This window comes from Hermetia illucens, chromosome 1 (genome assembly GCF_905115235.1).
Source record: "Hermetia illucens chromosome 1, iHerIll2.2.curated.20191125, whole genome shotgun sequence".
NCBI classification, from domain to species: domain Eukaryota; kingdom Metazoa; phylum Arthropoda; class Insecta; order Diptera; family Stratiomyidae; genus Hermetia; species Hermetia illucens.
In genome coordinates, this window is record NC_051849.1 from 41,600,491 (window position 1) to 41,670,283 (window position 69,793).

The following is a 69,793-nucleotide window of genomic DNA, read 5'->3' on the forward strand; positions in this document are numbered from 1 at the left end:
TACCAACAAGTCAGCAGGATGAAGCCTTATACACCTCAATGCTCATCCTGCCGGGATAAAGAGGGAAATCTGATTTCCGACAGAATGGGCATATAGGAGCGATGGGTTATGTATTATGATGAAATGCTCAACAACCCAAATATTGGCGAGTTGAAGATCCCACCAGCTAAAGACGACGGACAAATGCTGCCATCACCAAACATAAACAAGTCGGAATACCGGAAGCTCGCGCTTCGGGTATAAAGGTTTTGTGTTCATCTTATGTGAGAAACATTTTTCTGTCCGTATATAGCTACAAATCCAACATAATCCTTCATATTTTTCCAAACTACGAGACATACGTACATATTACAGCCATAGATATTACGCTCACCCTAAACAAACAAACTGCATATTTCCGAATACTGTACACATATATGCACATATAAATAACTAAAAAACTAAAACAAAATAATTCTCTGCGACCCAATTCATAAGAACTCATTTCGTTATGGTATTGACGAATTGATATGTGATGATGACGTCATGCAGGTTGTAGAGTGCACGAAATTCACAAAAAATTGTAAAGTTTCACCCCCTATAACTTTGTTAATAATAATTGGATTTTCTTCAAACTTTACTAAACTGTGCATTATGTTCTTCATTACACGCATGCCAAATTTTGTACTCCTGGGATGAACATAAGGGGGGGTGCCGGGTAAATTTCTAAAATGTGGAAATATACTATTATTAACTTTATTTGTGCAGATATCGGAACCGGATATATTTTGAGGCACCATTGTGATTTTTTTCAGATTTTTCGGTTGAATAGGTTCTGAGAACGAGACCTGTTACACTTTTTGTGGATCATATTTAGAACCCTTACTCCCCTACGTTTCATCTAATATCAAATATTGAACCAGATTCGAAAAGTACTAATTGAGACCTTTCATTTGATACCCTACATGGCTAAATTCTGTGAAAAAAAAATTTGCACCCCCCATTCACATGTATGGGGAGCCCCCCCTTAAACTTAACACAAGATGGCGCCACTTACTACATGTAAAGGGATCACCAGATTACATACTCTCACTAATTTTCGTGACAATTGGTCCAGTCGTTTCCGAATAAATCGGGTGTGACAGACAGACAGACAGACAGACAGACAGACAGACGGACAGACGGACAGACAGACACCGTCTCGATTCTAATAAGGTTTTGTTTCACACAAAACCTTAAAAAAAGAGTCCGCGCAATTCATCGGTTCAAAAACCATAAGTCGCCCGGAGGCGATGGAATTACAGACGAATTGGTTAAATATGGAGGCGACCAATTACATCAAGCGGTTCATCAATTTGTACTCAAGCTGTGGGACAGCGAATCAATGCCTGACGACTAGCAAAGAGGCATTATCTGTCTCATACATAAAAAGGGGAATATCACGCAGTGCAGCAATTATAGAGGTATCACATCATTGGCCCCCTACCAAAGAGGCTTCACTCCAGGCAAATCAGCAACAGATCAGATTTTCTCTGTGCGGCAAGCGATGGAAAAACCGAATATGGACAACAGTTGCACCATCTTTTCATCGACTTTAAAGCCGCCTATGATAGTATAGCCAGGGTAAAACTATACACGGCGATGAGAGAATTTGGTATCCCAACGAAATTTATAAGACTGACTTGGCTGCCCCTGACCAATGTGCGAGGCCAGATAAAAGCAGCAGGATCACTCTCAAGACCATTCGACATCAACAACGGTCTACAACAAGGAGATGTTCTATCATGCGTTCTCTTTAACTTGGCCCTGGAGAAAATGATCCGTGATGCTGAGGTAAATGCGAAGGGTACGATCCTGTTTAAGTCCACACAACTACTGGCCTACGCTGACAATATTGACATCGTGGGAAGAACGAGAAGAACGAGACGTACAAACTACCTTCGTCCAGATCGAGCAAGCGACGCGCAATCTTGGACTGCACATCAATGAAGGCAAGACAAAGTATGTGGTGGCAACGTCAGCACCAAAAACCAATCAACCAACAAGATCAAAACGCACTGGTCAAGCGGAAAGAATAAAAATAGGAGGCTACAACTTTGAGACCGTTGATAATTTCTCCTACTTTGGGTCGAAGATCACAACCGATAACAGCTACGATGAGGAAATCCGCGCACGTTTGTTGTCAGCCAACAGAGCCTATTTCAACTTACAAAAACTGTTCCGCTCGAAACGTCTCACCATAGGGTCAAAGCTCTTACTGTACAAGACTATGATCTTGCTAGTCCTCATGTATTCCTCAGAGACTCGGGTTCTTAGCAAAAAGAATTGCGAACTCTTGGGCGCGTTCGAGAGAAGAATCCTCCGAAGAATTTTTGGCCCTCTACATGAGGATGGACGATTCCGTAGCCTACATAACGACGAAATCTATGAGCGATACCACGGCCGTTAGGTTGTGGATAAATTCCGGCTCAATAGGTTACGATGTGCGGTTCACTTAATCCGTATGGATGAGGATGATCCAGCCCGGAAAGTCTATAAGGGCAATATCTATGGTAGAAAAAGAAGACGAGGCAGACCCTGCCTGAGATGGAGCGATGGCGTAGGTCAGGACCCCAGGGTGCTAATTGGTGGACCTCGGCGCAAAGCTTCGAGATTCGACTTTTGCGCATCATGTCCTTGGCTGTCGAGGCTTGAACTTCGCAAATTAAGTGGTATTTCCAATTTAGCTTATTCGCTTTAAATGATACATCATATTTATTACTACAAAATTATCCCTCCTCCGATATTTTTGTCGATTACGCTTTTCACAGAAATGGTAGAAAATGTTTGTGAAAGACGAGAACTTGCAAGAATATCTTCTCTAGATAAAAAAAATTGTTTTATTTATTCAGGAGTGTGGGGACGCGTTTCTTCGCCTTTGCTTTCCTGGCTGGTAGCTTTAAAATTTCAATCAAACATAACCTTATCCTTGTGTGGGATGATTTTCTGAATTAACTTTCAAAATACGCCATTTTTTCTAATCATTGGAGAGAGAGGAGTGATTCCATTTCAAGACATCTTTTGACTTCGAATAGTAAATACCTTAAATTGTCACAAAACCAAGAACGGAAGGGGGAGACGGAAACTGCCATGTTTTTGGCTTGGTTGGGACTAGTTCATTTGCCCCAATAGTGGATAGTATTGTCTGAAATTATCCATGAAATGATTCTGAAATTTCTAAGTGCGGTATTTCTAGCGATAAAATTATTTTAAATAAACAAGATTACAAGACTTGCAGGACTCACGAACGAAGTAAGTGGCTTCCGAAATATCGGTATTTGCAATTATAATAAATAGTAGTGGCGAAAAGCGAAAATAAGTCATAATTATTTCAAATTATGAAATTTGTTTCTATGGACATGTTGCCTACTTTTACCTTGTATTTATTATTAAAAATTAAAACAATTCAATTGATGAGCGCGACACTTTTAGTCGTTTCCAATTGCCTGGAAGACTAAACTACAGTTAATTGAAAACTCAGAATATAGTAAGCTTCTTCAATATTCCCTCATTCCCTCATTCAGAAATATTAAAAAAAAAAAAATGCTGGCTCGATAATCAGTCACCTGTTTTCTTAAGTCTAAAATGTCCTCTACTTTCCACACAAAACAACATCGAGAATCACGCACCGAAAATTACCGGTACGTAAAGAGTTACATAGAAAATTAACATGAAAATTGCAAATACCTACTCACCTTCGAAATATTTACAACATATCTTTCGACTAATGGCAAACCTTCAAAGGATACCGAAGTCAAATTTTTGTTGTTCTTAATACAATTGGAAATCGCTTCCACCAACCCGCTGAAGATAAACTTCGTGAAGACAACAGGTTTATTTTTATACATACGCGCCTTCCTCTCCGTATCCACTCCTTCCAGTACTGAAACGAGATCAGAAAGTAACCCCGCAAATGTCAAGACACTCCCACAATCAAAGCTTCTTCCTTTGAAACCATATTTACCCATATTACATGTTCTTCTCAATCGTATAGCCATGCTATGTAGTGCCACATCATTATAAAGGGCATCAATTATCAGTAGCCAATCTTCGATTTTGAGCTTGTCGCCAAAAAATTCCAAGATTGTCGTATTATTGTTTTTCGCCTTAACATCAGACAGTGCTGCATAATTTTTCGATCTACACAATTCTAAGTAACGAAAATGAAAACTCTTCGTTTTGTTCGTTATTTTCTTCTGGGATTGAGTTTCCACCATCGCTCAAGCCTTCCTGTCGGACGACTCAAACACCTCACCAACAATGTTTCTCAACAAAATTTTGAGCGGGCTATATAAGATATAAAATAGCGAATGCACTGTTTAGTTCTAAATAAATCATATATTTTAAATATAGTATTTTTTTCAACAAATGACCCTTCCAAATCCGGAAAAAATAAAAATGGCGTTTATGTATAATTTGATGTAACTGCCTACTAGATTTTTTAGAGGGAATTGATTAATATTCGGTGCATCTTGAGACCGAGCAATTGCGAAAAAGGACAAATGCATAGCGCAGGCAAATCAACGGAAATATGTCAGTTTTGAATAATAATCATGAACGTATGTGATTACGAATTGTCACACAATCAAACAAAGTTGTCGTAAATTAGGCGAAATTTCAGCAAAAAGGTTTTTTTCGCTCCCCTGGACCACACCAGCAACGAGACATACAGAATTGCAATAATTTGTAAAGGAAACCGACAACGCAATGCATAAAGAATAAACAAATAATTTCCTTTAAAAGAATGTTGTTTTATTTGTACAGACCAAAACTCGAAAAAAAGGAGAAATAAATAACAAAAGTTTTTCACAATATGCTCGAAAATACAATATACATTAATTTACAAAATTCTACTATTTTACACTAGCGCGATCGCCACTGGTGCCAATATCGTAGAAAATGCTCCCGTTTTGGCCACAAATGCTCTATACCGTATTGACACCAAAATCTGGAAGTTGGAGAAATGTAGTGAAAATAGGAACATTATAAGTAGGTTGGCTTTTGAGTGTTAAATGTAGACTTACAGTCCGAAAAGAGCTCCTCCCAAATGTGCAGCATGATCGAAAAACTTCCATTTGAATAAGCAACCAGCAAGGTCTATTGCCATAATCGCTTTTATTGCCTGAAATTCAATTCAAGTTAATAATTCATGAGAGTGCCAACAGATTCAATTAAATTTTCGAAATCTAAAAAAAATATCAAAATATTGTAGAGATTGTGCTCTAAAGGAGAACATCGAATTTCATTCCATTTTCCGAGAAATACCTAGCATTTGATAAAGAAAGGAAATATCAAAAGAAGGCCGGTCCTAGAAGTTTTTAGTTAAACGCAATTCGACAGCCACAAATTTTGTTACTGATCATTTATTTCTTCTAAACTTAGTGAACCACTGTTTAGGAAAAGGTATGGAACTTTGGCACAATGCCAGCTGAGCTGCACCAATTTCCTACATTACCTTTTCCCTGCAGAAGCCTAGTTATTCAAAACCTGAGACAAATACGATATATCAGGTTCAAGAACACATTGAAAGTATGCCCTGCTTGTCGTAACAGGTGACTAAAGGAATGAAGGTCCTGGGGGTTTGACGTGTTGTAGACATAATTCCACGTTCCCCTTCGGATATAGATTGATTTAGAGACCACAATTAGAGCCCTGCCATGTCTGGCACAGCGGCACTGGTTTATACTGAGTGCAGGCTCAGCATTCATGCCAGTGGATGTGAGGCCTATCTAACACCTCTACCGCAACTAAATGGTACGGCACGCAACTAAACGCTTAAGCCCACAGGGAACTCTGCCTGCAATATGGGCATAACCACAACCATCATGAAATTTGTATTTTACTAACAGCTCGATGCAGACACCCACAGATTTTTTTATTGGCACATAGCAACATTTACATACAACAAACAGAAACCAGAGTGTCTTTGTTGCAACGGGTCACAAATTTTTGTTGCATTACCAAAGACATAGATGAACAAGCGACGACGAGAAATCACCTGGTTAACATTTCGAAGATTCCTTTTGCAGCATTCAATGAAAATGGATCAAATTAATTTGAAGAGCATTGTTTCGGAGGTCAAAACTTAGTATAGGTGCTAGGGCGAAACATGGATTGATACCCACGAGGGAACATAAAACCTAGGAAACTCCTACTGAACCAACACCAACAGCTCTACTACCAAACCCTATCTCCACCTCCACTGGGAGTTCTTTCTTCATGAAAAACTGCAGACGGAAAAGGATGAAGGCGAGTCTCCCGCGCCTAAAAACGGAACAAGATGTACCAACTGGTCCTCCAGGTTGGGGGTTGGGTAGGGCTGACAACGCTGCACCGAAAACCGATGTTACGAAGCCACAACAGGAGCCTCGGACAGGATGAATTTCAAAATGACGAACCCAGCAACGAAAACGGATTAACGATTTGCGCATTTTCTCATGGAACATGCGCTCCCTGTACAGACAGAATGCTCCTGAGCAACTAACAGCGTTACAAGAGATGCGTTGGACAGGGACCGGTTTCCTGGAGAAGAGCCGCTGCACCATTTATTATAGTGGCCATCCAGTAAACCATATACTCGGAGTAGGTTTCTTAGTCAGTCAAAAAATGAAACCTGCTGTTATCGGCTTTGAAAATATAAACGAAAAACTATGCATTCTGCGCTTGCGAGGCAAGTTTAGAAATATACATCCCACAAACGTTCACGCCTACAGAGGAGATTGCAGAGTCGGAGAACGATACCTTCTACGAGGCAGTTGAGCGGACCCTCAAGGCCTGTCCCAAGTATGATATCAAAATTATACTTGGGGATTCCAACAGTCAAAGTAGGGAAGGAGCCCGTATTCAGGCGAAATGTTGACTCTCATAGCTTACATAGGGATACCAAGAATAACGGACTGCGGATTATTCAATTAGCAGTATCACACGAAATGGTTGTTGGAAGTACCTGGTTTGCGCGGAAAGCGGTTCGCAAACATATGTGGGCCTCTCCAAACGGGACCACTTTCAACGAAATTGACCACGTGCTGATTGAACGCTGCCTTAATGAATGTCAGAATATATGGGGGGGGGGGGGGGCCAATATAGACTCGGATCACTATCTCGTTGGCATAGTGCGCAGAGCTCGAATTACGACACCACCTACAATCAGCTCTGACAATCAGGTGAATACGGAAGCCATTCACCCACAGGCCTCCGCATCACCTATAAGAGCGAAATGGACACCGCAATAACCGCAATCAACAAATGTCCTGGAGATAAACCATCAATAAATGATCTTCACAATCACCTGAAGAACGTTATCATAAATACGGCCACAAACATACTTGACCCGAGCCGCAAAAAGAGTCGACGATGAATGTAAGCTAGCAACGGAACGGAAGAATGCCGCATACCGAATAATGTTGCATTCTCAAAGGACGCGAGCACGCGCGGAAACATACCACGAAGTCTGGCGAGTGGAGAAGCGACTTCACAGACGGAAAAAGGAAGCCCAGGGGAACCAACAAATCTGTGAAGTCAAAAAGTGCAGGGAGCAACCGCACCAGGCACAGAAGTTTTACCAACAAGTCAACAGGATGAAGCCTTATACACCTCGATGCTCATCCTGCCGAGACAAAAAGGGAAATCTGATTTCCGACGTAATGGGCATATTGGACCGATGGGCTGAGTACTTTGATGAACTACTGAACAACCAGAACATCGGCGAGTTGGAGGTCCCGCCAACTGAAGACGACGGACAAATACTCCCACCACCAAGTATAGGAGAAAGAGTTCGTACAATTCATCGGCTAAAAAATCATAAGTCGCCAGGAGCTGATGGAATTACAGCCGAATTGGTTAAATATAGAGGCGACCAATTACACCAAGTGGTTCATCAACTTAAACTCAAGGCGTGAGACGGCGAATCAATGCCTGACTACTGGCAAAGAGGCATTATCTGTCTCATACATAAAAAGGGAGATATCACACAGTGCAGCAATTATAGAAGTATCACGTTGCTGAGTACCATCTATAAGATATTCTCTGTTATCTTGCTATATTGGATGGTCCCATACGCTCATAACATCATTGGCACATACCAAAGAGGCTTCACTGCAGACAAATCAGCAACAGATCAGATTTTCTCTCTGCGGCAAGCGATGGAAAAACTGTTGGAATATGGACATCAGTTGAACCCTCTTTGCACCGACTTTAACACCGCCTATGATAGCATAACCAGGGTAAAAGTGTACACGGCCATGAGAGAATTCCATATCCCGACGAAATTGATAATACTGACTAGGCTGACCCTGACGAATGTGCTAGGCCAAATAAAAGCAGCAGGATTACTCTCAAGACCATTCGGCATCAACTACGGTCTAAGACAAGGGGATGCCCTATCATGCGCCCTCTTCAATGCTGAGGTAAATTCGAGGAATATGATATCACCATCATGGGAAAAACGACCCGAGACGTACAAACTCCTTTCATCCAGATCGAGCAGGCGGCGTGACAAAATATATGGTGGCAACGTCAGCACCAAAAACTAACCAACCAAAAACATCAAATCGCACTGGTCAAACGGGAAGAATTAAGATAGGAGACTACAACTTTGAGACCGTTAATAATTTCTCCTAGCTTGGGTCGAAAATCACAACCGATAACAGCTATGACGATGAAATCCGGGCACGGGTTGGCAGCCAACAGACACTATTTCAGCTTACAAAAACTGTTTCGCTCGAAACGTCTTACCATAGGGTCAAAGCTCTTACTGTACAAGACAATGATCTTGCTAGTCCTCATGTATTTCTCAAAGACTTTGGTTCTTACCAAGAAAAATTGCAAACTCCTGGCCGCGTTCGAGAGAAGAATCCTCCGAAGAATTTTTTGGCCCCCTACATGAGGATGGACGATTCCGTAGCCTTCACAACGACGAAATTTGTGAGCGATACCATGACCGTCAGATTGTGGGCAAATCCGGCTCAATATGTTGTAGTGGGCGGGTCACTTAATCCGTATGGATGAGGATGATCCAGTCCGGAAAGTCTATAAGGGCAATATTTATGGTAAAAAAAGAAGACGAGAGATACTACGATAGCGTAGGCCAGGAAGCCAGGCAGCTTTTAGGGATATTGGATTGTTGGACCTCAGCACAAAACTGGGATATCTGGAGTTCCTTATTAAGGCAGGCCTACACCGAATACCGGTTGTTACGCCGTTGATGATGATGATCCCAGCTATGATCACCACCGTGAAGTATTTCAAAACAGAAAGCAAACCGATTTGGAATAGATTTTAAGAAAAAACTTGATAAGGAAGTAAATACTGAAATAGCAAACTATGCGAAAGGGATTTCAGACAACAAATCAATAATGATTTTCGTATCTTCACTAAAATTTTAAGTTACAATTATCCTAATAAAAAGCAACTCATGGGGAAAATACTAAGGGAGAGAGAGGCATATACTAAAAACCACTTCATATTGAAGGTACTTTTAAGAAACTACCTAGCCATTATTATTTATAACTGTTTACCCTATTTGTAGCATACTAGAGAAAAGTTTTATCAGGAAGTCGATTCACATTACCGGCCGTAGAGTCCCTAACATTGTTTGTGAAAATTTGCTTTTGCACCCACACAGAAAAACGTTTGCCTTCAGTTTACTGACGACCAATTATAAGTAAATTTAATCCTATTTTTGGTTTTTTGCAAATTCAAATACATATTGGGATCAACTACGATTCAGCTCCCTCCAAGACTTCCCGAGACGCCGACACTCCTCCTCTACTGTTCTGCGCCATGTGCTCTTGGTGCAGCGATGAATAACTCTGCGGGAAAAACGTCCAGCGCAGTGGCTTTACTACATTTGAGTGCATTGATGGTCGAAATTATTTCTCTTTTGGTTGGAAGAATTTCCCGTATCCGCATGTTATGAGGACTATCCATTTCGTCCAGGAGACAGCTTCTTCAGCTGCTCGTAATCGTAAATAAAAGATGAACCGATAACATCCTTCACAGAATCGTCGAAAGATTTGAGACTGCATGCAAATTCTTTCGTAATGCGGTATATGTACGCATCTGAAATCATTGTATTCTGCGACATCTTCCGCTTCCCTGCGCAGTAGCAAATTCCATTTTTTCAAAGCGCACACTACAATGAACTTCCCAGGATTTCGCTCGGTATCGGAGTTCGAGTGGGTCACGCCATTGTTATGTAAAACTGTTTGCCATATTTTTAGTATGCTAACGACAAGTTTTATCAAGAGGGACGACTCACACAACCCGTATCATCGTTTGTGAAAATTTGCTTTAGCACCCACACAGAAAAACTTTTCCACTTATTACCGGATTATAGGACAATTTATTTTTATAGTTTTAGTTTTAGTTTTTTAAATAGTAAGGGAAAGACATTCCCCATACCCCATAAACACATTTTTTTCTGAATAGCATAACCATTTTTGAATAAATAGAAAAGTGCTAAACACATCAAATGAAAAAATGATTAAATGCTGTTAAAATGCCGACTTAAAGCGTACTTACCGAACCAGCAGAGAAAGTAAATTGCGGGAGGAATAATATACTCAGCTCCGTATGAGGATATGCAACACAGACTAAAGCTAGCACAGCCATAATAGCTCCACTCTGTGAAGTAAAACATAACCGTTAAAAACAAAATACAAAACACTCTTAAAGTGAACTCACCGCTCCTAGCGATGGACCCATCTGTTTCGTGAGAACCTTATAAGCATAGCTAGTAAAAGAAGAAAGCACTCCTGCACTAAGATATAACCCTAGAAATTGTTCCCGGCCTACTGCATTCACAGCAGCGCCTATAAAACTGTGCAGTACATACATATTTGCCAGTAAGTGTAGGAACGAATAGTGGCTAAACGTGGACAGTACCATTGGCCAGCAAACAGCACCTAGAACATGAAAAACAGTAAATAGATAGCGCCAAATCAAGTATCTGTGGAGAGCATACGTGCTGCTGGATTGGAACAAAAGTATCGCATCATGAAACTGTTAAGCTGGGGTACTTTCCACAGGCCAAAAATGGCAAGATTAATTGCACAGATGGGAACAAACACCCGCTCCCCAGGCGATAATGTATTCCACCACTCTCGAACATTTTGGAGGAGGCCTTTCTGTAAACGATTGCTATATTACATGCAAATCTTATTATTGATTCACTAAAGGAACTCACATTGCGTTTGTCATGGACTCTACTCTTAAACCAAGGAATGCCTGAAAAGGATTTCAGTGCGTTTTTCGCCCTTCCTCTGGCTGTTTCATATTCCCACACCGACACTGCCAGGAAACTTCCTGTGCCGAACTATTGGAAGGAAACTGAATTTAATTTCAGGGAGCAAGTATTGCATCACCGCCTTACCGCTACTGTGAAAATGAATGGCTTCAGCAACCTTGACGGCGGAACATGCGGAGACTCGCCGCCCTGCAAAAGGGTACCTCTGAACGCCTGTCGCCGTTGAGCACTCCGAGTAGCCTCTCTGATAAATGAACGCCTCGTACATTGGACGAAATTTGAATACACTTGCATCGAGTCCCAGGTGCGGCTTCGCGCGATGGTACCGACACCATCAGGAATGTGGGAACTAAAAATGAATTGAATGTTAACTGGCCCAGAGGAGTCTAATACTGCCTACTTACATTTTGACTAGATTTTGCAAAAACTGAGACCCCAAACCACGATTTACTTGACTGAAGCAAAACATTTCCGCGTTTCCCGTAATTCAAACCTTCTGACATTGCAAAGAACAGCTGAGAGCTGTGACATGTGTCTTGTCGTTTGGCAGCCGGCTGTGCGGTTCGGTGACGAACCAATGACTTTGCTTTGCGGAAATTACGTCATGAAACCTTCACTTCTAGCGGGAGAAGCTGTTGGGAAAATGTACATCATCATACACGCACATCAGACCTTAGCATTAGTAGCGAAATAAAGCCTTACTTCTGAAAGGCCACAATGTTTACTAAAGCATAGTAAAAACAATTCGAAAACAGGATACTCGACGCTTCAGGTATGAAATGTTTTGTGTACTTCATCATAGTATTCGAACAGAGTTCGTTATGGGATCTATTTTGAGACCTAAATTTTATATAGAGACCACTTCGTGATTTTTGACATAAGTAGTAATATACTGTTATTTACAAGAGGGGTATTTTGAGATCTAGATGTCATATAGAGGCACTACCATGATTTTTTCAGAATATTCTTTTGGTTATTTTCTAAAAATGGCTTCTAACAACAAGTGACCACATTCCAACGCAAGCACTCCCACCTACTTTACAATTAATAATAAAACTAGCACTTGTATCGAAAAGTACTACTCAGGACCTTTCATTCGATATGCCTATATTTCATCATCACCATCAACGGCGCAACAACCGGTATACGGTGTAGGCCTGTCTTAATAAGGAACTCCAGACATCCCGGTTTTGCGCCGAGGTCCAACAATTCCATATCCCTAAAAGCGTTCTGACCTACGCCATCGCGCCATCTTAGGCAGGGTCTGCCTCGTCTTCTTCTTCTACCATAGATATTGCCCTTATAGACTTTCCGGGTGGGATCATCCTCATCCATACGGATTAAGTGACCCGCCCACCGTAACCTATTGAGCCCGAGTTTATCCACAACCGGACGGTCATGGTATCGCTCATAGATTTCGTCATTGTGTAGGCTGTGGAATCATCCATCCTCATGTAGGGGGCCAAAAATTCTTCGAAGGATTCTTCCCTCGAACGCGGCCAAGAGTTCGCAATTTTTCTTGCTAAGAACCCAAGTTTCCGAGGAATACATGAGGACTGGCAAGATCATTGCATTGAAGAGGATCGTACCTCTTGCATTAACCTCAGCATCACGGATCACTTTCTCGAGGGCCAGGTTAAAGAGGACGCATGATAGGGCATCCCCTTGTCGTAGACCGTTGTTGATGTCAAATGGTCTTGAGAGTGATCCTGCTGCTTTTATCTGGCCTCGCACATTGGTCAGGGTCAGCCTAGTCAGTCTTATTAATTTCGTCGGGATACCGAATTCTCTCATGGCCGTGTACAGTTTTACCTTGGCTATGCTATCATAGGCGGCTTTAAAGTCGATGAACAGATGGTGCAACTGTTGTCCATCCCTTGCCGCACAGAGAGAATCTGATCTGTTGCTGATTTGCCTGGAGTGAAGCCTCTTTGGTATGGGCCAATGATGTTCTGGGCGTATGGGGCTATCCGGCCTAGCAGGATAGTGGAGAATATCTTATAAATGATACTCAGCAACGTGATACCTCTATAATTGCTGCACTGTGTGATATCTCCCTTTTTATGTATGAGACAGATAATGCCTCGTTGCCAATCGTCAGGTATTGATTCGCTGTCCCATACCTTGAGCACAAGTTGATGAACCACTTGGTGTAATTGGTCGCCTCCCTATTTAACCAATTCGGCTGTAATTCCATCTTCTCCTGGCGACTTATGATTTTTTAGCCGATGTATTGCACGGACTGTTTCTCCTAAACTTGGTGGTGGCAGTATTTGTCCGTCGTCTTCAGTTGGCGGGACCTCCAACTCGCCGATGTTCTGGTTGTCAGTAGCTCATCAAAGTACTCAACCCATCGCTCTAATATGCCCATTCTGTCGGAAATCGGATTTCCCTCTTTGTCTCGGCAGGATGAGCATCGAGGTGTAAAAGTAACTTACATACCCATAGTATACACATAGTGTGATGATGATACATCCATCCTTTAAAAAGGAGTAGGTAGGTAGGTATCAGCGGCCGCTTCGAGAAGCCCAATTAGCGGTGTGATGTTTTGATGCCAGAAACTCCTGAGACAATAACTGCCGTGGTAAAAGCAAAGGCGCAGGTTCTAGCCGGGTCAGCATTCAGACAATAAAACGGCTCTGCAACTAGATATCTCTCTGAGGTCCTCACAGAATGGTTTACCTAGTATCCGTAGAGTGGCTCAAAGATAGAGAAGGAAAAGTGCTTATCCCGCCTTTGAAGACTGGCCTGCCTTAACATTAAGTGTGCCATGAATGAAAAATACACCCTTGCTCCAGAGACATTTTTGCTGCTCTCATACTTAGACCTTTTAATAAACAATAGGGTGAGCCTTGCAGCATACAAACTTCAAACAAATAGCAGGCAAGCACCTGTGGCATATAGACAGAGTAAACAAAATACAAAATACCAAACCCAACTCAGAAATTAGACAGTAATTTTATTGTCAAATTCCGCCAGGATTCCAAAATCGACATCTCAATAATTATAGAGGATTAGAACTTCCAGTTTAACACCGTCTAAAAAACAATACGGCATACAAATGGATCTAAAACAGACAGTAATGTTAAAGAAAGTTGTAATGCATCCTAGAAGGACTTTTGTGCCCAAGAGCATGGAGACATGCGGCAAATACGAAACACTACATATAGAAATCCATAAGCTAAGAGACAAGTGAAAGGTTAACTCTGTGCATCAGAGATAAACCTATGAGTCAAAAAGAATTTACGGAGGAAGTACAGGAATATTGGAATGCATATTTTCTCGTAGGCAGCATCAAAAGTTATGGCATCACTTCTAACAAAACTGCAAACCTATAGGTCCTAACAAATAAAAATGGATAGGCCAAACATCAAGAGAGACAGACAGTAAACCAATTTTAATAAGGTTTTGTTTTACACAAAATTGGGTGCACTCGCAAGAAATCCTAATCGCCATTTGTAGGTCCAGAACCTGCACTTGGAATTGAATAGTTCGCAACTATGAAAACCATAGAGAACTGGGGAACTGAGAAGCTAGTTCATCGATGGGGAACAGCAGTGGCTACAAACAGGAAATGCCTGCTACTGTATGAACAGCTAATTAAAACAATTGAAATCATGAAACTGAATAAAATCAACATTAGGATACCGATAAGTTTAATAACTGGTGAATATTCGCTGGGAAGCATTTGCACATGGTGAGTGTCCATACTAAGGACTCCATATGTAGACTTTACCATAAGGGGGACGTGATCAAATTGCCCCGAACTTGCGCTGTGGAACTATGTTACCTACAGAATAACAATCCCTAAAAGGGAGCTTGACCAAGTGCACCTAGTGAACTTTGTTAAAACATAAAATATTCCAGTTGGCTCTAGTCTAGGGTCACAATATATTAATAATAATAATCGTTGGCACAACAGTCCAATTGGATCAGGGCCTTGAAGTGTGTTGGAGCACTTCATTCAAGACCGTAACGATACACTACAGTGCACTGTAGGAGGCAATGTGGTCAGCATTGCGCTCGCCCGAAATTATTACACTGATTTAACTCAGGTACTCAGTCACAGCTGAGTCGACTGGTATACGACGTCAAATCACGATACAAATTCCACTGCCTCCAGTGAGATTTGAACCGCGACCTTCTGTACGACAGCCTTGTGCTCTAACCACTCAGCTATCCGGACACAGGGTGACAAAACCTGCTCCTATATAAGCTAACCATCCATGTATAGCGCAATTCAATATATCGAACATTTTAAAGCGATTTGACGTCGTTTTCCCGCGTAACGATGTAGAATATGGCATTGCTTATGTCCAAAAACAAATATCACGCGTTTTTCATTCTACAATTTCGTGCTGAAAGATCATTCATCAATGCTTCTCCTGGACGTTATCAAACATTTGAAAGAAAGTTGTCCCAGCAATTATATCTCGGTGCAATCATAGGAGGACTGTTCTTTAGATGTGTACAGCCAGGTCTCGTCCTGCTGCAAGAAATATAAGAAAATCAAGCTTAATAGAATCCGATGAACATAATTTGCAGGTGCCAGTGAAGCTCTGCAATCCTGATGGCGGATGCCCTCAACGTACTCATACACGTTCTTTCTCCCACCATTTTAAATACGTTGTGTCGTGCAGTGCTGTCAGACTCCATAAGCCTGGATGTCCGAGAAAGAAGCTCTACACATCTTATACGAAGTATCTCAGAAACTCTGGGCATTCCTTACGAATCAAAGATGGCCCGATTAGTCGGTGTGGGAATATTCTCGGATACGCAAAGCTTAGTCGGGTCGAAAGGTTTTCCTGCATTCGCTAGTGTATTCCAAGTGGGGTACTGGCGATACTGAAGGCCTGTCAATGGCATGACCCAAACCCCAAGTGCAACGTAGTCATTTCAACCGACCGCCAGGCGACCATTGAGGCGCTATACTCAGTGACGACATATTCCAAGCTGGTTACACGTTCAAATTCACCTTCTCTGGGTACTCGGTCATAGGAACATAGAAAGGAACAAGCAGGCTGGCAGGCGGGCCAGACGAGACCCGATCGCGAGTGCTTTTGGATCAGACGCACGCAAATGCATACATGCAACAATTATTAGGGGACCTCAAAAAGACCTCCCACCCTCAAGAGGGTGAAAGAGTTGCTATCATTTGTAAAAGCTACGAGCTAGCTCTGAAAATATAAGCGGGCTACATTTTGCCCTCCTTGCGCTTGGTCGTAGGAGTTTATCGCATCAAAATGATGTACTGCAATGCTAATTAGGCTCCTCGGACTGGCCACTGATATCCATCTATTATTCTTCAAGATTCGAGTAGTAATTCCATCAATACTACAAGGACGTATTTTCAACGCGCCCCGCAGTACTCATCTGGGCGCATCACGAATGAAGGAATTAGCACACTAAACGTGTTTTGTCTGCCCTAAACAACAAAGATAAAACACTCAACCACAACCGCGTAGATGTAATAATAATAATCATTGGCACAACAATCCATGTTGGATCAAGGCCTTGAAGTGTGTTAGAGCACTTCATTCAAGACCGTGACGGTACACTAGGAGGCAATGTGGTCAGCATTGCGCTCGTAGATGTACAGCGGGTTTTAAAAGTCCAACCCAAATAACACTACATTGCCGAAAGTTTTGCCATTACATTGCAGTATGTATCAGGTCGATGATCGAGTTTAACCCTCCACCTTGGAAGGCGGATGTACATCGAGCGTTTGCCAGCTCCGCAAAGATTTACAGTAGGATTTGGCCGATGGTGTTTGCCACTTGTTTTCCCTACACCTTTAAAGAAGAAACCTCCAACGAGCAACACGAAACTGGCTACCATCCCACATATTGTGCCAGCTGTAGATATGAAAACGGGCTTCCAGGAATACCATTATTTTCTGTATGCCAGATGCCCATGTTGCAGCGTTTCTTCCAGCTAAGTAGCGCTACCTTAAATTCATGCCTATAAAATTGTGATTTGCGATTTTCTATTTCACTGAGCCCCTGATCTCACTCTGGGTTGAACGAATTCATCAATAGACAAAATTGTTGTATTTCATCAAGTGAACATCTCTGAGAGATCTCAATCTACGAAATTTCATTATTTCCATAAAAATTAACTTTTTGGCCGCACAGCTTTAGTGATATAGGTCACTTAGTCATGGTCAATGGTGAATGATATCGGGACATGTTATGATCGTACTTATGAGAAGAGGATAGCCTGGACGACACGTGTTTTCAAGAAGATGATATATTGCCACACAGCCACTCAAACAATGATTTACTGAATTATGAAATCGCATCACCTTCAGAAAGGGGCTTGTGCATTGGCTGCCTCCCTTTTGCAATTTGACACTTCTCGACGGAAGGAAAAGCCTTTGGGGAAATGTAAAGTCATTGGCCAATATTTAACCCATACGGATTAAGTGACCCGCCCACCGCAGCTTATTAAGCCCGATTTTATTCACGACCAGACGATCATAATATCGTTCACAAATATCATCACTATATAGGCTACGTAATCGTAACAATTCTTTGGAGCCAACAGCCGTGTGCGGATTTCGATTATGATTTTCAACACTAGATAGGAGAAATTGCCACCAGGCACCATATACCACCATCTTCTTTTTCTTCAACCTTTGTCCCGTTCACAAGCGGGGTGGCCCGTCGTGATCGGTTTCGCCATTTGGTTCTATCAAATGCGTGATGTGGATTCAATCACGAGGCCTTTAAATCACCATCGAGCGTATCAACAACTATTGTTTCTGCCTGCCTTTTGACAGCTTACTATCGAGTTCGATGTTCACACCAATATTGGCAAGTGAATTGACGTTAGCGCGAATTACGTGACCATACCATCGAAGACGCATCTCTCGCAATTTTTCCATGATCGGTGCAACCCCATATCGACCGCGGATATTCTCATCTCGGATGTGATTAAAACGTGTCACGCCACTAGTCCAACGCAACTTCTTCATCTCCATTACCGCAAGACGCCGTTTATTGCCTTTTATAGACGGCCAACACTCAGAACCATAGAGAGCGACAGGACGGACGACATTGTGGTAAATTTTAGATTTGAGACGTTCGACGTACCACCACCAAACCTCGCACCGCCTACTCGATCTGGATGAAGACAATTTGTACACCTCGAGAAGTTCTTCTCATTATGTCGTCAGCATAGGCCTTGAAAAGGATGGTGCTTCTTGCATTTACATCAGCATTACAAATCACTTTTACCAAGGCCAGGTCAAAAAGTAGGCATGATAGGCATCCCCGTGTCTTAGACCGTTGTTGATGGTAAATGATCCTATCGACGACACAACAATTTTCCCAGCGACTGTCGCAGAGAAAAAATCTGATCCTGATGCAATACCTTTGCCTCTTCTAAACAGCAGACATCCAACATCGTGCTCCCTCGATGACGATCTGGTACTGAGAAGTCTCAACAATTTCAATTTTGTCATTTAGAATCTGGGCTGGCTGGTTTGTTCACCAGATTTCCCAAATCCTATCAAAAATGTCTAGCGGAATCATGTTCTGCGAAATTTACGCTGGTGGACCAGTTACAATAATAAAAGAACGTCTGTAGTTAGGAAATTCACGTTTATTAGAGCATATTTACATTGCTGTTGTTCAACGTAAGAAAAGTTATAATAAATTAATATTCTTATCCATTTAATAACAGGATAGAAAAAAACATCTCAAAACAATATTTTAAAAAGTCTTTATATTATATATACTCTGTTTGAGGGATTTCTATGTATAAATCTATAAACTCACTCAAATTTCTCAATATGGCGGTATCTATCGTTAACATCAGCGACTTGAATTTCTCTTCTCCAACATTGGTACGAATGTGTCTCAACTGCAACGGAAAAGATTAACTGCTGAAACCACCCTCGCAAATATAACTATTACCTGAGACTGCAAATACTCCACAAGAACAATTCGATGCACCGGGTCGTTCATGCATAGTTGCCTGCATCGCTTGCTATGATGCGTTTTATAGTCAATGTCATCAATCAGTGCCGTGTGCGTATCTTCATCATAAAGCAACGCGCTGCAACATAAGAAAGCATCAAAAGACTGGGTTAAATATGGTGGAAATAGCATCGTACTCGGTTAAAACTCCATCTAAATCTTCCCGCATTATATCTTTGAGGCATTCGGCAATATCTTGGAGAATGCTTGCGAACCTCATTTGCACAATAGGGCTGTCCACGGTAATAATTGATGCTAACGCTAAGCCTATAAATTTAAAAAAGTTACACTAAGAGACAAATAAATGGATGAGATGGCATACTTAAAAGTTTCCGTTTCTCGGTTTGCGATACCAAAGGCATTTTCAGCAGCCAAATATCTAAGATCCTTTCCAAAGCATTAGGCACGTCAACATCTTGCAAAGCTTCGACAAAAACGGCTTGACTCGAAATTAAAACTCGCGCAATTACCGCCAAATACATTGTCATGACCATTGGATAATGTTTATCATCGCAAATTTCTCTGAAATATAAAATTATCACTTGCTACGGATAAAAGAATTGTCTCTGCTATACGAACTTGAAAATGCGGGGTAAAACCGGTCTGAGCAATTCTAATGAAATTGCAACATCTGCTCTTAGGCAGGTTTCGAACAATTTCAAAATCATTACGATCCCTTCGGGCCTTAAATCGCTCAGTAGGTATGCACAAGTCGAAACAATATTTCTTCCATAGCGGCGTAAATACACATCTGGACTTAAAACTACATAAGCTTCCATAATGTTGAGTACAATTCGGAGGTTTTCAGATGAAATTTCTTCAAATAAAACATGAATGAAAGGGTGCAAAAGGAGAAGGACAAAAGAATCTCACAACGCATCCGCAATTACTTACCTATTATTGGAAGTAAATTTTCACTTAAATTAAATAGTTCTGGGCAAAGTACGGTGCTGTTTTCCAAAACAGCAAGCCACAATTCCAGGCCTTCCTCAATCAGGTATATATGACAGCTCTCTTTCACATTTGTACTGATCGCAATCACGGGGTATAGGAACGGCGCTAAGTTTGAAGGAATTTCACACAACGCTTTAACTATTTGATGCTAATTTTGAGGGAAAAAGTAAAAATATGACGTTTTCGACAGATTTCGTGGAAGAATACAACCCACCAATGTTGATATTATAGCGCATCGCAGCATATTATGATCCGTGCTCTCTTTCCATAGCAAAGGCAGATATACGATCAAGTTGTCTGCTTGAGACGAGATGTTATCACTCATTTTGTCGATCACAAAAGACATTGTATTTAAAATATTCATCTAGGATTAACAGAGACAATTTTCAGTGAATGAGATTACAAAGGACCTGTTATTACCTTTGTTTCGCATTCCTTCGCTTCCTTCAATAAAATGAAAAGGGCCGAAAAAGATGGTTCGAGATACGGTAGGAAAGATTGAGGTTCAAATTCGAAGTCGTCCAAAGTAGCCATAAGAGTTCTGTTTAAATTTTATAAGGACTGAATATGCAACAGCTGCTCATTTGATTTTTATAGTATCACTTACTTGGACGCTTCTAAGCGTACAGCCATATTTTCATTTTGGCGCAGTAGATCCAAACACAGTTCGTAGACTTTTGGGCGTAAATCTCGTAGCAGCTTTACCCCTGACCACTTACCTGCAAGGCACAATGAAGGGATAAGTATTTTAATTAAAGAAACAACATGAGAAAATGTTACCTATCAGCCATATTCCTCTCCTACGAATGATCCGGAAGTTATCCGTTTTTATGCTAGCTTCTTGAATTAGTTGATTCGTAAACCAAGCATCGAAATCAACCTGCAAAAAATACGAATTCATATGATAAATATAAACCATATGGAAGCATTTGAACCCTCAATCTATAAACTAGCGAAAATGTAGAGTAAAACATGTTGAGAAGTGAAGCGTTTCGTTTAATAACCCTACACAATAATATTCCCGGTAAGTATTTCACATTACTATTTCGTATATATGATGTTCCCTCTCCTCCACCCTTCTAAAAAAAATCGTGCCACTAACTTCATGCTGACTAGGATGCTCGAAACATCATTTTAATAAATAATGAACCTTCCATGCAAGGGACGAAAATAAATAAAAGATCCCATATAAGATGTTAACCCAATATTCTCACATGTAACGTACAGACAATCACGATTTTTAGGAACGAGCATAATTAAAAGTTTGTCTACCACACGTTTTTTTACAGCCGATAGTCGTCATCGGCACTCGACAGTCGTCTTGGACACTAGTATTAGAAAATATTACGTAGACCAACGCCATACATTTATCAATCAGCAGCCTACCTTCATTACCAAATGACAACATTAGGAATCAATTACTTAAAGCCAAGAATCTGCATCCCCATATCCACAACCACCCGAAATTATTTTTTAACACAAAGCCAGTCCGAAGCCAGCTCAAGGCCAGCCAAAAAAACATGCAAATATAACAATGATAGATTCGCATACAATACTCCGCGGCGCCAGCAGCGAAGAACGGTGATAGGCTGCTTGTTATGTTAAGGTTCGGGTAAACAACTCATCCCCCAAAGAAAGTAGTTACGGAGCCAACTGAGAAAAAATAAGAAACGTCGAAGAATCGTGGAACCAAGTTAAAGACACGATCCACAAAGCAGCTGACGCAATCGTCGTGGTTACCAAGTCTGGTAGGCGGTTCCTCAACCGAGATACCTGACTTTGGAATGACGATGTCTAAATGAAGATCCGTGAATAGAAATGTCTCTACCATAAGCAACCGGAGCGGTCCATTACAAAAATAAATTGGACACTCGGAATGGTTAGAGAGATCTGTACCGACTTGTCAAAAGCCGACACCAACAAAGAGAGGACATCGAACAATTCCGTTGCGTTAATGATAAGACCAGTATTTTGTTTACCGACCGACGAGCCGCGACGGATAGATGTCTTCCCCATTACATATGGTACCTAAACCTAATGGCGAATGGCGCCCCTGTGGGGATTACAGAAGGCTAAATGCACATTCCAATTCCACTCATCCACGACTTTGCGCATCACCTCGCGAATTGCCGCATCTTTTCGACCTTGGACTTAGCCAAGGCTTACCAGCAAATCCCAGTAGCTCCTGAAGACATTCCAAAGACGGCAATATGCACACCCTTTGGACTCTTCGAGTTCACCCGAATGACTTTCGGATTGTGCAATGCGGCGCAAACCTTTCAAAGGTTCATTCACTCAGTCCTGCGAAACCTCGATTTCTGTTTCGTCTATTTGGATGATGTTTTGGTCGCTTCTTCCACTGAGTCTGAGCACTTAGCCCATCTCGAGTGCATTTTTCAACGTCTCCTTGAGGCCGGTTTAGCCCTAAACGTTGAGAAATGCAAATTCCTTCAAAAACAGGTGAGATCCCTCGGCCACTCCATTTCCCCTGAAGGAATACAGCCCGACCCAGACAAGATGCAAGAAATTACAAGCTTCCCGCGTCCGAAGACAGTGGGAGTTGAGGAGGTTCTTGGGCATGCTAAACTTCTACCGTCGTTTCCTGCCCAAGGCCGCTCATCACCAGTCCGTTTTGAACGCGTACTTGTCTGGCCCCAAAACAAAAGACACACGAGAGATTGTGTGGTCTGAAGAGGCTGTCTGCGCGTTCGATAAATCCCGACAGCAACTGGCTGATGCTACACCTTTGGCATTTCCTCTGCAAGATGCACCCCTAGCCGTTTTTGTTGATGCCTCTGACATCGCAGTAGGTGCTGCCCTTCACCAAAAGGTGGATCAAGTTTGGCAGCCGTTGAGCTTCTTCTCGAAACAGTTGAATCCCGCTCAACGGAACTACAGTACCTACGATCGCGAACTGCTCGCCACGTACTTGAGCATCAAATACTTCCGTTTCTCCCTAGAAGGCAGGCCGTTCACAGTGTTCACGGACCATAAGCCTCTCACGTATGCTTTGAAACAAAAACCCGACAAAGCGTCCCCTCGTCAGCTTCGACACCTGAGCTTCATAAGCCAGTTTACGTCAGACATCCAGCACGTGTCCGGCAAGGACAACATAGTTGCTGACGCTTTGTCTCGTGTCTCCGAGGTTAACATCCCCGCCTCACTCGATTTCTCGGCTATTGCCAAGGCGCAGGAGGATGACGCAGCACTTCAGAGCCTCAAATCCAACCCCAAATATAAATTTCGGGAGTTGCCCATCTTCGGCTCAAGCCTCTTGCTCTGCTGCGAAGATTCGGAAAAGGGACCTCGGCCATACATTCCGCCCATATTTCGCAAGGAAGTGTTCCACGCAGTTCACGACTTGGCGCATCCCGGCATCAGGACAACAAATCGGTTAGTCACCGGAAAATACTCCTGGCCCTCCATGAACAAGGATATCAATTCCTGGGCCAGAGAGTGCATCGCATGCCAGAAGTGTAAAGTCTCCAGGCATGTAAGGAAAGAATTGGGCTCATTCCCCCGCACTACCAAACGTTTCCACACGATACACCTCGACATAATAAGGCCTTTGCGAGACTCGCACGGTTACAAATATTGCCTCACAATCATCGACAGGTTCACGCGGTGGCCTGAAGCAATACCTCAGAAAGACATTACGGCGCAATCTTGTGCCGAAGCCCTCTACCGAGAGTGGATACCACGCTTTGGCGTCCCTGCAGTGGTCATCACTGACCAGGGAATGCAATTTGAATCCACCCTTTTCTCGGAGTTAGGCAAACTCCTGGGTTTTAAACGCCAGCGGACTACTGCATACCACCCGCAATCCAATGGGATGCTAGAACGTTGGCACCGGACGCTGAAAGCCGCCGCCGTCCTACTCGGCCTACGTACAACTCGCCGAGAGGAATTTGCTGCCAGCCCCGCGGAGCTGGTATACGGGGAGAACCCAAGACTCCCAAGCGATCCGGTTTTCGACAAGAGATCGGGTCTCACGGAGTCGGGGTTGGTGCGTCTGCTGAGGGACAATCTCCGACGCATCAAAGCGTCACCACCCACTCGACACTCGCCCACACCTGCCTGTTCGCCCAAGGAACTGGACACATGCACGCACGTTCTGGTCAGGACGGATGCCGTCCGGAAGCCGCTGCAGCCTCCATTTGAGGGCCCGTACCGCGTTCTCGAGCGTGGAGAACATTTCTTCCAGCTCGAGATCGGTGGACACAAAAAGGCGGTCTCTTTGTCCAGACTGAAACCCGTGTGCGCCCCGAAGCAGCGTCGTGTCCGCTTTGTGGATTAACGGGGAACGGAGTTCCGGGATCGGTCGCCGAAACCCCCTAGGTTTCGTCTGGGGGCGGAGTGATGTGGCGCGGCAGAATCCGCAGCATTCGAAATTTATTTCGAATGTTGCGGATGCGGACGGGTAGATGGCGCGGAACTCTCCACTCACTTTAGAACTCGCCACGGGAGTGGAGAATTAGCGGTGAGAAAGTGCCGTTGGTTGGGACGGAAAGGACCGCATGGAAATAAGCCGCTCTTCTGTCTCCAACCACGGCGGGAAACACTCGTGTAATTGTTTTATCTCGATTCGCTACAATTAGTGCATTGTTGAAGTGCATAAAACTATAACTAGATTTTGTTTAAAATATGTATAATTGTTTATAAAAATTATCCACGAATAAAAAACGCCTGCTCGAGGTGAAAATTCATTTTAGTTAGAGAAAATAACGTTTACTTTGCAAATGATGAGGAAGAATGGAATGGGTAAACTGCGATAGATTTCACAATTACTATTTAAACTAAATGGTCTTCAGCACCTAGTACCGGAAAACGCGTGCGCTGGGTTAAATTGTTCTAACACGATTCAAAAAGTAAAATGCGAAGTGTGACAGGCACATTAAAACCGCTTGATGACACTGTCGCTGTTCATCAAGAGAGTGCCCTCTCACCACTCCTGTTTGAATAGGGTTAGACGTCCAGCGCCCTATATACGGCTTTATGCAGATGATGTTTTCCTAGCATCTTATAACAAAGGTGTTCTCGAACAACTTGTTCAAAAATGGAATGATCGCTTCATACAACACCGTTTTAGATTGAATCTGAATAAAACCGAAATTTTGGCGACCGATCAGTGACCTGACCAGATCTGAGCGATTTAAATATCTTTTCTTTCTTTTTTCCACATATTCTCTCAACCTCTCCCCCTCATGGGATATGGGTAAAAGGAGGGGAGGCGGAGGGCGGTCATGGCCACCACGAGTTTTCAAGAAGGTTGACAAAAGACGACCTCCCCTTTCTTCCTTCCATAAACTTTCCTAACCTCAAAAAATGGCTTGAAGGTAAAATTGTTGGGAACGAGGAAATCAACATCGCAGTAAATGCATATGTTGAGGAACTTAATGATCCACGCTATAAAAATACTGCGCCGTTATGTAAAGTCTTCGTGGAGGTTACGTTGAGAAATGAAATTGAAAAAAAGGACATGAAAAAAAAAATGTCTTTCTTTATCAGCCTTGACATTTTTCACTCTGCCTCTCCGCCTTATATAGGAGCAGGTTTTGTGACCCTGTGTCCGGATAGCTGAGTGGTTAGAGCACAAGGCTATCGTACGGAAGGTCGCGGTTCAAATCTCACTGGAGGCAGTGGAATTTGTATCGTGATTTGACGTCGGATACCAGTCGACTCAGCTGTGAATGAGTACCTGAATCAAATCAGGGTAATAATCTCGGGCGAGCGCAGTGCTGACCACATTGCCTCCTAGTGTACCGTTACGGTCTTGAATGAAGTGCTCTAACACACTTCAAGGCCCTGATCCCATATGGATTGTTGCGCCAACGATTATTATTATTATTATTAAAGGAATGTTCCCGTCTCTGTGGGAGGCAAAGACCATTCAGCTCCCTCCTTTTTAAGGTTTCGTGTAAAACAAAACCTTATTAAGATCGGTTTACTGTCTGTCTGTCCTTCATACGCATTTTTCTCGGAAGACTGTAGCATTGATTGACACCAAATTTGGTGGAAAGGTGGGAACTGTGAACACTCACGCATACAGTGAGTTACATTCTTTTACATCGAATTTAAGGGGGGTGTATTTTTTTTCATCAAATTTAGTCATGCTGGAAAGTTGGAGAGTTCGAGGAGGCGAAAATAGTGATTTATCTCACGGGGCCCTCCTCAAGAACTGCACAACCTAAAAATCAAGAGGCTGCTACTATATGGTGGCTAGGCTCCGAAATACCTTCCATACCGATATCCCTTCAAATAAAGTTAATAGTATATTACTATAATTTTCAATAATTGGCTGCAGAACCCCCTTAAGTTCATCCTAGCACCACGGAATTCTGCAGTAATGTAGGCTATAATATAGAGTTAAACCCTACCAAGTTTGGTGGAAATCGCTCCATTACTAAGAAAATTGTCACTTCTTTGGAAATTCAAGTTTTTGAAAGTCATATTTTCATATAATATACGCGTATTTTACGTGTTACGTACTAATGAGACAAATGCCCACCCAAATCTCTATATAAAAGTCTAGCTTCCGGGGATTTTGATTTACGGAGAGCCCATGCCTGAGGCACCAACTGTCCAATTATGCACCGCCATGCACACCGCTCCCAACCTCGGCCAACAGATAACACAGTCATTTCGTCCGTATAAACTTGGGCGTGTATTGGCACATTTTCCAGTTCGCTTAGTAGACAGTCGATCAACGTACTCAACAGAATTGACAAGTGCACACTTCCTTGGCGGCAGCCTTTCATTGCTTCTCTTGTCAGGTATCGATCAACGCGTACAGCTACAGCAAACTCTGCATTGGCATAGCATAGACCCACTTAATCGAAGTATCATTGACACAATGCTGCCTGCTGGCATCACAAAATTTTTGAAAAGGCACACAATTAAAGGCCTCAATGTCCATGAATACCCCCATCGCGTTGTTGCTTGTCAGAGTTATGTTCCCTATCTTTGAAAACAAAGAATGAAGAGCAGAGTCATAGGACTTTCCAAGTTCTATGGATCTGCATAGTCATCTTTCCCAGGCTTAAATATGAAGAGTTCCTTAACCTTCTTCTATGTAGGCAGTCACTAAAGTCAATAAAGTGCCCCACACATGCACCGCTAGATAGATGCCATCAATGCTAGGTGTTTTTAATGATCAAAGGACAGTATAGCAGTTCTCTCTTTTCCAATTGTAACCACTGCTCTTGCAGTGTTCCAATTCCCCTTACCAAATTTTTGTGTTGAAAGGTTTGAAGAAACCGCCAACTCTCTTCCTAGCACTTCTGTGGCTTACTCTTCCAGATAGTGTATTTACAAGATAGTCTGCGCAAGCTAAGCTCTCGAGCTCGAAGTCCTTAAAAGGGACACATCCCTTTTAAAGATTCTACACAGTCTCGAAGTCTGTGGGGGTTCACTCGGCGATCGTCTTGGGATAATGGGTTCTATTATGTGGCATAACTAGACCTATCCACTACCATTTCACCTTTCTCATCGATACGTCTACGGTTGGCTTGTGTGCCAACGAAGTTCTTCGTTCGGAATTGCTTTAGGCCAGCATATTTCGATGACGCGACGCAGACAAGTGTTGATGAATGCTTGCAGCTTTCGAGTAATAATGGTGGACATTTTTTAAGTCCCACTCCTAGCAACACAGAAACAACGTTAGCACGGAAAAACTTCAACTGGATATTGAAGCATCTGCATTGGATACATGAACTAGACCTTCACCGAATGTTATAGGATTCAAAATCGTGGCGAAGTTCTCCTTCTGCCTCTTCAGTTGCTTACCATCATGAGAGAGAAACCATCCGTTAACGTTGGTGGAGTTTCTTTTGTCAAGGCGCATCCTAAGTTGTACTTCTCATATTTTTTCACTGTAACAGAACTCCACCCGAATGCGCTTATGCCCGCTCGCAGCTAAACACAGAGCGTCCTGCTCTTTCAGTTCATTTCTCTGCTTCCATTCTGGCTGGAAATCTAGCATTCAGTATTCTATCTGAAACCGAATACCAAGTAATGACGGCGCGTTTTGTGGATCCCGTAAGCTTTAATCCGATATAGGGAATTACGCTTACTTGCGTCAGGCTTTCTAGACTGCAATAATACGGTGCCACTATAGGGAGAAATGATTTTCAGAGTCCCATCAACTAACCTCAGAGTACTACGACATGAACGCTTATTCATTTCTTGAAATGTGTCATCTTCGTTAATGCATACGAGCTTGCACCACCAAGTTCTATTGTCGCCACTTTTTTGAGAAGCTTATTCGCTTTAGAGGTTCAAAAGGTTTTCATATAACGACTTACCATCTAGCAAGCAACGGCAATTTTGAAGGTAATCAGGTATCCAAAACTGCTAGCAAACTACTGAAGTCGTCTCCCCTCAGACACTACCTTGACGTGGTGGGGGAGCCAGCAGAAGTTTACTACTACATTAAAGATATCCAAACACGAATATGGAAACTAGGAATTTAGACTCTCCAAGTGGTAAGAAGTTGCAGACTTCGAATCCAGAGAAATCTGTAGAAGACATGCTTCCCGACTCAAGCTTGCATTTAGTGCCTACGGCTGAATTGATGCCAGTTCGGGTGATTGAATCTATGCAAACCGGACACCGCAAACCAGTGAAGTTGTTAAGTGGAAAACAGACGAACGCTCTGCGGGGAACCGAAGCAACCACAAGAACAACGAGTGTTGGTGTTAAGATAAGCCTCGCAACTTCGTTTTGAAAAAACTCTTACATGTCTTGAGAAAATCCTGATAGCAAGAAAGAATACCCCAGATTTCACGGCGGCGATGGTCATTTCCAAAGTCAAGTAAAGAAATAAACGTTGTTTATAAAAATCTCAAGTAGCCGGGATGATTGCCGACAAGAATAACAAGAGAATCAAAACACCCGACCAAACTCAACCCCCGCACCAAGCATCACCTCATACAGTGAAAATGACATATCTTCAATGTTTACCATGGTTTCCTGACCCAAATTGCATGCACCACTGCTTCATCAAAAAGCCACTTGAGCATTCAATTTGTAGAGCCCTTTAACATCTTGCACATATCCTTTATCACTCACCTCATCAAATAAATTAAACGCAGATATCCCCGCAGCATTATAAATCGCGTCCTTCAGTAAAATATCACGAAGATCAGACTCTGGCGTCAAAGTAATCTCCTGCACTTTTCGTATATATTTCGATACCTCCGCAGTCATGTCCGAACGAAATTTGGTGAATAAAGTTGTGAAAAACGTCTCGGCACATGGCTGTAGGGGAAATTATATTTTTCGTCCCGAATTGATCCAAAACTGTTCAAAGGTTTACTCACTCTCAATGCATACTTCCAGCTCTCTCCCCCTTCATCCGAAATGTACGCCTCTGGATCGTCCGCCCACAAATCCAGTTCGGACTCAGTCAAAACGAAATATTGTGTGATCAGCTTTTCGCAGATAAAATTCAATCTTTCCTTTGTGAAAAATTCATTCTTCGCGTTTACCGCAATAGGAACTGACTCATTTAGGTACATGTCTTGCGCGTCTGCGTTGTATGCGGTGCTCGACAGGATGTTCTTCATAAGATTTATGCATTGTATGCAAAAGTTTAGGAAAGTATTTTTGTTGTTCTGCGTGAAAATCATATTCGTTCCCGTGTAAAATATGTAGTGAAAGGAGAACTCTAGAGCTGAAGCGACGAACAAAACAAATGATAGCGGATGATGCTCTAGAAATTCGTTGAGTATTTTTGTTTGCTTCAGAATGAACTTCTCCAGCAACGAAAGCAAATTGTCACTCTGATTGCTCATTCGTAGTTCGTAACGACACTGCAGGCACTCCTTCACGCGGCGAAATATCGACTCCAGAAACATCATGCAATTCTCGGAGTTGTGGGGCTTGTAAAAACCATAGATCGTTAACTTCTTTAGAATTCTCAGTGACAAAGTGGCTTTTTCCAAGAACATCAGAGTATCTTCTGGTGGGGCACGTTCTTGCAGGCTTTGAAAGAACGAGGTTGTGAATGCATCCCAGAAGTTCAGTACAGGGAAGTAGATACTTTTTGTGATCTCCTACAAATATATAAAGATTATAATCATGAATTTAAGCCTCCACCAACTAACTGACTTCGAAGACTTTTTTATCAGCCATCATCCTCTTGGAAGAAAGCGATTTGATCACTTGTTGCAAAACCAGAAGGGATCGATGTTGCTGCAATGCCGGTCCTGTTCGAACAGCTTCCATCAACGCTGGCAATAATTCAGGCCATTCTCGAGGACAATCAAACCTTTTTGAAACGAAATCTTGTCACTAAAGCAATGAGCAATGTTTGCCCTCATTTTACCTGGCAATTTTCCCAACCAAGACGGCTATCTGGACAGCCACCTGTGAAACGGGTTCGTTGAAATTAGACATCAACTGCGACCTGATTTGGACCTTTTCCTCCCGCGCTATTTCACTGAAAAGCTGATATTAATTTCTAAGGATCGAGGAGCCGAAAGTAACATACTTTTTCGCATTGACTCGCCAATATTTATTGACTCCATTCTTGAAATAGACTGCGGCCATCCATCTGACGTTAACATCCAACGAGATATTGAGGAAAATGTTGAGGAGAGTTCGATGAAAGCCTGGCTCAGTTTCCCACTGTGTCAGCTTCTCCTCCGCCTGCTTGATGAAGTCAGTGTTTTGACTGCAGGCGGCCTGAAGCGCCTGGAATACCATGTGCTCCGGTGAGGTCTCCATTGCCGAATGAAGCTCGTTCTCTTGGCACTTTCACCATAACATGGATGCCCTATCCGCAGCACAAACTCTGGGTATCACTAGAGCGTCTCGACCCCCTTTTTACCGAAATTTGCACTGAATAAAAGGCGCAGATTCAATGGTGCCACCCGGCCTCCCTTCAAATGGAACTGATTCGGCAAAGTTGATCAACTGACAATTGGACTTTCATGTTGACAGTTGACAAATAGAGTCCTATTGGATTTGCGGTTTTTGTCCGAGATATGTAAACGTTGGCGCTGATGTTGTTAAAGGTTTTTATTCTTAAGGTTCTTATTGCGCGCTTACTTCCGGTGCTAATTTATACGTAGGCCCGGTCATACGTCTAAGGATTTAGGATTTAAGTAATTAGAATATTTCCAAACAAACTAATAGAAGATACTTATAAATGCAAAAGTAGAAAACGTATCTATATATTGATCGTAAACAATGCTGAACTTCGAACACCGAACCCGGTGTTTTTAAAACGCCAGGATTCCCACAGACAAATGGGTGGTGATCAGGAAGGAAGAACCTGTCCGACGGAGACAGACCCCCTACACAAGTAGATCATGCTCATGGAAGCGCAAATAAATCTGCAGTACTCGAAGTGAGCTTCAGCTTATCTGCTGGTCTTCCTCCTAAAGAAAGACATCGACGTTGCATTAATGCAGAAATCTGGGATTGGAGAAGGCGGAATCGTCAAAGGGCTCCAAGGGAAATATTACAATTTATTCCACAGCACAGAGGACACTGTTCGGGACAAACCTTGAACCTATGGTATTGCGTGTTGCACCCGGCGTATTTGCATTGACCGAATTCATTCGAAAAAACAAACTGATTCTACTTTTATTTTAGTCAATGAATTTAATTTGATTTATTTTCCCGAATACATATTTCGGCAGCCACTTACTGAATGCTGAAGAAGACAGCAAGTGGCTGGTAGAATCAGTTTGTTTGTTTGCTTAGACATGTATCCTCACTAAAGAGAGCCTACACACCTTTCTATGCTCGAACCTGACTTGCAACAGTCAAACTGGAGCAGGGGAAAACAGAAAACAGTATATCTCCTCAGTTTATGTTACATGGCCCACGACCGATTAGCTTCACCAGAAGAATGATAACACCGCAGTAAAGAAAAGCAACCAGTTGATAGGCTGCGATGCCCATGGTAAACATATGATTTGGTAAGAGGTAAGTCTCTCTCCGGTGCTTGAAATGGTAACATTCCACGACGGACGGACTAGTGTTCAAGATCGGGGCTCCGAAAAAGGCATTCGAAATTGCCTATAAAGTCTCGTATCCTGCAAAATACAACAAAAAGATATTGCCATCGTGAAATAAAAATCTGTCCAACCTTAGAAAGCTGTTCAGGGAAGCCTTCAATATTTGCTACAGGCACAAATACTGACAGCCATACAAGAATTGTCCGAAGAGGTGCAAGTTGACCATCAAGACTGCCAGGAAGCGGTCGTGGTTGGACTATTATCACAAGCTTCAGCGAGTTTTCGAGACTCAGTAAGCTGACCAAGTAACATAGGAGTCGACTCTATGAAAGTCAGGAGGTTCCTGGCAGTGAAAAGCACAGGTTGAATTTTCAAGGAGAATGAGGTCCCCTTTCTTCAAATCCCATAAAAATTCTTAAAAAGTTATGGCCCCTCAAAGTTGGTTTTTTTTTATATTATCATGCTAAAATTTAAATTTGCAACCCTAGCCTATAAGGGCAAGAGGTAGGAGGAGTATATGCAAATGAAAGACAAAGTCACCTCCTTTTTAATCCCATTAAAGAACTGCGGTAGTAACGCCCGTGTAAAAAGCCATGGCCGCTTCAAATGAGGCTACTTCCATACCAAAACAGAAAGGTTTAATTTTGAACAATATCTCCTATCCGAAGAGGAAAGAAGGATATGAAGGGAACAGTGTGAGGTCCTCTCTGTCCCCTTAAAAAGTTATGGCGTTGTATTTGCGTGTTATGGGGAGAGGACAAAAAGGGCACGTGAGGGAAAGAAAAATGTCCAATCTGTTAGCCTAATAATAACAATCGTTGGCGAAACAATCCATATTGGATTAGGGCCTTGAAGTGTGTGGCAGCACTTCATTCAATACCGTAACGGTACATCACAGTACACTGTAGAAGGCAATATGGTCAGCATTGCGTTAGCTCGACCTTATTACCCTGATTTGGTACTCATTCACAGCTGAGTCGACTGGTATTCGACATCCAATCACGATAACAAATCCCTCTGCCCCAATGAAGCCCATCGCTCTAACCACTTGAGCTCCCCGGACAAGCTTAATAGGATTAAAAAAAGGCATGTATAGGTGCAGCCGGGGCTCTACAGTCCTGCCCGGCAGATGGCCTGAATGTACTCCTATAGATTTTCCCCCGCATCTTTACAATAAATACTTCGGTATTCCGACGGGGTCCGGATGTTGGACAGCGAAGCCCTAAAACCTAGATGAAGTACCTTAGGAACTTTGGATATTCCCAACAGATTAACGCCACCCAAGCTGGGCCACAAGAAGAATTTTTACTATGAACGTTCCAACCAGTGTCGAGTAGAAAACCGACAACATGTTGCATGGTTATGAAACATATTATGAAAGGCCAAACTGTATACTAAACTAGCGGCGACATGTATGTCAGAAAATTACTTTACTTTTAGAACGAAAATGGAACGACAGATGACCAAACCTAGAGTTTAGTTACGCTACGTTTGTGACGTTCTGGCCATTGTAAATGAGGAGGATAAGCAAGATATACTTGACCAAATCAACAAGTGGCATCCTAATATAAAATTCACGATAAAAGAGAAATCAAACGGCGGAATTCCCTCTCTTGGCATCAAAATATTAAATTCGACATATATAGGAAGCCATCGTTAGGACGTCTAACCATTCACACCAGCATAAAGGGGCTTCCTGCCGATCCATGGTGCACAGACTTTTGTCTATACCTCTTACAAAAGAAAGGTTTGTAAAAGAAAAGTCATACATTGTAGAAACAGCCACTAAAAATGGATTTCGGCCAACTCTAATCCCATAGCTTAATTAGGAAGATGCAAGATGCGAAGGAACGAAATCACCTAACAACTTTGTTCGAACAAGAAAGGATGAAGCTGGACACATAACGAGCCAGCATAACATACTGAACGAAAATGTTCCTAGCCTTGCGATAAATTTTGGCCAAAGACAGCATCGAAGAAGGAAGAGGAAAAAAGCGGCATCTACAAGATGTCATGCGAAGATTGCCCATCTACATACATAGAGCAAACCAAATGGCTAGGCAGCACTCGTGTCAAGCTTTTCGATGACGGAGGTAGGACGTTCCCAGGAACTGACAATAATGGCGCCTGGGACACACTAGCGTATTCTAGAAGACCGTACGGCTTAGGCACACTGGGCGTATCCAGAAAAAAGGTCCCCACAAATTATCTTTGATCCGTCAGTGAAAAGTGCCCATCTTTGGAATCTTAACGATCATCCCCTTCCTCCATTCTCTGGGAAAGGTCTGGGAAGCAGTAAATCTGTGGAAACTGCAGCGATAAATTACTCTGCGAGGAGACCGTCAAGCGCAGTCGCGCTACTTCATTTGAGTGCATTGGTAGCCGAGATAATTTCTCTTCTATTTTAAGGAACAGTCTGCATACACATTTTACGGTGAATTGTCAAAGGTATTATAGAACTTCATCAGATGTCATATGGTTAAGAATCGTTGTAAAATGTTCCTTTCATCATGGCGCACACTACACTGGACTTCCCGGGATTTCGCATGGTATCGAAGCTCCAGTGCATCACGCCCGCCATTGTGAGCAGCAATTAATAGAAGCTTCAATTCCTCCCTTTAATCGATTCGCTTCCATGATTCCGCACTCATCTCCAGATTTTCATCAATTTTAATTTCGTCGATTTTACCTACGCTTTCTCTAAAATTAAAAATAAAAATAGACTAGTTAATTTTTTTTGCTAAAACGGTGGGAGCAGGCACCAGTTGTATGCTTCCTCTGCACCCCCTTCGGGAGTGGCCAACGGTCTTCCTGGCGGCCCCTCAATATTCTCAAGCGGGTTATCCAAGGTATCCACCATCCGATCAGCAAAATAGCACCCATATCGTCACCATCACAATCAAAATATCACTCTTAGGAAGCCTCTCCTAAACTGCATTTAATCGCTTTTATAAAGCATCCTTCTCCATTATATCTGAAATCTCCATTGGTGCATAGCACTGTCCAATTGTAATGCTCCTCAACCTCAACTGAAATCTTGCAGTAACAATCCTATCAGAAAGCGGCTCGCAGGCCAGGAGAGCTCCCCTTACGGAGGCGTCAGTAATAATCGGCCCGCGTCTGCTGCCACTAGGCTTTACAGAGTACAAGATCTCAGTGCCGCAAGAAAGAGAGAAGTAGTCTCTAGAGTCTCACCACCCCGCTCGCTCATTCTCGCTCGAGTTGATGAAAGCGACCATTCTCGTCAACCCTTGATACCGTTGTCAAGAACTGTATGCACATTCAGAAAACAATTTGATAGCCAAAGATCTTAGCCGTGATGTCAGTCAGTTATTGAGGTTTTGTTAGCAGTAATTTTTCGAAATTTACAGGCTGCTAGCCCACAAATTCCTATCGCTTTTAGTCGCCTCTTACTACAAGCAGGAAATACTTTGAGTTGCAGGAAATACGTCGAGTTGGTCGATGATGGCGTTGAGGCAGTTGCATTTTCAGACTTCAGACAAAACAGCGAAAACCAATTTAGCGCGATTTGTGCTGCGTATCTGCAGTTCGATGTCGCTTAACTTCTTCTCGAAACCCAGACCGTTAGTTCGAAGACCATAACACGATGAGGAAGCAAGCCGATGTGAGCCTTGGGGTTTAAGGAAAGATAACATTATCCATTGAACGCATCTATATCCTCCAGTCAATGCCGCATGAAGGCATCACCGATAATGTAGATGCAGCATGTAACATTTTGCGTGTTGCCTTGATAAAGCTATTAGTTTCTCCGGGATGCACCCTTTGCGTAGAGCATTCCAAATACGCTTTATCGAAATCGATAAAGGGCAAGTTGAACGGTGATCCGATGTCCAAATGTCGATGCAGAGAGGAAACTTCAAATAATTGATCGATAAATTATTTGAAGTGTTTCTTCTGTTATCGCACCCAAGACGGGTGCCCTTCTTAGCAATTTTATCATGGGCTTCCTCCATTCATTGGGAAAGATCTTAGATTTCCAGGATTTACGAATGAGTAGAAGTAGCAACTGTCAGAGGCTGCACGGAAAAGTTACACAGGGAGACAGTTGAGGTCAGCTCCAGAGAAAAGTACTCTCTAAAGTTCTACCATCTCAGTTTTTCAGTTCGCTTATGCCCAGAATTTGACGCACCCCTCTTTTGAGCTAAATTAGCAAATTTTCAAAAGAATGACTGACGGTTTCGTATACCGCAGAGGCAAGTTATAAGAAACTGCCGCACCTAGAGCATTGTTGTTTCCGCATTTTAAGTAGTTCCAATTCCAGTAGCCCTATATGTTAATCCTTATATCCTCTGATGAATAATGAACTGATAACTCTCCTGCATGGTATGCCTCCATATTATAGTGAACCTTACATTAATGCCCTGTAGTGAAACCATCGGCCCCTTCTTTTATAAATCATAGCGATAGAATGTTAAACCTTCAGGATCAAGGGCTGAGAAAAAATATGAAATTTCTCCTCTCCAAATCCAAGGAAAATGGGCCCTAGAATCTTCCACACATCGAAGATCATGATGTATGGCAAGGTTTTCTTCTACGAGACAATCTTCAAAATATTTCAACACTCCAGTTCTGCTATCGTCCTTGTTCTTCATGCCCCATATCGGCGAACGGGAATTTTTCAATTTTTGGAATCATTCAAGCAATCAGTATAATATAGTGCCCACATTCTTTCTTCTTCATTTCGCTTTTACACTTTAAGAGGACAAGATTTTCGCATTTTTTTTTCTTTGCTCTAAAAATTCATTTACAACCTAAAAAATATATTTGCAATGCGTTAAGCTCAAAAGAAAGTCTAAAAAGTTCCTGGAAAGTCAATGAAATGATGAGCGTCCGAAGTACCAAAGTATATGGCCTATTCTCCCATTATTTAACCGTTTTTTACGTCCCATTGAATCCACTAACAATAAATTTCATAAAAGCCTTTCAATGTTTGTTTACAACCCCAACAATATTCAAAAGACCTGTTAATGCTGAAACAGGTAGAACAATTTATGATGATGTTTATGGTTCAAAAAGTCCCACGTTATTGTAGAATACTAAAAAAAATCTGGAGTACAAAATTTTGCAGCCACAAAACATTTAAAATGATATAAGTCCTACTCTTCCCCTTAATTATTTTCTGTAGGCTATAATCCTTTGAAAAAGGATAATATTCACTATCGGGATGTATATCTCTGTAGTTTCGAAACAGTATTGGAAATTATATTTGGATTCCTTCATACCAGGGTGCTATCAAAACTGATATTTCAAAAAAGCTCCACCGTTACAACATATCCGCACCTTACATTCTACGCAGTCTCCCGACTTTGACAGAATCCTTTCCAGGACCAGAAAAACAAATTATAGTTGGGATACACTGGGTGTGTGGTAGCAAGTTCTTAGTGCACAAGAAATAGAGTTCATGGTGCAAAATGCGTGCAGTTTTGTTTATATCGTTTTTTGCAATGGTTTGTGCTTCGAACGCACTAAGTAAGGATCATTACATTTCGAGGGATTCTTGAAGAAATGTCTCACTTATTCTGTTACAGTTGTGAAAAACTTCGAGGCGAATCCTTTTGCCAAGCGACTCTACGATGATTTGCTCAGCAACTACAATCGCCTTATTAGACCTGTTAAAAACAATAGCGAAACCTTAACAGTTTGCTTGGGGTTGAAACTGTCTCAATTGATTGAGGTCAACCTGAAAAATCAAGTGATGACAACAAATTTGTGGGTTAAGCAAGTAAGTATGTCACTAGAGACATTGTGGGTGTGTCAAATGTTTATTCTTTAAGTTCTGGGTAGTAGGAGGCAGCCAATTCATTCATGCTTTCATTCAATTAAAAGGGGGTTTGTTTTCATTGCAATTATGAGTCCAATATACATATGCTTACTGGTCTACAATTATAAATGTTCAGAAATAAAAGAAAGTTGACTAGAGTTAAAGCGTTAAATATTCTATTCTCTCCACAGAAATGGTTTGACTACAAACTGCAATGGGACCCTGAAGAATACGGTGGGGTTGAAATGCTCTACGTACCTTCTGAACATATTTGGCTTCCTGATATTGTCCTTTATAACAACTGGGACGGAAATTATGAAGTAATAACAATTAATACCTGTATCTGACACTCAGTATATATATTCGAACTCAAATATTTCAGGTGACCCTTATGACGAAAGCGACCCTAAAATATACCGGTGAAGTTTTCTGGGAGCCCCCAGCTATCTACAAATCTTCATGTGAAATTAACGTTGAATACTTCCCTTTCGATGAGCAAACCTGCTTCATGAAATTCGGTTCATGGACATACAATGGAGCTCAAGTTGATCTGAAACACTTGGATCAGGTACTTATGTTATGACTACAGCTCCAACATCTTCTATATTAATTAATTTATAATTCAGGTACCAGGAAGTAACGTAGTGAAAATCGGGGTTGATTTGAGTGAATTTTATTTGTCTGTTGAATGGGATATCCTAGACGTCCCTGCTAGCAAAAATGAAGAGTATTACCCGTGCTGCACTGAACCATTTTCAGGTAATAATATCCATTTTCGTATCTAATCTAACTAAAAAACTGTTATTTATCTTAATTATTTGCAGATATTACATTCAAAATGACAATGAGACGTAAGACATTGTTCTACACCGTCAACTTGATTATTCCATGTGTTGCTTTAACATTTTTAACTGTTCTTGTCTTCTATTTGCCAAGTGATTCGGGAGAAAAGGTATGTAAATTTGTACTCCACAAGGATCATCTTATGAATCGACTTTATAATATACACCAACAGGTTACCCTCTGCATTTCGATCCTTGTGTCGCTCACTGTGTTCTTCCTGCTGCTTGCCGAAATTATTCCGCCAACTTCGCTAGCAGTCCCGCTTTTAGGAAAATATTTGCTATTTACTATGATATTAGTGTCGTTGTCTGTTTGGACGACTGTATGTGTGTTGAACATACATTTCAGGTAATTTGTATATAAATCTTATAAGGATTTGGATATAGCAATTTCACTTGTAGGTCACCTTCCACACATAACATGTCTCCGCTTGTACGCACCCTCTTCCTTCAATTCATGCCGAAGGTAATGATGATGCGAAGGACGCAGTATACTCTTCCAGATTACGATGACACAGCTCCAAGTAATTGCTATTCAAATGACCTGGATGCAAGGTAATTTTGTCATATTTACCCAATACCCAGCTAACCTAATCTATATTAATAACTATATAGTAGCTCCTCCACCCTACAACCAGAAATCTCTTCGAAGTTGCCAAAGAATCGTTTGCATAGTGTTACAGCCTGGCTCTAGCCTGAGGATCTCCCGCTCCTCTCTGCAACTTCGAAAATAAAAAACGAATTGTGGGGTATACCGAGTATACTGGCATGTTTCACTATAGGCCGGTCTCTCGTGCAAACCGTCGTAATTCTGTTCGCCTTTGTACGCCCCTGAGATGATCGGATTTTGTTGTAGAAAGACTAGTTGCTTCTTGAATTAGCGCAGGTAATGAACTTTATAATTATTTCCAAGTTATCACAATCTCGGATGATGCCGGATTTTACCTAATACTAGCACTGTGCCCAGTACTTACGCTCGGACGATCCTACCTACTTAAAAACTAAAGGGGCGCCGGTGGTAGTGGTCGGCGGTAGGTCAATGAGAGAATCCGTCGAGAACTCCCCGCAACATCGAGCACTTATGCAGAAAGGTGTACTTCTGCATGATTTGAACCAGACTGTGCAAAAGTCCCAGGGCATCAAGGAAAGCCGTGAGGGATTTAGCTGCAATACCTGTAGCTGACAATATTATGGGAGCTACAACCACCCGCTCGAGACGCCAAATTTCCTTGATTTCCCCAACCAGTGGCTCATAGTTCACCTTCTTCTCCACGTATTTCCGTTCGATATTGCTTTTATGGGAGATAGCAACATCAATTATATATGCGGAGCGACCCGTCTTGTCAACTAAAAGTACGTCAGGCTTGTTATGTAGAGTATGGCGATCAGTTAGAACTTGCCGGTCCCAACACATGCTGTAACCAGAACTATCAAGTACTGCTTGCGACTCATATTAGTAAACCGGACATGTTCCCGTGATCAGTCCGTGCTTGTGTGCAAGGTTTTGATGGATAGCCTTACATACAGCATTATGCCTTGTGATGTATTGCACGGGTGCCATAACAGTGCAGCTAGAAATGAAATCTGTTCGACAAATGGCTGCCAAAGGCAATTCACGTGTTTACCGTGCATTGCCTTCGACCTTCATCCATCGATCCGCTCTTGGTCCGACTTCACCCCACTCAGAGGATTGAAAGATCGATCCTTCAAATTAAGTGGAATCAGCCCACAGTCTGCCTTATAGACAGCTACATGCAAGGGACTCGCCTGCTCTTTGCTGTAAAAATAAGCGCGCAGCGAGTCGATTTGGCGATGATGTTGTGCCGCCACGCTAACCACCTACTTGCCTCCGATGTCACGAGGCAGGATCACCCGCTCCACAGCAAAGTTTGCATGACGCATTCAGAATTTGGACATGGTAGTCCGTATCCGCCGCTGGACGTTTTCCAGATCGATCTTCGTCCACGGCAATATTCCGAATTCATACGCCAGTGAATAGATAGCGAATATGTTCAGCGTGTTTATTTTATTCTTTTCCGAGAGATGCGATTTCAATACCAGCTGTTTATGTCGGTCACTTGAGCATAGGTTCCTTGCAGAACCAACTAATGACCTGACAGACACTGTAAATTTCTTATACCAGAAATTCTGCACCCGATTCAGACCTGGGCCCCTCAAGTTCTTCGAGCTGTTTATGGCTCGTCGAACTTCCTCTTCGGTAACATCCACAAAATTCATGCCAGGCGTACTGGCATGCCGGGTACCTTCGGTGATGATCCATTCAGTAGCCTCAGCATGCTGAACGAGTCACCCCCAAAGCCCACCCCGCTTCCGTCACCGAAAACTGCCCTGTCTGGACGCTCTGTTGGGATTCGCTGAGATATCTGAAAAAAACTCCGCTGGTTCCTCGCGTATGTTGCATTCTGAACACGTCTGGAGTGACTTTCGCCATACCGTCGTAGCCGACTGCATACGATAGAAAGTTTCTGCTTTAGTATGTCCAGAATTTCCACTACGGGTGTCTCACTGGGGATAACATCGTTCCTCTTGACCCTCTGCACTTTATTCTTCACCCGTTTGCTGACATTGCCAGTGCTGATTTGAATCAGCCTAGCAATGTCCTGCTTTAATGTGTCCCACCGACGTTCCAAACAAATCTCTTCAGTCACTCAAACCAATAACGCTAAGGCGAATCTTCTGACCGTATAATCTGAGAGCCGCAACTACACCACAATATACTAGTGACTGTAGTTGCAGCAGCGACATATTAGCTAAGATAGAATTCTCAAAGTTGCTTGAGATGCAGAGAGCCTAGCAATACCTGGCCTATGCAAAGGATCCATTTCCGAGAATTCTATACACGCTCTTTGGAATTCGTCCCGAACTACAGCGGAAACTTCAGCTGGACGGTGGAAAAGAGTACTTCGGCGAGTACTGAAACTGTTGTCTGCAGTGCGGCGTACAGCCTATGAGACTGAAGCTATCTATCCCTCCTTCTTTCACAACCGAACTTGGGACCGGTTACGACGGAGTTATTATTATTATTATGTTGAGATTCTTTAGTGTTTGGCAAACTTTGTAGTGTTGCATTTGTTAATATTTAGACGGCTCGTCTATTAGAGAGGCTTGCCATCTTATAGGCTTTGCCTTGGAGATTGCTGAAACAAATGTTTCCGTTTTTGGCAAACGAGTTGACTAAAAAGTCATCTTCAAATTAGGATATCCCCCCCTTTGGATGTTAGTTAAATGCTGTTTCCTTTTGGAAACCGGCACAAAACAAATTATTCTTTTATTCGATGAGTTTAAAAAATCCAGAAATTGCATATTTTCGAGCTTTTTAAGGCAATGGACCCCATTTTCTAGATCGATTTATTTTATTTGGTTTCTAATTTTGTCTTTTGGATGATGCAAAAAGTGAATATCAGGATTGTTTACTACAAGATTATTCCAAATCTATTCGAAGTTGTTGTTGATTAGGATCAGGTCAAGAATCAACAAATTTATAGGTTTACCATTAGGAAGATTATTCTGAACCGACGACCTTCCTTTGGCGGAATTTATGGTGTACGCCCTTGACAGCGTATATTGAAATCACTAGGTAGAACAGTAGGGTAGGTAGGTAGGTATCAGTGGCCGCTCCGAGGAGCCCAATTAGCGCTTTGGTGCGCCGTTTTGATGCCACAAACTCCTAAGACCGTGACTGTTGTTATGGGAGCAGGGAAGCAGAGTCCATCGGGCTCGGATCTTCAGAACCAGCCCGTAGCATTCACGAAGGAAAGCAGCTCTCCGACCCTGCAGCTAGAAATCTCTCTGAGGTCCCCAAAGAATGGTTTACCCAGTGTCCGCAGCCTGACTCTAGCCAGAGTTGGGCAATCGCAGAGAAAGTGCATGACGGTTTCCCTTCCTTCTCCGCAGCTTCGGCAATGCGAGTTGTAGGGTATGCCGAGCCTAGCGGCATGGTCCCCTATCGGCCAGTGCCCCGTGCAGACCGCCGTAATCTTGAATGCATTTGCGCGCATCTGGCACAGGAGCTCTCGTGATCGGGCTATGTTATAAGCGGGCCAAATTCTCCTTGACTTGGCGCAGCTTGTAAGCCTTCGCCATCTCAGGCCCGCCCAGCTAGAACGGTATTTGTCCTCTTTTTGTTCCACAATAGATAGGCTTAAGTGAATGGTTTTTTAGAATTTGCACTTAATTTGACTTCAGCTCTATTTAAAACAAACTTTTTATGTTTTTAATAAAGGATGTTTTTTTATATATTACAGAGAAAATTCCAATTCTTTCTCGAAGGAATATAAGGCTGGCCAGGATGGTGCTCTAGAAAGCTCTAATACAAATCCTTCGTCAGGTAAGTACTCTAAATCATTGATATCCGATTCTTATATTGTTTTAAATAGATAAAATATTCTTCAATCCCCCAATGGGGGCAAGTTAGCACTAGTTAAAATTAATAACCCAATTTGCTAATTCGTTTGCAATACAGGTACAATTAAAAGTGAATACGGCTTGAGTAATGTCAGCATAGAGTAGGTAGTAGATAACCCGCGTTATCCATTGAAATTCTCCCACCTGTCCCATGATTTTCTAAACAGCCATTTACCCTGAAAACCTTATACAGAGAAGGTCGGAATTTTGGTATGGGCGGGGACTTCGGGTCCGTCGTATAAAAGGTATAATTTTCCTTGATATATGATTCACCAATTGCCTACATTCATATTGGGCCCAAATTTCTTTTGAGAGCTCGATGTTTAAAGGCGTCTAATTCATCAATCTTTTTCCTTGTGATAACTCCAATTTGACCTAATCAAAGTTTCAGAGATTGTAAACATTATTTTCTTATTTATTTTATTTATTATTTTTTAAGACAGTGTGAAATCAGATTACAGTCGGTGTTCAAAGAATAGAAGGGACTCCCGTTAAAAATGCCTCCAGATAGAGTTTCCATGAGTACCTAAAATTAAACTCTACTCACTTTGTGGGACGTATGAAGCCACTTATAAAATTACCCTACTTTTGCAGTGCGCTTCCATCCTTCCATTCTACCTTCCTCAGTTGACCGTGGATGTACCTGATGACCTTATTCACCGCATTCCTTCATTTTCTGAATGCATCATTCAATGTTGGGCGTAGCCCTTCTCCGGCTCCCATTATTTTAAACAACAAAGCAAAACATACTTTGACTCCTGCCAAACATCCAAGTATACAGTATGTATTTCACAAAAATACTATTGTCACGTCCCATACCATGATAGTCGCCATGGCCAAGGATGAACTATGTAAGCATGCCATCCATGGCCTTTAGTTACGCTAGCTAGAATTGAACTAGCCTTGCAAATTTAAATTAGGGATTTGAAGTCGAAATCGAACGACCAACTGTTGAAGGTCACATCAAGTGGAGAAAGATTGTTTTCAAAAAGTATAATAATAATATTTTAATTAAAATATGAGTAAAAAATATCTTAAATGGCGGTGGCCTCTTCAGGTGCCAAGCTTATACTCATTAGGTGCTACCCTCCACCACACAGTCAGGTGTCGAATGACTCCAGAATACTTCACAATTTTCTATTTAAAATTTATATATTTCCTTTCCTTTCAGATTACATATTTCTAAACCAGTTGTCTCCAGAAGTTGTTCAAGCATTGCGCAGCGTTCGCTTCATTGCACAACATATCAAAGACGCCGATAAGGACAATGAGGTAGGGTTATTCTCTGAACCACATACTAGAAATGGCCACAAGCGGAATGCCCACAGCAATTCCTTGCCAAAGCATACTTCCTAAATACTACTCCCTTAAACTAAATTCTTCTAACTAAAATATCTTTTTTGTTTTGCAGATTGTCGAGGATTGGAAATTCGTTTCCATGGTATTGGATCGTTTCTTCTTATGGGTGTTTACGTTGTCCTGCATCGGTGGTACTATTGGAATAATCTTTCAATCGCCCTCCCTATATGACACTCGACCAGCTATTGATCAACTTCTTAGTGAAGTTCCATTGCGAAAGAATAACTTCATGCTTCCGCCAGATACGGCCCGCATAACTTTAGACTAATTTTCTACGACGTTTTTACTTACATAAACATGGAATAATCGCATTCTTCCAATTCTCCTGGAAATAACTAGTTGAAAACCCGAAATATGTAGTTGTCCGATATGTTAACATAGACGTATTATTATTGCAGTACTTACCATTACTGCTATAAAGATAATAACAGTAGAAAAGTATTAATCGTAAGTAATATTGTTTTAATGAGTAAACTAATAAAAGGAATGAAATGTAGTTGAAGTAGTTTGCTGAAATAAAATGTTTGGTGGAGATATAAAGATAGAGGACAACAAAGTTCTGGGTCTGGCCGGCATATCTAGAAAGAACATGTAACTGGCCCTCAAGGCTAAATCAAACACGGTCGCTAGGTTGTTCGAAGGATATATGTCAGAGAAAACTTCTCTTCATTTCAAGAGCGCCAAAAGTTGGTATGGTACTTGAAGACGATCAACCTGTAAACGAATCATTGTCTTACAGGCTCATACACTATGAGAAAAATGTTGGAACAGGTATTCTATAATATCCCTTAGTCATGTGGGTCTAAATCAACATCGGCTAGTCATCTAGGACCAATAAACCTACAACCCGTGATCCATGAAAGGATATATGGTTGTCCTAGATATGTAGATATATGATTGCCTACGGGCCATTACTATAGGTTCCTAGCAATCTGCTTCATTTCATTCCACAAGTGTGTAAATAAACCGACCATTACTCTCTTGGGTCCACAAAGCAAAGCTGCTGCCGTTAAATATATCCCCAAGAAAGCCAGTGACTACATACATAAAGTGATAGCAGTCTAAGAAACAAAATGTCATCATTGGAACGATATAACAAAACTACGCTTAAGATGAAAACGTCAAGGTTTTCCAATCCGCTTCATCGGCTTTAAAAGTCGGCACTTGTAATGTGCCGGTTTCAATCTCATACAAGAACTGGTAATCTGTATGCTCCTAAACCGTCCAGGAAAATACCCGGTTCTTTCTTCTGTTCTGCTACCCATGAGCATCCAGGCCCTGATCCTGAGATTGTTCTGGAGACCAAGTTGATCCTCAATCTCAGCATTATGAAGCACTTATTAAACGATAATAGCGCAATAACCATCTTCAGGGTCAGTTGTGCGTCCTCCCACATATCGTTGAAGTAGAAGCAATATTACCTGATCCCCTCAACGGGAAAATCTCGAGTTCTTGCGTCAGGCAAACCGAACGACAACCTTGGACCTTGGTGCTCGAAAAGCTCATGAGAAGTAGAGTCGCTGAAGCGATATGCGCTCCCGGAAACACTAGAGGGTCAGAGGAGGATGGAGGTCACGTCGGGGGTAATACAGGGCCGGACCTCTTTAATGCTACCTATGATAGTCTACTTAAACTCGACATGCCAGAAGAATCACGCCTGGTCGGTTATGCAGATGGTGTCGCGGAGCTTGTTGCTGGACACACTGTCGAACAGGCGAAAAGCAGACTCGGCATATTGATGCGACGGGTAAGCAGATGAATAACTACTCATGGTTTCAACCTTGCACTGGAAAAAACCGAAGCAGTCATCCTGACTAAAAAGAAAATTCCGACCCTACGTCCCATATCGTTCGGCGAGTCGATAATCGAGTCAAAACCAGCGGTAAAGTAGCTCGGACTCTTGACCCAAAGCACGCAGTCTGTGCTGCTCTACGATGAAAAGGTATGGGCTGACGCTCTTGGCAAGGAAGTATATCGTAAGCGTTTCGCGCTAGTACAGAGACGGGGAGTTTTGCAGGTGGCGTCTGTCTCTGAACCGGCCGTGGTGGTGACAAACGGTTCCAGGCAAGCTGACGTCATGAAGGTTGACGATGGGGAGGTGGTTAGTTGGTAGTCTGACGATGCACCGAACCGGGAGTCTGATATTGGGTGTGTAAATGCATTCATCTAGCCAAAAAAACAGACCCGAGTAAACACTGTGACTCATCTGAAGTGGCGCTTAACATGAAGCGTTCCCGGAGGCCATATGCTCCAGAAGGATTATTGGAGTTTGTGCTCTCGGTCCAGTTATTTGCGATCAATCCCCATGTGGGAGTTTCATGGTGGTTGCGGTTGTGCCAATAATGTGGGCTGAAACGTGGAGTTGCTCTGTGTAACTCTAAGTGCGGCTAGCACCCGCAGTCATTGCCTGTTGATTTCTTCTATCGTCTGTTTTGTAAAGTCAGTGTTCTTATATCATATGGTCCCACAATTAATTCAGGCAAAAAAACCACACTGACTAGCTCGGGTAAGAGTCTTAATCGAAATCGAAGATGCCCAAGGTATTCGCCAATCTTAAATTTGACCATGCAACTGTCGGCGTGTCTTCCCCCACTTAGACTTGAGGTCCTTTTAGCGCTTTTCACAGTGCAGAGTTTCGTTTTGGCACATCCCGCAATGGATTCAATGTCCCTAGACATGATTAGCAAACAAACAGATCTTTGCCCGTTGGATAAATCTATTCTTAATTCGGTATATCTTTGGTCCGTAGCATCTAACACGGAGAGGTCCCACACTTGCTTCCCAAATATTGTAGCGGAGGCCATATCGACCCCAATCTGCACCTTAACAATCTCTATAATTAAGGGAGAAATCATTTTGCCACAATAAGGTCTATCTAATCAAGAATCTGCGGTTAAAAATGATTATACTTTATTTCTTACAAAATAAAATTATTTTCTTAACTAAGGTTTTCCGCTTAGAACTAAAATCCTCACTAAGGGTTACATAATGGATGCATTCTGTTACATTTTTCTCTTGACTTTACGACCTAACATGAATGAACTAATCAGAAAACACAAGCAGCAAATCAGAGTCGACACTCCTAAGGATGATTGATTAAAACTATGTAAATGTCCACAAATCAAGCTTTCTAACTTCTTTACAGTTCAATGTGTTAAGTTGCTTTTTGTAGTCACTTAAAATACTCGCTTAGCCATTGCACAGCATCCTCGAGAGATGTTCCCGCAATAATCGCGCGAACAGTCCTCCCAGCACCTCCTGGACCACTTCACACCTGCACACGATTAGTCGGAGAAACTGTCGCTCCAGTAGGTCGTCGTCAGGGGAGCTACGCACTTGAACAGATCACGGCCCAGGGCAATGGAGTCCGGCTCAGGCTTGGGCTTCTTTTCCTTTCCTTGGGGTGTTTCTACCCCCGGGCAATTGGCTTCCTTGTGACGTTCTAGACGTTTCTCAGAAGTGAACGCTCGCTTGCACTTGGCGCAAATGTACTTCGCCACCGGCTCGTCGTGTACGTCCACCATATGCCGCCGAAGCTCCGTCTTGTTGGGATAGCGCTTGTTGCACTGCGTGCACATCAGATCGTCAGGAACTTTGTGCTTCTCCTGATGCGTCTTGAAACTGCCAATGAACTTGAAGGTTCGATCACAAATTTCGCATTTGAATGGTTTCTCGCCAATATGGGATTTCTTGTGCTCACGCAAAGCAACCAACGAGGGGAATGTCTGGTCGCAGTAAACGCACTGGGTCGGTTTCGAAGCTTTCGAGGACTTGCTCGACTCATTGCCGGTCCCTTCGTCAGCGGTTTCTTTTGATTTACGTGCAGGACGCCCCATCCGTTTCTTCCGCACGGGCTCCAACTTCTCTGCCTTCGGACTGAAGGTACGCTTCCTGCCCCTCCTACTTCTCCTCACTTTTTTGCGAAGTGAACGTCGACCTCTTGTTTTCTTAACGTCGAAACTGCTATCCGAGTCTGAATGGGATTCGGAGACGTTGTAATCCGTAGGCGGATGGAACTCCTCGTCGTCGCTGAAGAAATTGATGTTCTCCTCGACCTCCCCACCCTCATCGTTGCAATCTATCACAACAAACTCAGTTTCACGCAAGTTTTTCCGCCGCTGTTTGACTGTACTTCGCAGCTCCTTGTCTGTGGTCTCTCCGAGTGTCTTGAAGTGAATCGCAACCCGTAAGCTCTGCAGACAAGCATTGCAGATAAATTGCGGCATCATGTCCTTTTTTGCGATTTTCACCGTAGGACAAAGAATCATTATGTTAGCTGCTACGGTGGTGGATTCGTCTGATTCCCAGATGTCAGTGAGGTTCTCGATGCCAAGACAAATCCTGCACCGTTTCGCAGAGTCCTCTGAATCCAAAATAGCTGCAGTATTCGGTGCAACGGAATTAGTGATGCTTTTCGGTTTTGGTTGTTCCAAGTTAATTTTCTGTTTCGGCGGAGAAGCTTTCTTTAGTTCGGCCGACTTTCTAACTGGAGTAGCGTCGACATTATTTTTCGTCACAGGTGAAGAGGGTAGCGCTGGTTTAGATGAACTTTCAGCTTCAGCATCAACATCAGCACTCACCTCTGCTTCCTTAATTTCTTCACTTTCCTTTTTCTCATTGTTTTCCACCGGCTCGTCTGCCGTCACAAGCGGTTCCTCGCCGTTGTTTATTTTCTCTTCTTCAACCGTTTCCTCGACGACGCTGGTTTCGGCTTCAACTATGTCCAGCTACGGAGAGACAAGTATAATTAGGTATGATAACTGATTACTGGGAAGTCCTCTTACCATTTCAACGGTTTCATCTTCCTTTGTTGTTGCCGCCTCCTCCTCCTTCTTGGGCGGCTCTTGGACCTCAGCACCTTCCTTCTGACTGCTTGCGTCTTCCTTTTCGCCCTCACACATAGCACCGTTGGGAACTGAGTCAACCTTCATGACGACATACCATCCGCTGTGTCTTCAAACGCTACAGATAATACAATATTGTAGAAAATCGCTACGCAACCACTCTAGAGGTTATACAAATTCTGTTCGACCGCCTTCGGAGACGGATTGTCGTTTTCACGTCGGGCGGTATTCTTGGAACACTACCGCAACAAGACCGCGGGCCTATCCAACATTCACCGCGAAACCGGCACTCGATCGCGCTATAACCAATTTACAAGTGAATTTGTGCGAAAAGTCAATCACAACAAAACAACGTCGCCGCCATTTTGAAAATCCCCAAGACTGTTCGCGACCGGATTCAGGCGGCAGATTCTGCGGGACATCCAAACAGGTTTTTCCGTGCACTTAATTTGCGAAACTTGAACTGCACTTTACGAACTGCAGATCGGTACGGTCAAGTAGTCCTGGTGATGCCTTTAACCTTTGTGAAATTCCAAAATGCGCGAAGTTCATCTACCACACGCACTTGCCAAAATCGAGCTTCAGAATCGGTCTTGACAGATGGTAGGGTTACCATATTGAGGGGATTTGCAGAAGTTTTCTAACATTCAAAGAACAGTGAAGGCGACCATCCACAACCTTCCAAAGTGAATGTGAAGAAGTAAATTTAAGCCTAGAATGACAATCGTTCGGCGTAAAATGGAACATTATTCCAATTTTTTTATCATTTGACAGTGTTGCGAAAAATTTCGCTGATAACGCTATAAAGCAAACAGAAAATAATCTAAACAATTTTTAACTTATGTGAATCAGTAAGAATCATGTTTAATTTTTTCGTTTCAAAAGCAAGAAAATCGGAAATTATTATAAATAAATAAATAATTATTCTTTATCATTGCAAATTTATAGCGACATATATAGATGTTGGAATTTTCAAGGGTATCATGTAGGATTTTTGATAAACGGTTATCAAAATTTCAATTTTGAACAATGATATTTTTCAAGAAGTGACTAGGTATTCAAGCATACAAAAATATAGCTGATTCGATTAATTTTGCACGTGCATTTCATCTGTAAAGGTTAACATTGTCAATTTTTCTAGTATAACGTAAAAGGAGCATATCAGAATTGTTTTTTTTCTATAAAGATTTTCATAAATAGGAGTCGTACTGATGTGCTAATAGAAACAAAGCTCGGAAATGTTTAGCGTAGTTTGTCGCCGCCGCTAAAAATCTCGAAAAATGCAGGGTAACATGTGTCTTGGCAAAAGGAAATTTGGTATAGCGCTATGCAGGAAGGCAGAAGCTGCCACGAAAAATGGCGATTCCGCTACCATATTTCGCATCACGAAAGAACGTGCAGGTCCCACGAAGGTCTGGTTAGGGACGTTAGCCGTAGACTCCTGATCTACAATGAGGAGTAGCTTAAGAAGTGGAGAGATAATTTTACCGTGATTCCCAACCTGTTAGAATTTCACATCTTGTGAATGCAATGGCTAATCATCGTTGCATGCGGATACGGACTATTGCTCCAAACACAAGTAAAATCATCTCGGTCATGAATGCGCTCAAGCGGCGCCGCATCGTTTGGTTTGACGGTCTCCCCACGGAATTGTTTATTACAGCTCTTGCTGTTTCAGCACTGAACCGTAAATTCTGGAATCTGAGTGGTAGTGATTGGACAGACATCAATATCCTTTAGATCTTTTTGGAGCGGTATGCGGAGTTCAGACTTCCTCTTCAACTGCTTTTCATTGGCTTTGAGAAGGCTTTCATCAGAGTGAAGAGAGTCTAACTGATTCGGTCTAGGCAGGATAGGCAGAGCGACGTATAATGGCACAAAATGTCATGTTCTGCTCCGAGATAAGATTGGAGTTTGAGAGGGTTGCATTCTGTTATTCAAAGGCTTCAATGAAACATAACATTCTTTCGGCAAAAACTTCGACACTATAAATGTCATTTCATGACAGAGTCATGAACCTTTCTTGAATGCCTCGGGGTTTGGAAAGACAAGCAAGCAGAGTCGGACTGAAGATAAAAACAGACAAAACAAAGATACTCAGTCTGAGGGGTCATCATACCGGTCAATTTGTCTACCTTGGTAGCGTTGTTTCTACCGATTCTGACACCGATCTTCATGTCACCCGACCTATTATGTGCTATATCCGACTTCATTATTTCGTCTAAAATTTGGAAAAGTAGATACCTCAACACCTCTCCGTGGTGTTATATGGGAAATTACCATCACTCTTACACAAAAACTCGAAGCCTTCGTTTACATTTATCTCTTTTGTGTCATCGAGTACACTAGACTGAGCTGAATCGTCATACGGGCGAGACACCGGTAGATATATTAACTAGAGGATGGTAGTGGCAGTGAATAGGTCGCACTTTCAGAAAGGGTGGCCAATGTATTACTGGTTATGCTATGAAATGGCCAGTGTCCTGCTCGTACATAACACTATGAATTGAACAAGTTTCTGAAATCAGATTTTGCAATCATCCAGATGGGTAATACAGGCATGATCAGGACCTATTTCTTTTAAGATATGAGGATAGATGTCTTGAGAATCAAGAGGTCGATGAATTAATAAGAGATTGCCATACTATACTTTGTTAAGTCAGAGAGACCGCATAAGACGAAAACCAAGGGGAGATTTGCTGTATCATGGTACGAGTTCCAAAAGTATATATAAAAGTAACGCGGATTACTTTAGAGAACGGAGAAGAAGTTTTATGCGAAAGAAAGTAATTCAGCGTCACGTAACGGACTTTACTGCACGAATATCTAATCCATTTAGAAATAAAACAATAATTTTGAGACTATTAGAATAATTTTGTGATATGATGATGATGATTGATAACTATGAAAATTTCATTCAGCTATGCACAATGAAGAAAGTATGGAAAGCCATCATAGAACCAAGGTATAGGTTATACAGTTTCGGAACCTATTCCAACCATCAAATATCAGCCCAACCTCCAAAAGCATAGGTTGCGACTCACTGACAGCTGATGCAAACGAAGCGTAGAATATGAATGCAAGCTGTGTTTTTGTATTTTAAATTCATTCTGATGAGATGCCAATGCATCATGAATTAAGACCCATGAAGTTTGCAAGCAGGTTCTTTTCCACGGGACTCTTTTGTAGAACTTTCATGACTGATCTCGGATATTAACCCCAAAAATCTACGTTCATTACAAGTACATGTGATGCTTTGAACTAGAAGCGGGTACCACAGAAAAGCAGAAATAAACTGTATTTCCGGCAGCAAAGCCTGTATCAATGAGATGGGAAATCAAGTCAGTGATCTGTAATTAAAGCTACTGAGACATCTGATCTTTTTAATAGGAAAACTCAACTGTCAAAACACTATGGGTTGCAGATGAGTTCCGAGATATTATCATCTAGTATGACTTCAATTTTGAAATGTCCTACATCAACCTTGGGCGTGAGAATAATCAAAAATGTCTCTGGTAGTTTTCTCCAAATTCTCCACCTTACATATTACTTTTCAACCTCTTTTCTCCACTAAACTTACTATCATCGAATTCATTCGTTTCCACCAAGTTCTCCGACTGATAAAAACGTCAAATTTTCAAAGATTTTACAATAAGTAATTACGAATTTAGCTTCTTTTTCGTGGTTTTGTATGATGATGGAGATATAGGCGCTTAAAATTTCTAACAAGGTATTTTTTAATTACACAATAACAGTGTTTAGTGTTTTTTGAAAAGCCAACTTTTCAAGCTATCTCATTCTCTCAGCTCTCTATAAAATTGTCAAATTAATTTTCTCTTCGTAACGAATGGCACGAATTTTCCCATTTACTGATAGTTACCCACTTTTTGTAGCTCAGAGCTTATAAACCACTTTACTATGCTCCTTGCTTTAAACTGTATAGTATCTACTTTTCTCACTGCCAGTAGAGGAACAGAGGATTCACGTCCGTTCACGTTGTAGTGCTTCATTGTTTTCTGGGAGGTTTTCATTCCCTTCTTCTCATATTGCAAAGCATTTCGTACACGAAAAAACGCCTTAGCACTTCCATATGAATTTCGTCGATACATTTAGGGTCGAGAGAATGTTTAATTTTCTAACATCAGTCGTAGGGGACAGGGTAGATTACTTCGATCCTTCTTACTATTTCGGAGAACCGTAAAATGAGTTCGATTTTTTGGATTGGGGTTTGAGAGCTTTTCATCCCTGGCGAAGATAAATAGAAAACTTGTCCGTGTTGTGCTGTGAATGGGAGGTACTTAACAAGCAGTAGTTCAAGTTTGGGGGCGTTAAAATTAATTCAATGATTCTTGTATTCAATTAATTTCTTGAGTCAAGGTGGAAAGCGAAATGATCAGAAACTGTAACTCCCTCTTTCAAAGCAAATTTAGAAGCGTTTAGCTACTTGACCAGAGACACATTCCGCCAGTACTCCTATTCTTTCGGTACTCAAATATGAATTTAGTGTGTCACAAATAACGTATATCCTGATTGGCAAAAATTACTGCACAGATTTTCCACGTCTCCCATTATTACGCTTTTATCCCCGGAAAGAAACTTATTCAAATTAAATCATAATATGGAGACTTTACCCCACAAGATAGAGACTTCAACAAAATTAAGTTTATTGTCTATAATATATTTCGGAGAAAGGGGAACGAAGTGTTTTTCCAAATTTTTGCTCCTGGAATTCTATTTCCTGCTTCATTTCCAAGAGAGTAGTTAGGTTCTATATTCTTGGTTGACAATAGCTGTTTGATCAACACCTCAAGTTTTTCAAAACAACGTATATATCAGTGTTTAAATTTTCTAAAAGAATTTTCTAATTTTCATAAATTTTCCCCAATTTTTCAACCTTTTAATCTGTGTACCATGTCCTAGTTCTTTTTATCCTCCGAACTGATGATAGCAAGAAACATTTCTCCCGGAATTCCCGTTTTCCTAAAAATTTTCTTACTTTTCTATATTCTTCTTCAAAACTGAAAGCTAGATTTTTACCTAGTTTTCTATTCCAGGCCCTATATCGAAAAAATTGCAATTTTTGCACTATTTTTGATAAGATTCGAGTATTTGTTTTTTTCGGGTATATCCAACAAAGAATTGATGTTTGCAGTGTAGTCTGGTGTCGACTTGCGTCTATTCTACTGTTACCATTCAGTGGGTTCGTCCACTACATTTGACAGAAGAGTGACGATTCGGTGGAGAACTCGTCAAATTTTCATGTTTGTGGCAGTTGCCTCTATCAATTAGAAAATTCCCGTCGGTTTGCGTGTAAAGTAGTTTCCGATCTCCTGCTACCTGCGCTCCCGAAATCGATCTTGGGAATTATTCCGAGACATTTTAATAAGAAACGTAATCTGAGCGACCAAGAAGTAGCCATCGTCGAATTCCCCTCTGTGCAGGAATCTTAATTTCGTTTTAATTTGCCTGTCATCAAATATAAATCTAAGTGGGTGGGTGATAACTCGTTTCTGGCCGGGCCGATTGCTGCGGAAAGTGTTGTTATTACGTAATTAAGGACTCGTAAACACGGGCCACTTAAGCGGAACTCGCGTAGTTGCTTTTCGGAACTCCTAAGAAGAAACGCAAAAGTCTCTCGTGACATCATGACTAAAATGCTCGCGGTCCCCCTAAAGAAACCAGCTGAGGTGGACGTCGTAAAACCGCTGAAGAACCTGATCCAAAGTGCGTACAACAATCCCGCTGGTAGCAGCGACTACAGTGAATCCGTGGCTGAGTTCGGGAAGCTCAGGAACACGGCAATCTGGAAGTTCTTCGAGAAATATGAGAGCTCACTGGAGGTTGTTTACGGGTAATGTCATGCGAAACTGCTTGTGGCTGCTTGGAAAAGTGATTCACTCTGCGTATTTTTCTTTTGCAGATACTATGACCAGCTGTGCTCGTTGGAAACGAAGGTGCCCGTCAATGAGTTGCAGATTCCGTTCAAGTGGAAGGATGCCTTCGACAAGGGATCGCTCTTCGGCGGCCGGATCAGTCTGAGTAAGTGCGATGATGAGTCATTGAAAAAAGTTATCAACGTGCTGAGATAGATTCCGTGATTCACCTTGGGGCAATTGAGATTGTTTTGTTTGCAGTGCAGAGATGAGAGCACTTCGGCGTCGCCGTGATATGAGGTCGAAACGGCGATCGAGAACTCCGACGAGTTGCGGTTGGCATGATTCTTTGCTTGGAAATGAATTTGACTAATTTGACTATGGATCAGCTTGGAATGTTGCGTGGCATTTCGACGTGAATTTCGCAAGATGATAGGGAGACTGCAGGTTTTGCTTAGCGTGTTGGAAAAGGCGTGAAAATGAACTACAGGAGTTTTGACGATTATCACAACTCAAATTAATCAGGTCAATAATTTCGAACTCTCTCTGTTTGGATAGTTTTTCTCAACCAGGAACCCTACCCTTAAGACCCCGCTACTTCCCATTTTGTCTTTAACTTCACCTTGCAAGGATTTGTTGTCTATTGAATATTAGGTGGGAGCAAAATATCTGAAATTTCGTAATAAAAGTTCAGATAATTTTGTATGTTCCAAATTCATTTTATTGAACCAAGTATTCTCCATTCTGTTTAGGTATCTTCTATTGTATTTTGGTTAGGTACATTACTTTGTCAGTGTGAAAATTCTAGGATTTTTTTTGGAAAATTCAGTCACGTAATTTTTATATGCCTCATTGGAGCCAATTTTAAGCGAGTAAGAAAGTGATGTAAAGATCGAAATAATTCATGATCTGACGGTCTAATCTCGAGACTAAATTATTGATTCATAAAAATTTCCCGGCCAATGTCGATTTTTCACAAGTTATCACATATTTATGTTTTTGTGGTGACGTGATCAAATAAATCACATTCGATTTGTATTAAACCAATTTGTAATCGAATTGATTGCTTATGTTCCGGACTTGTTTGCATTTTTCGAAGATTTAATTGTTGTTGTTGTTAAAGATTAGTTTTGTCCCTTGATGCCTCAACGAACTACCAATTTGAACACAGATACGGCTACGGTGACCCCCAGAAATAGTGTCGGTTGAGTTAAGATGATGTGCTGGGCTGAAACCTTAGCATAATGTCTACTAATTGATGGCCTTTACGATTAAAGGCTATGATCCCGCAAATTTCGAGACGCCTCGGACAGGGACTGGTCCCATCATCATCGCTTTTGCATGGTGACTATTATTCACCCCTTGGTGGGGTTTCGTGAGGACTTATCGGGACACCTGCACTCCTCTACTGCTCTACGCCAAGTGCAGAATGTGTGGCTTATCCACTCTGCCACTTTTGCCTTCTGATCACATCGCTCACAGGAGATTGGCATGTGCGCCGACCAAGTTCTTTGATGTTGAGTTACAGTGGGGGTCACTTTCCATGTGCTACTCGCAGCAGTACGGAAAGAAAGCTTGCACAGAGCAGTCTCAATTTGATCTTGGTGTTGAGATAATTGCATTTCCTGATTTTAGACAAGGCAGCGAAAGCGGACCTAGCGCTGTTAATGCGTCAGGCAATATCTTGTTCGGTGCCAGGTCCTAGATATACAAATTGACGCCTTCGATGCTCTGCCCATTAATGCACCTTGTTTTTTTTGTGTTTATCTCCAATGTTCTTTCCAAATCCAGAGCCGTTTGGCCAAGGTCCATCACTCGGTGAGAGGGCAGAGAGATGTTAGCACCGTACTCGAGGTGTTTGAAAAAAATGTCAAAGTCCATTAAATTGCTCCTCATCTTCCGGACAAGGCACACGAAGAAATAATATTAGTGGCAAGATGCAATCCTGGCGCATTCTGCTTTTTACCTTAAATATCCCTGAGATTTTACCTCGATGCGGCACGTGACTTTCTGAAATAGCCAGTCGTTTCTACGAAATTCCCCTCCTGCGTAGAGCACGGCAAATACACTCCCTGTTCACGGTGTCGAAGGCTTTCTTAAAATCAATAAAATGAAGGTGAAGCGAAAATCTAAGCTCCGGGAGTTGGTCGAAAATGATGTGTAAAGTGTTGATGTGGTCAACGCAGGCGGATCCGGGGTGGAAGCCAGTCTACTCTCTGTTGAAATGTTCTTTAATTCGTTCAAGGATTATTTTAGCTGTTATCTTTGCAACGGCAGAGAATATCCAGATACTTCCTACCCCAAATGATCACACTCATAACGGGTGGAACCATAACGATTATCCCCTTCTTCCACTCTCTGGGAAAGGTCTCATATTCCCAGGATTTCCGTATTAATGGAAGTTGTAGATCTATGGGAACTGCAGGTGCAGCAGTAAATGACTCTGCGGAGAGACCGTTGAGCCCGGTGGCTTTGCTCCGTATGGGTGTATTGATGCCTAAGATGATCACTTTTCTGTTTGTAGGAACAGACCGTATCAGCATGTTACGGTAACTAGGCATTTCATTCATAGGAGAAGAAACTATGCCGGTATACAAGTACACCTCTTAATCATTGCGTTCTGCGACATCTTCCACTTCTCTGACCAGTGCAATAACAAATTCCCTTTTTCACGGTGCACACTACGTTGAACATACCGGGATTTTGCACGATATCGGAGCTCGGACGCGTCACTTCCGCTCGCAGCGGTCAATAGAACCTTCAATCCCTTTCGTTCATCACACAGCAAAATTATACAAGTGGTCGATGTTGATTTTGAAGGATCGCAGTTCTCGAACTCTGTGAGAAAAAGCGAACGCAAGGCGCAAGTGAACGTAAGCGGATATTAGATGGTGATCCGCCTCTTTTGTTAGGCACATCCGGAAGATACCAGGTTGGCTGAAAAGCTCGTAGACTAACATAGACATTTTTTTTTTCTTTATCAAATTTGACTTTATTATTCAATATAGTTGCTTTCTAGGGCAATACAATGATTATAGCGGTCATATAATTTTTCCATACCAGTCGTATAGTACGATTTCTCTTGAGCCCTAAAATAGGCCTCAGTTAAATTTGTTTCTAGCGAGCATTTTCTTGACGTCTGAGAACAGAAAAAGTCGTTGAAGGTCAGATCTGGAGAATACGGCGGATGCAGAAGCAATTCGAAGTCCAATTCATGCAATTTTCCCATCGTTTTCCTTGATTTGTGACATGGTACATTGTCTTGATGAAACAGCACTTTCTTTTTCTTTTAATGAGGCCGTTTTCCGCTATTTTATCTTGCAAACACTATGTAATAGTCGTTGTTGATGGTTTTTCCCTTCTCAATTTAGTCGATCAATATTATTTTATGCACATCCCAAATTACTGATGCCGACTGTTGCGTCTTTGTACCCTTTGGAGTCGGTTCAGCACGTGCAGTCCACTCAGATGACGATCGTTTTGATACTGGTGTGAGATAATGGAGCTGTTTCGTCCATTGTCACATATTGACGCCTAAATTCGGGTTTTTTAATGGAGGAAGAGCTTCGAACACTGCTCAGATTTGTCAACTCGTTGTTTTTGGTCGATTGTGAGCTTGCGTGGCACCCAATTTCGACAAAGCTTTCGCCTACAAACATTCATGCACAATATGTTCAGCACGTTCCTTTGATATCTTTAGAGCCTCGGCTATCTCGATCAACTTCACTTTGCTGTCGTCCAGAATTATTTTCTGGATTGTTTTGGTGTTTTCGTCGTTGTGGGTCGTCCACTGCGTGCATTGTCCTCGGTACTCAAACCACTTCTCAAGAGTTGCCTAGTGCAAAGTCCGAGTAATGTTTATCGAGTCAATCCTTGGCTTCAGCAGTATTTTTTTCGCCAAAAAGCAATGCTTTATTCAAACTAACAAAAGTTACTTCATTCATAACTCACTGCTCTATCCCAAAAACTAATAGTCCGACAGTTGTCAAATTTATACAGGTGTCTTTTGAAGGTTAGGGTTAACTAAAAATCATATGGATTTAATACCAGTAGCGCCATCTGTGCGTTAGCCCACGAACTTTTCTGACCACCTGGCTCTAAGCGATGTGAAATTATGGCACTCTGGAGAATACTCTTCTCTCTATTGCCATTTGTATTCTGGAAAGCCTGATCTGAATGCTAAGGTGAGCTCTGATTGTTATGATTCCGAAAAAGGGCACCCTCCTTAAGTAATGATTGTTGGATAGTGTTTGCATTGTTCTTGTTGTCGCGAAGAAACTAAAATCATTCGGCAACACATCAAACAACATTTCGAAAGTTATGGTTTCTGCTGAGGACCTTCCTTTACTGTCCACAGTAACGTTCGGGTCGTTGAGGTATAGTGTGCGGAGTTAAGATTATCCTCAAAGATTTTGCGATCGCTTTCGGGAATATATTTGGAATGTTCTATACAGGAGAAGTATTTTGGAGGAGCAGGAGAAGTATTTTGAAGGTACTAATAGCTATTATCAGAGGGGAAGGCAGTGGTGGAGGAGGATGTGTAGGCAATCTCCAATATTTGTTCTTTTGCCAGAAAACACTTGCAGCTTTCAAAGAACCCCAATTCATAAACGGAGGAGGATGTGTAGGCAATCTCCAATATTTGTTGTTTTGCCAGAAAACACCTGCAGCTTTCAAAGAACCCCAATTCATAAACGGTTTAAGTGTATCGGTCAATACTATTGGCTAACAATAAGCTGCGCTATAAAATTGCTTCCTGCATCAGCGCAATTTGAATTAAAATTTATTCCACAATTGATGTTAAAATCACAAGATCCAGTAAGGAAATCTAGCGCAGCATCAAATTCAATCTAGACGTTTAAGGATTTTCGGCAAAGTAAAATGGCGAAATATTGGGTTGCAAAATCTGAAAATTTCATACCTTTTGTGTAATTGTGTAGAAATGAATAAAAATGTTCACTGCTCCACGGGAGAACACAAATAACTTGCTAAAATCCACCTGCAAAAAATGTCTCCAAACAACACCAACAATGAAAATTTCTGCAAGTGCGACATTATTTTTCTGAATTTTAATCCGCCAGAAATTCGAAAACGACAACCCCGTTTTCAAAATTTAATGCTTCTAAAATCAGGAATGGCAACTCTAATCTCTTCTATCGAAAACAACCCGCGATCTGCGTCCATTAACATAAAAGAAACCTAAAAAGACCAAACGCGGAAACCCTGTTAACAAAATGCCTATAGAATAACGTCGGCAACACAATATCGCCGCCCAAACGTCAGTCAACATCTCCCAGCCCCCAAACGTCTATGATAATTTTTATAAAATTCATAAGAAAATCACAAAACCTTTCAAATGTAATGCGCTTACTTAGCGGTCATATTCAATTGTTAATTATCAATCAAAACCGCTGAATAATTTTAGTTAATTGCATTTTTTTTCAATTAATTGATTTCCAGCCAACTAACCATCAATCAATCGAAATTGTTCGAATAACGAATGAAAATCAAAAACTTAGTTACACATTTTCGAATAATAATTGAATTTTCAAGTTAAGGGGTTTGTTTCTGTCTGTCAACCTTTTTATGTGTTGGAAACATATTTGGCGTTTGTTAACTTCCCAGCAAGTTCTTCCGGGAGATGATAACTTTCTCCATTTCTTTGTCCGTCCGGTTGCGGGTAGTTGCAAGTTTTTTTCAGGTCTAGCATTTCTGCTAAATTTGACTTGAATTTTTTCCAGTCTCCATCTGAGTGTAATTATGTGGTATTTCTAGCGATTAAATTATTTGAAATAATTATAGTTTGCTTTTTCTATTCGCTAGTGTTATTTATTGGTCTTGCAAATACTGATATTTCGAAAGCCGCTTGTTCCCTTCATCAGTGCTAACAAGTTCGAATCGACTTGTTTGCACTGATGAAGGGAACAAGTGGTTTTGAAAATGTCTGTATTTGCATGACCAATAAATAACACTAGCGAATAGAAAAAGCAAGTTTTAATTATTTCGCGAAATATAGTTTCAGTTGAACTAAAAAGTGGTTGGACATACCAGTGAGTGTTTGGTTTCCTTAGGCTGCAGGAAATAAATAAACATGAACTGACTAGCCTATCTTGCCAGTATATCAGGCAATAGAAGTCTGCTTCCAGGGTATCAATCAACTTTTAGGAAAAGAAAAAAAGTCATAGATTTTTGAGCTTGATGGCGCTGAATTGCCGGTACTGGGCTGAGGTAAGGGCTTTAATTACCTGTCAAGTTTTGTGCCAGTTGTGCCACCGTTTGCTTGACTCGAGAAAGTTGTTTTTTCTTTCTTTTACAGGCTCCTTACAGTTGAAGCCGTGCGGTTGGTACCATTAAGACCTGGCTCTCTAATAAAAGTGATTTTCAATTGACTCCGCAAATGTGGGAGGCTTAGAAGAGGGGTGGAAGTATCTGTGAAGCAATTACTATTTTTGCCGTAAGTTTATTCTTCTCCGGTTTTTAACGTTGAACGAACGACTCCTTTTTCGTTAACTAACGGCTGCTACATTTAGTAACATTATCGATCCGTGCTGATTTGGAGACGCTGCTGATAGACACTGTTGGTTCCCTTGGCGTCGCTGTCTTTAACTTCAAATTTATGGATTTGACGGTTTTCGTCAACATTGCAAATTGTTTCATCTGAGATTCAGACTAACATAAAGCTGCTTATTCTTCTTCCTGAGCTCCTTGCTGACAGAGTCGTCGCTGCTCCTTTGCTCGGATGGCATAGTCAACTTCTGTTTCGTGTATATAAAAAAATATTTATCCAAAGTTTCATACATGGGAAATGAATGTGTGATGACTGCAAAGCGCTTTTTGTGGTTATCTGTTTCATTCAGTGAGAAGACAACAAGGCGAACTTATGCATTCCTGAGTTATCCCGGCAGAGATAATAAGCTATTTGCCCATTTGCCAAACTGAAGAGTGTGTTAAATTAACTTTTTTATAAGATCTGCCAAAATAGAAATTCATTCAATTAGAAATGAATAAATATTATCAACCCATTTCAAAAATAATCTTTTCTTCCGATATTTCTGATTTTATTGACTATTGATAAAGATTATTATCACGATAATATTATTGCATCCGCTACCGTCAGAGAAGTCTTAATAATTGTATCTTGAGATTTTCCATCGATTCGTGAGATATGCTTGCTTAGCAAATATATCTTATCGCTGTGCCGGTTGGTTAGACGTAACGATAATTCATGAATGAATGAATATAGGGATGCTCAAAAGAATGCAAGTATCTTTTCGTCTCATATTTGGTTTAAGTAAAACAATTCTACGATATCGAAATGAAATTCTATACAAAAAAAAAACCCACTATATAACTTTCTCTATTTAGAGATACAGTGTGAGACAGAAGCGGGTAACTGTTCTGTACATTCTACACTATTGAAGAAATATTGTAAATTGTAAGATAGTAAAAAAAATTCTTTATACTTTATGAAGGCTTGTAGACAATATGTAATCAAAAAAATCCTTTATTTTAGAAAAGGAAAGAAAAATAGTCACTTTGAACAATTTACTCTCCAATATTGAAATTCTCGATTTTTTCAAGAATTCAACTGCTTTTCAAGGTTTTGTGTAAAATAAAACCGTATTAAAATCGATTCAATGTCTGCCTGTCTGTCTGTCTGTCTGACTGTTCGTGTGTCACATCCGATTTATTCAAATTTAGTGAGAGGTTGTGATCTATGAAATCTATGATGATTTATCAATACATATAGTAAGTGGCACCCTCGGTCACGCTGCTACCAGAGCAGAGGTGAGGCACCGCCTGACGATTTGCCCCTGCCCTGGTAAGAAACCGTAAATCCGTCATCGCCTAATATTTTTTATAGTTTGGGTGCTAAGCCCTAAACGAGGGGTCCGTGGACTAAAAAAGAGGGAGTAAGTTGCTCCCTATTTGGTCCGGTCCGACATCAAGTGGTGGCGAGTTAGGACCGCGCAATTCTTAAAAAAAAACCTTTTTTGTTGAATTAGAGCGGGTGGGGGGCTTCCAAAAACTCACGTGGGGGTAACAAATGATCTTATTTCTGATACTGAGTAAAATATTCAGTAGTGGTGATGCAAAATTTGTGCCCCAAAAAGTGAAGCAGATCTCGTTCTTAGAATCTATCCAATCGAAAAACCTGAAAAAATACGAAATCTAGGCCTCCAAATATATCCTACTACCATATCTGCTCATTTAAGTTTATAATATTGTATTATTATATTTTAGAAATTTACCCGAACAATTTCCATGTTAGAATCCATAATTCCATTGATTTTATGCACTACAGCTACACTTTCTGGACAAAAACATTGCTGTCTCTATTTTAACTTTCATATAGTCCCAGTTTCGCTCTGATATGAACCAATTCCGAGAAGATTGTAATTTAAGATCAAATAACACCTTCAAAATAGCTCATATAATATTCTATTTGGCTTGCTTCCGAGTTAAAAAGCTCGCTTATTCCGAACTGCCTTCACTCTTGTCCAGTTTGGTCAAATGCACAAATAAAAACAAAAAACAAAAAAAAACATTTTAAAGATGTGAACATGGAGAAGCTAATGTAATCCAGAATTGTTCCAAACCTCATTCATTTTAAATAATAATATCAATCGTTGGCGCCCCAATCCATTTGAATCAGGGCCTTGAAGTGTGCAAGAACACTTCATTCAAGACCGTAACGGTACCCTACAGGATTACAGTACCCTATAGGAGGCAATGTGGTCAGCATTGCGTTCGCCCGAGATTATTACCCTGATTTGAGGTATTCATTCACAGCTGAGTCGACTGGTATCCGACGTCAAATCAGGATACAAACCCCACTGCCACCAGTGAGATTTGAACCCCGACTTTTCGTACGACACCCTTGTCCTCTAACCACTCAGCTATCCGGACACACTCATTTTAAAGCCAGATCAAAAAGGGTGTCTGGGTCTCTGGATCGTTGAGATTTTAAAGTTTTCTGTTTTCACATCCACTATTTGCAGTGCTTTCTTATGTACATTGAGTAGACTGGTCCTATTAATTAATTTCTTAAAAAAATGTGTTGCAGTAAGTTGTATGGATGTGCGCTGTAGGGTATTTATATATTTTATAATTTTTCTCGATATGCTACTCATTTTCTCGTAAGTGAGTGGTCTGCGTCGTCTGCTAATCCCATCAACTCAGAGCTGATTAATCCATCGCACATTATGGTAACTAAAATGACAAAAAAATGGTTTTGCAAAACTTTTGTCTACTAATATCAAATGGCTTGACGTGACCAACTGTGTGAATTCTATCAACATTGATTTTGGCCTAAATTCTCTCCACTCGAATTTTTCCTTATTAATTATTGCTTGGCTCTTATTCCTATATTCTAATCGCTCTTATAAAGTATTTGTTGATGTTTGCTCATTCGGATTCCTTGTTGCTTTGCGAACATTTCTCCAATTTGTTGATTCCCTCTGAATTACAGGATTAGCAAAATGTTTGAGCAATGAATTTAATCTTCTACTGCGGCGAATTTTAGGTCAGAATTTGACTCTAAAGCCTACAACTACAGGCCAGCCGATCATTTTCAACTTCATAGATTTTCTAATTGAATTATTAGTCCGAGAGCACCAATTATTTCTAAAATTAACGTCACTTAGTGGAGTACACTATAAAGATACAGTCTACGAGGATTGTTCCAAAAATAAGGTTCTCACATTTTTTCAGGCACAAGAAATTTTTTATTTGAAAAATGAATACACCATTGGAAACGTTGATCTTTGAACTATTTTTCTACATAGTCGCCATTTTTCTACTTTTTCATTTCCGACTTAAAGAAGTCCGCCGCTAACCCATTAAGAGACCTGGAAAGTTCGTCTTGCAACTCGTTATCTGTCTGAAATCGTTCACCGCCTAGGTGCTCCTTCAAATTCGAAAACAGATAGAAATCGCTGGGTGTAATGTTAGCGCTGCAAGGGGGATGGACAATGACTTCCGAGCCAAATCCTTCAATTACGTCCTTCGTTTGTTGTGAGACATGCAGACGCGCATTGTAGTGGTGCAGTCTTGCGCCTTTGGCGAGTTTTCCGTCTGAGCTTCTTCAAGGTCTCGCAATAATTTGTCGAGTTTATTGCGGTCCCTCTAGGCATAAACTCGATAAGCAATACCCTACACCGGTCCGAAAATATCATTGCCATGACTTTTTCTGCTGGCAGCTTCTGTTTAAACTTTGTTTGGGCGACTTGGCGTGTTTCCATTGGCGAGATTGTTGTTTTGTTTTCCAAGTAACGTACGCTTCATCCTCCGTGATAATGGAGTCTAAGAAGTCTTCGGTATTCTCGTTGCATTCACTCAAAAACTTCCGGGCACAGTCGACGTGCTGCTGTTTGTGGATTTCTGAAAGCACCTTGTGGTAGCCTAGCTTTTCTTTCAAGATCTTGTCAGCCAATCGCCAGATCATGATTCGTCGTCAGTGTTGCCTGATTTCGCTTAGCCTCACGCGCAGCGTCGTTACAGCGTTGGGAAGCTTATTTTTGAAACAATCCTCGTATTTTAGATGATTTGAATGTAAAATAGTTGTGGTCACAGTAGTGACTACCTGTTAATTGAAAACCAACCTTGTAAAATTTGGCAGGGATGGATGGAAGTAATAATAATAATAATCGTTGGCGCAAGAATCCATGTTGGATCAGGGCCTTGAAGTGTATTAGAGCACTTCATTCAAGACCGTAACGGTACACTAGGAGATAATGTGGTCAGCATTGCGCTCGCCGGAGATTATTACCCTGATTTGACTCAGGTACTCATTCACAGCTGAGTCGACTGGTATCCGACGTCAAATCACGATACAAATTCCACTGCCACCAGTGAGATTTGAACCGCGACCTTCCGTACGACAGCCTTGCGTTCTAACCAGCTATCCGGACACTGGACATAGGATGGAAGTAATTCGCACTTTAATTCTTGTTCTTTTTTTTGTGGTAGGGTAGGTGAATGCATTTACACACACGGTGTTGGACTCCCGGTTCGGTACGTCGTCGGACTACCAACTAAACACATCCTTATCGTCAGAGAGCTAGCCTGGAACCGTTTGTCACATTACTTCGAGCTAGTCCCCGAACTCTCCCGCCTTGCGGAGCTTTCAAATCAGGGAATTCCTTTCATTAATCGAAGGGGAGAGGAGTCAGTTCAAAGAACCCCCTGCCACCCGGCTCCTCCACCGATCGAGCTCTATCTTCTTAGTAACCAGAAGCACCCGAACGTAATGGGCAACACGGCTCCACCTGTCAGCACTCCTGGGCGCCTTTCCGACAATGTTGTCTGGAGAGAGATCCCATGTGTTTAAACAGAGCTGCCGACGGACCCCATCCCACCTTCCCATTGCAAAACACACAATCCGAAAATCGCGCCTTTCCAATCATGTGCAGGTAAGACTGAAAACCTCCATGGCCACTTAAAAATTGGGTAAGGAAATAGTCAGTCTCACCATGCTTCCGATTTAGCCACGCACCTAAATTGCCGATGAGTCGTGCAGTCCATCTGCCACTCGTTCTTCACGAGCTGCCACCCGTTCTTCACGAGCAACAACCTCCCTTGCGCTTGTATATGGCTTGACGCTCCTTAGCAAGAAGGGCAACGGGGATCACACCCGCGATCACCATCACGGCCGGTTCAGAGACAGTGCGGTACGCAGAAGCCACCCGCAAAACTCCCCGTTTCACCTTGCCGAGAGCGTCAGCCCTTCCTATGCGTCGTAGAGCAGGATAGACTGCATTGAACTCATCAGGAGACGTCGCCTGCTAGACGTAGGACCCCCAATATTTGCCATTAGCCTACTTAACGGCGAAACTCCAGCCGCAGTCAAAAAAGCAAAAAAGCTCATCTTTGATGGTTTTGACTCGATTATCGATTCGCCGAACGATATGGGACGCAGGGTCGGAATTCTTTTTTAGGCAGGATGACTACTTCGGTTTTTCCAGTGAAATCATGAGTAGTCATCCATCCGCTAAGCCATCGCATTAATATGCCGAGTCTGTTTTGCCCCTGTGAGACAGGGCGTCCAGCATCAAGCGCCGCGACATCTTCTGCATAACCGGCCAGCCGCGACTCTTTTGGCATGTGGAGTTTAAGTAGACTATTAAAAGTCAGCGTTCTAGAGGTCCGGCCCGTCAAGCGTTACGAGGAGCACCACCCGTCGAGTTCGGCGACTATGTGCCTCCGCACGGCGAACGACATCCATGATTTACATGACAGCATTAACTGTGGATCTCTCTGCTCTAAAACCAAACTGCCGGGAAGTTAAATCTCCGACAGCGCCTATCGAGTCTACTTCTGATGATCTTTTCGAGCACTTATCCAGTAGGGTCAAGCGTACATAGTGGGCGGTATGAAGACGTCAACTCGGGGTAGCGTTTTCCTTTGTGGATCAGCGGAAGCCTCGTCACCTTCCAAAGAGCAGGAAAAGTGTCCAGTAGGTTTAGCCGGTATTGGAGTACCAGTTTGTATACTTCTGCTGGAATACCATCGTTACCTGGCGCCTTCTTGCCTTTCAGAGAGGACTGCCTATTCCAACTCTTTTATAGAGAAAAGTTCGTTTGGTGTATGTATGATGGCAAACTTTTTTTTCTTCGAAATTTCTTGTATTGAATGGAATGGTTACCTTGACACATTCTTTTTGTAAATTTTGGAATACCATTTCGTTTGAAAATGACAAAGTTCTGGGAAATTGTTGGTCAGTTAGATTGCTGGGAGTGGAGATGTTTATTATTCTGTCAATGACTTTCCCCATGTTAATGCGTGAAAATGTTCAGGTGATACACGAAATCATCATCTAAGATTGGTTGCTATGCTTTAGGAATGGTGAGATTCCAACTCGAAATTGCTGGAGTCCCAAGTTCGTGCATGAAAAATTCCTTGCCGTAATGGTTGTCATGATGTTGGTTATGTTTGAGAGCCGTAGCGCTGAAATTAGGGCCCGCACGGTTACTCGTCAAACTGTATTCTCCATATTCTAAATGATGGCGCTAACCCTCTGGCTTTGCATGATTCTATTAGCATCAATCATCTTGCGAGAATCAAAAAGCCACGTTATCTTTGAAAAATAGTAGGTAGGAATTCGAGCAGTTGCAATCCTCGAGCCATTGGTCGTTGATTTGTTAATCATCAACAACGGCACAACAACCAGTATCCGGTCTAGGCCTGCCTTAATAAGGAACTCCAATATTCCTAAAAGATGTATGATGTCCCTGGCCTACGCAATCGCTCCATCTGAAGCAAGGACTACCTTGTCTTCTTTATTGATTTGTTGCTTTTGAGTAAATCTGAGTCGATTTCATCTGATCCTTAGGAGATCGCAGTCGGAGTCGCTCTATTGCATCTTAAGTTTGGATTGAAATTCTTCCACCGTTTCCCTTTTCACCTGCTGCTCATAAAAGGGAAGTGTCCGTTTTTCTCCCTTATCGCTTTGCTGTTAGCACCTCACGCGATCTCCACTGATCACTTTGGGATTATAAAAATTGCGGGGGAGAGGCTCTCGAGCAACAAGCGGAAAGTCACTTGGACTAATACTTTGATTACAAAATCAGCGACACGCTGCGTCTAGTGGTGAAAAAACAACTGATACTTTTTGGTGATTGGACCGTCAGCTTTGTTTTTATCAAATTTCTTTTTAAGGTCCATTTTAATGACGACTGCGTGGATGCCATCAATCATGCGATCAGGTTTTACTCTAGGTTTCTCCTCAAATTATAACCCTCTACCTCTCAATTTCTTCGTTGGAAATGTGCTTGAAATAATGGCTTTGGGTTCAATTTCACTTTTTTTAAGAATGGTTGCATTGATGATCACCCTTTCGACCCTTGCATTTCCAATTTGTATTGCCTGCACCAATGCAGGGTTATCTTTAATATATGTTTGTTTAAGCTTTAAAAGAATTTAATGGGTCGCACGTAAGCGCCCAATTTTCTAGTTTCCCCCTTGTCCGGAATCTATTTTCTTCGAACAGATGGCAACGTTCAAATTTTGTTGTGCTCACTTTCTTTTTGAAGAAATAAATATTTTATTCAGCAGCACTGATGTTATATCTGTATTTTAAATTTATTTTCTTTTTAGCTCACACATCTCTAATGTATGAGAAAGTTTGCGTCCTCTTTAACATTGCGGCTTTGCAAAGCGCTGTTGCCTCCTCACAATCTCTGGAAAGTGACGAGGGGCTGAAGCTAGCCACGAAGTTATTCCAACAAGCTGCAGGAATTTTCCAATATCTCAAAGGCGCAACTCCAGCTGCAATTCCAACAGAACCAACACCCGATTTGAGCCCAGAAACTCTTTCGGTTGTAGCAAGCTTGATGGTTGCTCAGGCACAGGAGTTGTTCATTGCAAAAGCTATTCGAGGTATTATTTATGAAGTCTATAAAGTCATTCGTTATTATTTTTGATATCCTTGTTTGCAGACAAACTTAAGGATGCTATGGTTGCGAAATTGTGCTCTCAATGTGAAGAACTGTATGCAGAT

At 41.8% G+C, this 69,793-nt stretch overlaps 6 protein-coding genes across 6 annotated transcripts in view; 2 read left to right on the forward strand and 4 right to left on the reverse strand.

Annotated features, from left to right (window-relative positions):
* The window catches only part of LOC119661188 (protein Cep78 homolog), a 9,708-nt gene extending 5,179 nt beyond the window's left edge, over positions 1-4,529 (reverse strand). The window contains exons 1-2 of the mRNA XM_038070409.1: positions 3,983-4,529; positions 3,714-3,901 (exon numbers count right to left, since the gene is read on the reverse strand). Of these exons, the coding sequence (XP_037926337.1) occupies positions 3,714-3,901; positions 3,983-4,235 (441 nt within the window). The 5' untranslated portion in view covers positions 4,236-4,529. The remainder of the gene's footprint in view (positions 1-3,713; positions 3,902-3,982) is intronic.
* A 228-nt stretch (positions 4,530-4,757) lies between these two features.
* LOC119657815 (presenilins-associated rhomboid-like protein, mitochondrial) lies at positions 4,758-11,810 on the reverse strand. The gene is made up of 8 exons (XM_038064930.1): positions 11,668-11,810; positions 11,390-11,612; positions 11,204-11,332; positions 10,982-11,144; positions 10,702-10,922; positions 10,540-10,641; positions 5,043-5,140; positions 4,758-4,966 (listed from the first exon to the last, which is right to left on the reverse strand). Exons 1-8 carry the CDS (start codon positions 11,730-11,732, stop codon positions 4,882-4,884), a joined length of 1,086 nt encoding a protein of 361 aa, XP_037920858.1. The 5' UTR covers positions 11,733-11,810; the 3' UTR covers positions 4,758-4,881.
* Positions 11,811-18,849: 7,039 nt separating this feature from the next.
* Positions 18,850-31,112, reverse strand: LOC119646479 (importin-11). Its single transcript, XM_038046932.1, has 15 exons — positions 30,692-31,112; positions 30,527-30,640; positions 30,310-30,469; positions 29,520-30,254; positions 29,269-29,457; positions 20,980-21,079; positions 20,807-20,918; positions 20,620-20,740; positions 20,414-20,563; positions 20,140-20,347; positions 19,825-20,062; positions 19,568-19,767; positions 19,383-19,512; positions 19,183-19,324; positions 18,850-19,129 (listed from the first exon to the last, which is right to left on the reverse strand). The coding sequence occupies exons 1-15, from the start codon at positions 30,925-30,927 to the stop codon at positions 18,995-18,997; spliced, it is 2,970 nt and encodes a 989-aa protein (XP_037902860.1). The 5' UTR covers positions 30,928-31,112; the 3' UTR covers positions 18,850-18,994.
* A 6,405-nt stretch (positions 31,113-37,517) lies between these two features.
* LOC119661629 (acetylcholine receptor subunit beta-like 2) lies at positions 37,518-45,054 on the forward strand. Its single transcript, XM_038071048.1, has 11 exons — positions 37,518-37,658; positions 37,718-37,911; positions 38,142-38,270; positions 38,333-38,518; positions 38,577-38,709; positions 38,775-38,902; positions 38,966-39,141; positions 39,195-39,347; positions 43,058-43,140; positions 44,389-44,489; positions 44,629-45,054. Exons 1-11 carry the CDS (start codon positions 37,601-37,603, stop codon positions 44,842-44,844), a joined length of 1,557 nt encoding a protein of 518 aa, XP_037926976.1. The 5' UTR covers positions 37,518-37,600; the 3' UTR covers positions 44,845-45,054.
* A 2,415-nt stretch (positions 45,055-47,469) lies between these two features.
* LOC119659571 (uncharacterized zinc finger protein CG2678) lies at positions 47,470-50,031 on the reverse strand. Its single transcript, XM_038067730.1, has 3 exons — positions 49,595-50,031; positions 49,361-49,538; positions 47,470-49,303 (listed from the first exon to the last, which is right to left on the reverse strand). Exons 2-3 carry the CDS (start codon positions 49,505-49,507, stop codon positions 47,861-47,863), a joined length of 1,590 nt encoding a protein of 529 aa, XP_037923658.1. The 5' UTR covers positions 49,508-49,538; positions 49,595-50,031; the 3' UTR covers positions 47,470-47,860.
* A 4,596-nt stretch (positions 50,032-54,627) lies between these two features.
* The window catches only part of LOC119656177 (programmed cell death 6-interacting protein), a 17,597-nt gene continuing 2,431 nt past the window's right edge, over positions 54,628-69,793 (forward strand). The window contains exons 1-4 of the mRNA XM_038062527.1: positions 54,628-55,271; positions 55,341-55,459; positions 69,391-69,672; positions 69,732-69,793. The exon at positions 69,732-69,793 is cut by the window's right edge and continues 63 nt beyond it. Of these exons, the coding sequence (XP_037918455.1) occupies positions 55,066-55,271; positions 55,341-55,459; positions 69,391-69,672; positions 69,732-69,793 (669 nt within the window). The 5' untranslated portion in view covers positions 54,628-55,065. The remainder of the gene's footprint in view (positions 55,272-55,340; positions 55,460-69,390; positions 69,673-69,731) is intronic.

Excerpts from the sequence above, each read along its gene's own strand:
- LOC119657815 (XM_038064930.1), bottom strand. The coding sequence starts at position 11,732 with ATGTTTTGCTTCAGTCAAGTAAATCGTGGTTTGGGGTCTCAGTTTTTG. Across the intron at positions 11,333-11,389 it reads CATTCATTTTCACAGTAGCG|TTCGGCACAGGAAGTTTCCT; the intron begins GTAAGGCGGTGA and ends TCCTTCCAATAG. Across the intron at positions 10,642-10,701 it reads TGGGTCCATCGCTAGGAGCG|AGTGGAGCTATTATGGCTGT; the intron begins GTGAGTTCACTT and ends TTTACTTCACAG.
- LOC119646479 (XM_038046932.1), bottom strand. The coding sequence starts at position 30,927 with ATGGAGACCTCACCGGAGCACATGGTATTCCAGGCGCTTCAGGCCGCC. Across the intron at positions 19,513-19,567 it reads CGAGAAACGGAAACTTTTAA|GCTTAGCGTTAGCATCAATT; the intron begins GTATGCCATCTC and ends TTAAATTTATAG. Across the intron at positions 19,325-19,382 it reads TTAGATGGAGTTTTAACCGA|CGCGTTGCTTTATGATGAAG; the intron begins GTACGATGCTAT and ends CTTATGTTGCAG.
- LOC119661629 (XM_038071048.1), top strand. The coding sequence starts at position 37,601 with ATGCGTGCAGTTTTGTTTATATCGTTTTTTGCAATGGTTTGTGCTTCG. Across the intron at positions 38,519-38,576 it reads ATCTGAAACACTTGGATCAG|GTACCAGGAAGTAACGTAGT; the intron begins GTACTTATGTTA and ends TTTATAATTCAG. Across the intron at positions 44,490-44,628 it reads ACGCCGATAAGGACAATGAG|ATTGTCGAGGATTGGAAATT; the intron begins GTAGGGTTATTC and ends TTTGTTTTGCAG.
- LOC119659571 (XM_038067730.1), bottom strand. The coding sequence starts at position 49,507 with ATGAAGGTTGACTCAGTTCCCAACGGTGCTATGTGTGAGGGCGAAAAG. Across the intron at positions 49,304-49,360 it reads AAGATGAAACCGTTGAAATG|CTGGACATAGTTGAAGCCGA; the intron begins GTAAGAGGACTT and ends GTCTCTCCGTAG.